This window comes from Eleginops maclovinus, chromosome 9 (assembly GCF_036324505.1).
Source record: "Eleginops maclovinus isolate JMC-PN-2008 ecotype Puerto Natales chromosome 9, JC_Emac_rtc_rv5, whole genome shotgun sequence".
Classification (NCBI taxonomy): domain Eukaryota; kingdom Metazoa; phylum Chordata; class Actinopteri; order Perciformes; family Eleginopidae; genus Eleginops; species Eleginops maclovinus.
The window spans coordinates 10,887,154-10,959,242 of NC_086357.1; the positions used below are offsets into that span (position 1 = coordinate 10,887,154).

At 39.5% G+C, this 72,089-nt stretch overlaps 3 protein-coding genes across 9 annotated transcripts; 2 read left to right on the plus strand and 1 right to left on the minus strand.

The window, feature by feature from the left end:
* The first annotated feature begins 1,762 nt into the window (after positions 1–1,762).
* Positions 1,763–13,507, plus strand: ttc14 (tetratricopeptide repeat domain 14). The gene is given in 13 exon segments (XM_063891643.1): positions 1,763–2,345; positions 3,242–3,372; positions 4,059–4,258; positions 4,542–4,626; positions 5,640–5,769; positions 6,163–6,318; positions 6,985–7,056; positions 7,179–7,298; positions 7,923–8,045; positions 9,855–9,972; positions 11,511–11,617; positions 11,760–12,494; positions 12,496–13,507. Coding segments are annotated over 13 exon segments (2,349 nt in total). The 5' UTR covers positions 1,763–2,211; the 3' UTR covers positions 12,734–13,507.
* Positions 13,508–31,636: 18,129 nt separating this feature from the next.
* fxr1 (FMR1 autosomal homolog 1) lies at positions 31,637–44,888 on the plus strand. Of its 7 annotated transcripts, none has more exons than XM_063890868.1 (19): positions 31,637–31,916; positions 33,395–33,447; positions 33,566–33,659; positions 33,758–33,829; positions 34,378–34,526; positions 35,421–35,514; positions 35,707–35,823; positions 36,250–36,420; positions 36,676–36,754; positions 38,013–38,122; positions 38,276–38,371; positions 38,969–39,100; positions 39,389–39,650; positions 40,187–40,280; positions 40,383–40,504; positions 41,026–41,235; positions 41,492–41,569; positions 42,191–42,276; positions 43,127–44,888. In XM_063890868.1, exons 1-19 carry the CDS (start codon positions 31,779–31,781, stop codon positions 43,286–43,288), a joined length of 2,319 nt encoding a protein of 772 aa, XP_063746938.1. In that variant the 5' UTR covers positions 31,637–31,778; the 3' UTR covers positions 43,289–44,888. The 7 variants fall into 7 exon arrangements, with proteins under 7 accessions (XP_063746938.1, XP_063746939.1, XP_063746941.1 ...); XM_063890869.1 differs by having other exon boundaries at positions 38,279–38,371; XM_063890871.1 differs by having other exon boundaries at positions 38,285–38,371.
* Positions 44,889–45,385: 497 nt separating this feature from the next.
* Positions 45,386–47,579, minus strand: dnajc19 (DnaJ (Hsp40) homolog, subfamily C, member 19). Its single transcript, XM_063890876.1, has 6 exons — positions 47,421–47,579; positions 46,980–47,031; positions 46,248–46,321; positions 45,999–46,078; positions 45,772–45,842; positions 45,386–45,579 (listed from the first exon to the last, which is right to left on the minus strand). Exons 1-6 carry the CDS (start codon positions 47,421–47,423, stop codon positions 45,509–45,511), a joined length of 351 nt encoding a protein of 116 aa, XP_063746946.1. The 5' UTR covers positions 47,424–47,579; the 3' UTR covers positions 45,386–45,508.
* Positions 47,580–72,089: the final 24,510 nt, after the last annotated feature.

A 72,089-nucleotide genomic window follows, 5' to 3' on the forward strand; every position in this document is an offset into this window, starting at 1 on the left:
TATGTCTTCGCTGGTCTGGGAGCACCTTCGAATCCCCCAGTCAGAGCTGGTTCATGTGGCCAGGGAAAGGAAAGTTTGGGGCTCTCTGCTGGAGCTGTTACCTCCGCGACCCTGACGGAAAAGCGGGAGAAGATGGATGGATGGATGGATTGTACAGAAGCAACAAAATACCCAAACAAAAATATACAACAGAAGATTGTTCTTTCCATGTTGACCAGTGTTAATTCTCACAACTCCAAGTAAAGTGCAGTCTTTGTCAATTATTATCCTCTCTGCTTAGTTTGTGATTTAGCCCTCCCTCAGCTTTGGAGGGAGTGACAAAGTGTTAGGTTACTTTCAAATAACCTGAAAAACAAGCTAAAACAGACTTTTATGTTTATAAAATAAAGGACACTACAAATTAAATAATTGAAACATCCCTCAGTGATCTTTCAGCATTCAGCAACAATCCTGTTTTTATTCTTATTTATTAGTTCCTACTGAATAAATCATCTTTTAGTCTGAGCAGTCTGTTTTGTTTAACTTCATTCACATTACTTTCTTTATGAGAAAAAAACAAGTAAAAAACAATCATCTTGGTTTAAGAACTGCTTTAGCTTGTTTCAGGAAACGAAAGATTAAATGGACTGCAAAAAAGGTGGGCTATGTCCAAAGCCAAAACTAGATCAATGTCATCAAGGTTATCAAACAGGTTTCTTATCCTTGTAACGCTATTCCCCTCTTTATCAACACATCTGTCCATAATATTGTAAATTATTTGTTTTTGTCTTACTGGAATCAATATTTCAATGATTTTCCTTTTGCTGTGAACTCCAAGTTTTGAGTCATAGAAAAAACTTGTAACCTTTGCTAAGGCCCTTATTTTTGACAGCGTATAGAAAACAGTAATGATCTAATGTTGCTGTTGTGTCAAGTTCACTGAAATTTAGAATTCAAATTGACTTCCATGTGAAACAATAGTCCAAAAGAACATTATCGGAAACCACTGATTATACCAAATTATAATACTGTCCTTAAGTACATTTGTTGGGGTATTTCCTTTTCTGTTACTTCTTAATTCTGCCTTGAGGCAATATTTGTAAACTCTACAGATTAAAATGAATAATACAAAATATTATCAATAAATACATGTTTATGTACTGTAATTATTCAAGATTCAAGGATTTAAAGGATTTTTGTCATATGCACAACACCTGCAGCATAATGTCATGTACAGTATACTTAAGACATACAAATCAAAATCAAATTATGCAAGAGACACAATGGAGCAAGGAACATATAAGAATAAGTAAAATAAATACTTATATACTATAACATGCAACATAATTTAAAATAAAATACTGTCAGGTAAAATTAAAATACTGTATACTGTATACTGTAAAAGTATGTAAATATGTTGATGTGTGACCAACAGCAGTGTGTACTAAATATATATAACTACTGAAATATCATAGAGCTTAGGGGTGCAACAGTTTTATGGCTGGGGGAAATATCAAATATATATGTAGTTTATAATGTTGCAAAAATACATTTTAATGCAGGACTTAATTGACATTTGACATGTTATGGCTATTTCTACATCTTACTTGACAACTGGATAGCACAGGCTGTTTGTAGGACTAAATTATAGTGATACAGTAAATTAGTTTCAACACAGATGCTCTAATAGTTATTATTTTGTTTTGAATGAATTCATGTTTCAGTTCAAAGATCTTGGTTCCTATGTGGATTTGTTTCTTCCGACGGTTTCACTGTAACACAACATGCGCATGCGCACTCTTCCGTGTGTGGTGGCAATGCTCGAAGGTTTGAGTTTTCTTCAACAGATAAACTTTGCAGAATTGAAAAGAAAGCATGTTTTTATTGTTACTAAAACAGTGGTACTTTGCTTAGGTAAAACTATTGGAATACAGTCCGTTGTTACGAAGGATAAAGTCAACGTCCCAATTTGTTAGCATAACTAACTTGCGTTTGTTTTGCTAGCTAGCTAACGATGCAGAGCAACGCTGTGAATCTAAATAACGCTAAACTGTATTGAATGGACTCCAAGTAATTACATTCAGATTTTTTTCTACAAGACATATTTCACTCTTTCTAGATTTAGCTTACAGCTCAATCATTGTTTATATAGTCAACAGTAGTCCACAGCTGTTGTGTTTTTTTTAATCTTTAACTTGCACAATGATGTGACTGCAGTCCCCTGAAATCAGAATGGACAGGGACTTGTTGAGGCAGTGTCTGACATATCATGGAGAATCATTGTTCAACAAACTCAAATGTGAACAAATAGAAAACCCAGACTTCCAGGCTGTGGTGTCTGACCTGTGCAAGGCCACGTGTGAAAGGTAATTCAGCATGTTCCTTTTTGTTTTTGTTTAGTAAGTTTATACTGTATATATTTCAAGTTTTCATATTGACGTTCATATACCATAGTTTGAACTTCCGTTAAAATACATTCTGTAGATAAACAATCACTTCCTATATTTGCACACACCGTATTTAGTTATTTTATTCCTACATCTTTTGTTTTTCATTTTATTAATATCTTGACTTTTTGCTGGTTTCACTTAGTGTTGCAACTAACAATTGTTTTCATTATCAACAAATAACGCAATTGTTCGCTTGAATTTGTCGTTTCAAACCGTTTGAAAAGTGTTAAGTGTCGCAATTTCCTGAATTCCAAAAGGCTGATGTCCTTGCCGGTCTGACATGCAGTTTAAAGCCCAAACATGTTAAGTTTACATATTAAAATGTATGAATATTTATCATATTTGCGAGGAAAAAGTCTGAATTATATTAAAATAGTGGTCATTTAATTTTCCTCATGGTTGACAAATCTCTTAAATATTTTTTTTTCAGTGGTGTGCTTGTTTTGAGGATATCTTTATTACTTAAAGGCCTTATAGTTATTGTGGTTTTTTCTTGTGTTGGTGATCTGACGCTTGTGGATCTCTAAAACAAAGATGCATTTTTTTTCATATTGTGAATTTGTCGCCTGAAGAAGGCCCATGACTGAAACGTTTCGTCTTCCTGGGCACCTGTATACCATGTGGTCATGATAACAATAATGGCTCTGGTCATTGATATTGTACCTCCTTGTCTCTTTCCTCTGACTTTTGTGTCGCAGACAAGCAAGGAAAGGAATCAAGGACGTACAAACTAGTGGGAACGGTCCTAAGTGTGAGATGTTTTTTGCTAAAAAGCCTCTAATAAGCAGTCACAATGTGTGTTTTTTGTGCAGCAAGAGTGATGGGCAGGACAGCCCCCTTGTTGAGCAGTTCATTGCCAGAAAGGCTGACATCCTGTTCTGTCCAACATGGAAGACCGCCACTCATAAAGAAGAGGAGCATGAGGAGGAGGAGGACGCTGCAGGTTTGTGCTTGTTTAACTACGATTTGTTTTTAAAGTCTGTATGTCCACATTAAAACACTTGAACAATGGTTTATCAATAAGAAATAGGCAATAAAAAAGTTGTCAACAAATTAAATGATGAATGTGTGGGTAAGGACATTATGTTATAATCATATGATGGCCCTTCCCTCTCTCTATTATGACTAAATTGTTGCAGTCATTTTTGGATTTGTACCATTCGTCACACAGCTTAAGTGCTTTTTTTCAAACTTTACATCCTCTCGAGACTTAAAAAAACACAGGAACAGGACTGAAATAGAGGGGGTTGAGGCATGCTACAATTCGTGATCTGTTTGGTATTTTGAGCAAAACACTTCACAGACATGTTTTGTAAAGATATTGCCCTACGATATTGTGTTCAAATATAGCATAATAGGAGACCTTTAAAATAGATTACTTTCACGTTGATCAATTAATGGTTGCAGCTCATTTTGCTCTTGGCAAACGGAACCTTTTCAATGATCAGCTGTCATGTTGTGAAACTGTTGTTCAGTCCCTTCCAGCTATCCTGGATCACCTAAACTGTCTTTTTAATACAATATAGATGATAGATATAGATTCTAACATACTTAATGTTCTGTATACAGGAGATATAATGCTGGGCTTACTTGCATAGCATTTCATTTCTTTGTTTGCTTTTTTTTCAGAGCCCTTTGCCATCATGCCGCCAATGGAGTTATTCATGGAGGTGTCTTATGAGCAGAGAAGGACCATGTTGTACAGAGACATGGAAAAGGGAGACATTGTTGTCGGGAGGATAAACAACATCAGAGAATACGGCTTCTTTCTCACTCTGCTTTGCACAGCAGGAGGATTGAGGAGAGACATAGAAGACCTAGAGTTGTCGGTATGTCCACAAAGATTCAGCAGATATGAAACATTTCAGTTTGTTACTGCCACCCGACTGACAGGGGGAGTGAACAATGTGTCTTATCATCGCTTACTGTGCTATAACCTTGTTTGATTACTGGGAATCTTCTTGGCTTGGCATGACATGTTTTTCTTGAAGAATTCACAGAACTATGATTATTTTAGTAACCTCATTTCATACCTCACACCTGTTAGGAACACAGTACACATCTAGAGGCATTTCTCCACCAGCCATTTATTCTTTACCTTTCTACCTTCAGGCTCTGTGTCATGTAAGAGAAATTCCCTCCACTGGCAGCCATGACGATCCTCTGTCCTACTACCAGATCGGGGACTTCATTAGAGGTCAGTGTTTGTCTCGTATTAACTTTTTGACTGGAGTTTAGGAAAATATCTGTGTAAAACCTTGTTTAACTCACAGGAACGTTTTTTTGGGGTGAGGGTCTATGCCTGGGTATACCGTACAGGAAGACGGTTTGATGTCCAGTCGAAATGAATAAAACATTTGCCTTCTCACATACAGAGGTTGTTTCTAGATAATTAGTTGCTGGGCATCTGTAAAACAACCAACTGTGTGCATATTTAGCAGACTTTCTCTGACAGCCACACTTTATAATCTAGCAGAAAGGGCCCTCAGATTTTGAGATAGCCCTACCTGAGGTAGAACATTCCATTCGGAATTTGACTGCATCATAGTAGAGGTAGGCGTATGTCCAAAGAAATCTAATTTGCAATAGAAAATACCAGGTATTTCCATACAACTACTGGTTAGTGTTCAATAGCACCCTAGACAATTCAGTAATGGGGTTTCGATTTTCTGATAAATGAGAGAAAAATGAGTCCTATGTTCCTATCACTAAACTTTAATTCAGTATTTTTTTAGGTACATAATTGTCTGACTATTTGATGATGTAGGACAGCCACCTGGTTCATACCGCAGCAAATCTGAAGAGGAAAAGAGTGATCATTATCAAGTTTTGGGCTTTTATGTCAGCTTTCCCATATTCGGCCTGGTCTAATTTGGCTCTTTTTCAGGGATTGGCGTAGTTCTAAAGAACAACCAAAAAAACATTAAAAAAAAACAAATAAAATTTGACAACAATCAATTTCATTAATGGGAGACCCTAAAGATGATAAAAATCATTGTTGGTTTTTGTTCTACTTCGGGTAGGGGTATCTCGAACACTAAAGCATTGTTTGAGGACTTTCTGCTAGACTATAAGGCTTGTTGTGACTTTTAGACAGCTACTAATTTAACTGCTCATATAAAATCCATGTATACGTAAATGGACATGGGATTATGTTTTCAGTGAGTGTGTCCACATCAAATCTAAGTGCTGCATTTTCTCCTTCTTCAGCTGCAGTGAAGGACATCGACCGCTACCAGGAGAAAATCACAGTTTCTCTCCAACCAGCTGCTCTCTCTCCCAGCTTGGAGCAAATCAAGCTGGGGGTCTTCCCTCGCGAGGAGTTGCCCATACATTACAGGTAACTACACGACATGACAAAGTTCAAAAGGCCAACCTCTGACAGTACTTGAAAAGCTAATAGAATTGAAAAAACGATTTGGTGGTGTACTGAATAGTAATTATAACATTGAATTTATATCTAAATGAATGGATGTGGGATGCTTTTGAATTAAAAACATCCCACAAACTAGAAGGAAACTTGCTTAAAACCAAATGTACCTCATTTGCCTGTCTCATGCACTACTATAGATAATTCTAGGTGCTTTTTATTACTTAATAAAGCTCAATTTCATTCATGAATATAGCTCACCACAGAAGATAAAATAAGCCCTTCAACACAAAACACAACATTTGGGTTTAGTTTTTTCTTGTAGATCGTGTAACCATCTAACTCCTCTCCTTTTGTTCTCAGTCGAAGCCTTCGTGCAGCCGCTGATTCCCGTGAGACATATGAGTGTATACTGAAGAGCTGCCATGGTTACCACAACCCCTCTGTAGTGGAATATCTGCTGGAAAAGGTGGGAGTTAGTGACACCCACCCACCATCGATGATGAGAGGCCTGCAGAGGTAAACAAACGGTTCACCTCTTTCTTATCTCTACTTAACAAATGTCAAGGCGAGTTGCATAATGTGAAAATAATCATTTGAAAGTAAGTATTTGTAAGTTTACACCGTAAAGACCTAGATTTGCACCTGGAGAACGCAGATAAACGCATTCATGTGATCTCTGGACTGTCCCCCAAGGGAGGTTCACAGGATTTTTACCCAGAAGTCAGGAGTTAACTGACACTGTCCTGGACTCACAGGCCAACACCATTAGCTCATTAGCCTTGCACGTGTTAAACAATCTATATGTTTGCAAAAATGCGTTTAAAATGTGTGCGCTGCTTATAGAGAAACACTGCTGCATATCAAATCAAGCAATCCCTAAACCAACAGCCAGAGACCAGCCAGTGCTAGAGATATTTTGACTTCATTTTGGTTGCCGTTATTTCGGCTCTATGAAATGCTATAGTTGGTCCACAGGTCCGTTGACAACAAATTCTCATCATCAGAATCCTTTCTGGCGTTTTTGATTAAATAAAAATGACCAGCCTTTGCTGTAGGCAGGTTAACACTGACTCTCTTTAGGAAAAGGAAGCCTCCAGTGTTGACGGACAGTGTTTTTGATGTTGTTTGAGAGTGTTTGTCGATACTCACTGAAGTTCTTGCCTGTGCCTCTTTTCTCCACAGCAAACTTTTTCACAAGGAGGATTTTGCCTCTGCTATCAGGAAGAGACAGTCTGCATCATGGGCCTTGAAGTGGTAATGCTGAAGTATTTCATTGATCTCTCATAGTGAATATCGTCCCATTCTATAGTCTTCCTCTGACTTCTCGTTAATAAAAATGTATTTTCCGTGCTCCCTGTCCGCCTTTGTTCTTGCAGTGTCCGTGCCGGTGTGGACCATTTCAAACACGGTCGCCATGTGGAAGCCATGAATGAATACAACAAGGCGCTGGATATCGACACTAATAATGTAGAAGCACTGGTGGCACGTGGAGCTCTGTGAGTTGATGCTACTTTTAAAAGCATTTGTTTTTAATGTTATAATACTATATCACACTGTTTGGGCTCACAGTTTACATAAATAACCATTTTCATATAGCTGCTCTGGAAAGTTGATTTTTACATCTTTAGACAATCATACCAATACTTTTACAAGCCATTTACTTCATTTAAATTTTAGTGAATGTTAAGAAAATACCTTTTAGTAAGAAGTGTTCATATGTGCCCTGTGGGTAGCACTGAAGGCCTCAGTCAAGAGTAAGCAAGAATTAATTTGGAAGACAACATGAGAAACAATATTTCAGAACACATGTCCCTCTCATAACTTGTTTGTCTTCTGTACGTGGCAATACACATTTTTCTCTGGCTTGGCGCCAGGCACAGCAAAAACGGGAACTCCTTAATGAACTATATCACAGTAGATGTTCCAGAGAGTTGCATTAATGTTAAAACACAATACCCACAGTTGGTAACACCACAAGATTTAAGCAAAAACCAAATTAAAATAAATCCTGTTTTGAGCATAGTGGGGTCTCTGTGGGGACATTCCTGCAGATAGGAAGATGGATTTCTCCTTTTCAGATGTGTTTTGTTCTTATACTGCATTTATTTTGGCATTCACAGGTATGCTAACAAAGGCAGCATAATGAAGGCGATAACGGACTTCGAACTGGCCCTGGAGAACTGTCCAGATCACCGCAACGCCAAGAAGTACCTCTGCCAGACTCTAGTGGAGAGGGGGAAACAGTAAGCATGCTACCTTTGCTTTGATAATAGTAGACAGTATATAATAATGATAATAATAATAATTAAAAACAAGGTATAAACAAACAGAAAGAGTTATATATCATAAAACAATACAACATGAACAATGATACTACTAAACTTGCAATTACCCCAAATTAAAAGCCAAATTAAAAAGATAGTTATTTAATTTACTTAAAAAAATTCCAATGGTGGTTGCTGTTCTAAGATCCAATCAGTGTTAACCCTTGGGGGTCCCAGCCCTTTCTTTAATGTTTTTCTTGCCTGGTCTTTTTTTTGGTAAACATGCTATTACAACAGGACCCCTGTTCTGCATAATCAAGTAATATACATATTTTTATGCATAACAAGCTAAGCTATCAGTATATGTAAGCTACAGGGATGTCACATGGATGTACACATAGTAATGACACCATTATTACAAAAGAAAAAGCCAGACGAAAATGAAAAGTAGTCTGCATGTCTCTGGACATCACACTAGTTCTTTCATGTCTTGGTGACTATGGGGAAAAAGGAAACATTTCAAAGCATCAAAATCAACATGTATTTCCAATATTTGTAAAAAAAGTCATTTCGCTTTTTGTCAAGAAGGTTAGTTGTGCCATTCCTCAAAGCAGTTTCTGTCAGAAACAGGCCTGAGGATCCCAGTTCACTTTCTACAGTTCTAGTGGGGTCACTGGCTGGCCTGCATGACAAAAAGTATATATATACTTTTATGCATCCCCAGCAACAGCCTCTGATTTGTCAACAGACTTCATGCAATGCTTCATGGGATGCATAATTATATTTATAACCTCTGTCTAACTCCTAGAACATCTAAATCTACTTCCAACATTAAATGTTCATAAAAGTCTTCCATTGTTTGTTTATACGCTTCTTGAAAAAACATGTTTTTTCTAGAATAGATTACAAATCGCCTGAAAATGGAACAAACAAGTGGCAAAGTGTTTGATGAAGGTGTGCCGCTGGGCTATATCGAAACTTAAGCTCGCCCTGCTGCGGAGATATTCCCGCGAGAGTGCAGTGCTTTTTTTGTGGCTGCGGCACCAGCCAGGACCCACAAGAGTTAAAGGTGAAGGGTAATTGAATACAATACTGCTAAAATATATTGAAATGTAATGATAACTATTACGCTGCATTAATGCTGTCATGTAGACAGCTGAGTTCTTTCAGTCTATGTAAAAAACATGTTGACATTACTACGTTAACCTTTGTGATTGACGTCCTTTTGCCAGGGACTTCCTGCTCGGATGACTCATTTCATGCAATAAAAACCTTGCCAGTGAACTTCCTTATTAATACTGAGTTATATAAGTTACCTGTGACCTACAATTGGCCTTTCCCAGCAATTGCACTGCCCTTCAAAACAATGCACTCTCGGCCACCTCTTACTGTAACTACCTCCCTTTTTATTCTACAATGAAAGAAATATATTTAGAAGTAGGAACACATGAACATACTTGTACTTTGCTGAGTCAACACTGGGTAAGAATGTGAGAAACGCTACCCTGGAATAAACAAGTATACAATATAAGTGTGGTTTGTTGTAAAGAAAACGTGTGTGTGTGTGTGTGTGTGTGTGTGTGTGTGTGTGTGTGTGTGTGTGTGTGTGTGTGTGTGTGTGTGTGTGTGTGTGTGTGTGTGTGTGTGTGTGTGTGTGTGTGTGTGTGTGTGTGTGTGTGTGTGTGTGTGTGTGTGTGTGTGTGTGTGTGTGTGTGTGTGTGTGTGTGTGTGTGTGTGTGTGTGTGTGTGTGTGTGTGTGTGTGTGTGTGTGTGTGTGTGTGTGTGTAGGCTTGAAGAACAGGAGAAACTGGTCACAGCAGAGGGAATTTACAGGAGAGCTCTATCTCTCGATGAGTCAAACCCTGAGGCCCAGGATGCGCTGCACAAGATAACAGACACTATACAGGTGAGCGGGAACCACACACAGACATGCTGGGCTAGGGGAAAGTTAGCACTCTGTGTATTTTAGCCCTATCTATTAACTCACACCCTAACAATAATGTGCATATAGAGGCCAGGTTAAGCTCACATTTCAATGTAGTGGTGTTTTATGACTTTGGAAAATCTGGTAAAGCAAATAAATAAAGAGCTCTCAGAAGCTTTGTTTTTGTTTTTGACAAATGTGTCTATCTTTCATAGAATGACTATCATCAAAATGTTTTCATCAAAATGTTTTCATTAGCATAGTTACATGACTACTGTTGTCTGAAACGGGTCACAGTGTTATCAGAAACTCTGCTGTACCCCTCCGTTCTATGCAGCGTTAAAGCTTCTTTCAGCTTAGTGTTTGGGCTTTCTGACACTGGATCAGTCACACCTCTCTTATCAGTTGTCAGTCTTATCAGTATCAAGCTTTTTTTTTCAAAACACAAATGTTCACAGGCACACAAAGTTCAACACTCCCTGGCAGCTAAGAGCCAATCATTTCCTCTAGGAGTTAGTGGGGAAGTCATAAAGGCTTAAGACCCAGAAACAAAATAAAAGCTCATTTTCTTTCAACTGCTGGTTCGCTAACAGCCTTGTTTCCACTGCCCCCATGTGGCCAAACAGAAAAAGTCAAAACAAGCAGGACTCAAAAGTCCTTTGTCTGCTAATGTTTTACCAGGTTAATTAATATGAAAACAGGAAACACTCCTTGTAGGCAGCTTTTTAAGTGGTTAGTTCAAACCTACCCTGAATAATGTACGTTTTTAATAAACAGGAAATGATACGATACTAAGTGTTCCTGGAGTCATTTCAACATCATCTCCAATACAATTACGGTCCATTTTAATTTGTGAACACTAAATACTTGTCTGGATTGTTGACAGGGCCTTGCTTTCCAGGTTTAAACTGACAGATTTCAAGTTCAAATGATGTACTTAGTGAAACAACAGTTTTTCTGCTCTTACACAATTTAGAATTTTGTACGTAAACGTATCCATGTTGCCGTCCCTGTTGGTTTGTAAGACTGATGAAGTGTTTTGGTGTTTGTGTGTGTGTCTGCGGCCTCTGGACTCTGCCATTTGACCCTCCAACTGCCATGGCCTTGTTACGTGCTTTGCGGGGGTGAAAATAAATAAAACGGCACAATGACACCGACTCCTCCATTGGACACCCTTGCGCTCCCCTGGTCCAAATACGGTAACGTTGGAACATTTGTGCTTTCTCTGCCTGTACCTTTGTCCATCCTTCTGCTTCTCTGCCAATATCGTTCTCTTGGATCACACAACCTTTGTGACTCTCCGTCTATTTCTCTGATCATGTCATCATAACATTCTTCTGTCCTTCTCAAATCTCTGTCTCTAACACGAATAATTGACTGGATTAATGAATGGCTAAAAAAACGGATCGATTTCGGGGTCGCTGTTGCATGTCTTGGGTCATGGCGTGTTTGAATGCGTCTCTGTGGACTTTTGCTTGCCATTGTCATGTCTTGCCTTGCATCACCCGGCGGCCTTAAAGGTATCAATTCGCCTGCGAGAAGAGGCGATGGCTAAGGAGCAGGAGAAAGCTACGAGCAGCCAGACCAGCGCTGAGAAATTGCGTAAGATCTTGAAAGAAGAAAAGAGGTGAGTTGTCTCTGATCTTTTAAAGCTGTGTCAGGTACATTTTCTACATGTGAAGGCATTTAACTCCTTTCCACAACTTCAAATCATTAGATGTTTTATGAGGATGAAATGTTCAGTGGATGTCTTTCTTTTTTTTTTACAGAATGAAGAAAAAACGGAAGAGATCAGCATCTTCTGATCCCTCATCCGCCACTTCCTCCAGAGACTCTTCTCCTTCTTCGTCGTCTGACTCCTCTCGCAGGAAGTCCAAAAAGAAGAAGAAAAGGAGGAAGCGGGGAAGTAAGCGCCATCGCAGGATCTCCTCGAAGGAGAGCAGCAGGAGGAGCGAGGAGGGTAAGAGCAAGAAAGACCGGAAGGAGAAGGAGAAGGAGGAAGAGGTGGAGTGGTACCCCGCTCCTCCAAACACCTCCGCCACCTTTCTCAACCAGAAGGGGTTTGGAGAGAGGGATGAGGGGGAGGTAGTGGAGAAAGATGCTGAAGATAAACGCATCAGTCAGCTTTATTCACTGTCTGCAGCTTCAGAGGACGAAGAGTCCGACTCGCCACGCACAGAAGGGAAGCGGAGGGAAGGAGAGGAGAGTAGGACAGGGAAAAGAAAAAGCAGTCAAAGTCAGGAAAGAGAGGAGAGGGGGAGCCGGAGTGCAGACAGGAAGGATAGGAGTAGTGAGAGAGGGAAAGAAAGGAGAGGAAGTGACTCCAAGAGGAGAAGCAGCTTAGAGGAGAAGAGACAGCGAACAGTGTCCTGCTCGTCTGCCGAGTCTGCATATTCACGGAAATCCAATTTCAACCCTGAAAATGTAGGGAACGCTGCATCAAAACGCATAGAGAGTAGGGTGAGACATGACTCTTCCAAGAGGAACTCCTTCGATGGAGGTAGGTGAGGGGGAGGACATTCGGAAAGTAGAAGAGGCAAAGGGAGAGATGGATAGCAGGAAGGGGAAAGACGAAAATGGAAGTGGTACAAAATCTGAAGGTGCTGGGAATCATAACAGACAGAGCAGTTTGACTTCAGTGCCAGGAGGAAGCGCTAAGAAAGATCTCCCTACCAACCTGCTAGATATTTTCAATCAGATCGCCCAGTTTAAAAAGGAGAAGGGAGTCGGACCGAAAAAATAAGTCAAAAACCAAAAGTCCACAATGTGCCCAAAACTAGTGACTGTGAAATGGATGTTTGTACAATGAATTCATTCAACCCTGCTGTCGCGTCGTTTATTGAATGTTCCCAGTGGTTGTGGACGATGTCAAAATGTCTTATGGTGGATTAAAGGTTTGTGAGCAACTGTAGTAATCGCTGGTCAAAATGTTGATAATGAAATACCTTCCTAGACTATAGGGAGAGCGCAGAACGCTTCCAAGGCCGATGGTGCGTTCACACACCCCCGGGATGATCCAATATCCCCAGTTGGGAAGTGGCTCTTCCTGCTCCTGTGTGTTTGAGCAAGAATTCTAAAAAGATATTTTGTTTTATTATTGATCCGAGCGTTAAAACAACACATTTATCTCTTTTCTAGCTCATGTGAATTTGAACCATGTTGTGATTGAAATGTTCCGAACAAACTTTGAACTACGTTTCATGGAGTTGTGTACATTTTGACAAGGTATTACATAATTCATCACCTCCTGGAGATCAGTTGCTACAGGCTTTAATGTCTCTTGTTTTTTGTTCATTTTAAGTTGAGTCTTTTACGCGTTCAAAAAGATACTGCCTTATGTTTACTGCCTTGGGCCATTTGTGCTTTCTGTGGCTTGTTGAATCCCAAACAACCTGACTGTTAGTACTGCTGTACCTTCTCAAGCTTTACACCATGCAGATGTTTCAGTTGTATCCCCACACATTTTCTCCTGCAGTGAGATGTTTGAATCAATAAAGCATTTAAAATGTCAAAATGACATGCTGTGTCCTAAGTCTTCTAAGTTTTTCATTTCGGTTTTTCCACAGTTCTGTTTATTTGTCTCCTACTTTTGTTTTGATAGCACCAACGCTAAATACAGCTCTGGAAAAAAATTGAGACCACTCTTAAAGCTCATTTCTACATTTATGGCAGCCGTTCCAACGCTGAGAAATGTTGTCAGTAGTTTCTAGAATACAATAATACAACATTTAAAAAATCATTCAACTCTAAAACATACCTATAAATAGTAAAACCGGAGAAACTCATAATGCTGCAGTGGTCTCTTCATTTTTTTCAGGGGTGTACTAAAAGCAAATGTGTGAAGAATGTCATCAATCTGCCTAAAGGTAAAACATCAGGAGTATTACTGAAGAGAAGAGCAATTACCTTGATTTGCTGAATTGTAGCACACTAAATTATCTTTTTATAAAATTCCAATGAGAAACATAATTAAAAGTCATTGTTTATTTCAGGCGGGACGATACGGTGGCTGCCCCGTGCAAACGTGCTACAGAATTGATTCTGTCACCGGCCTGTCTGCCTCTTTGCCAGTTAGACACAAGGAGAGAAAGACACATGCCTTCTCACTGAACTTATAGCTGAACTGTTATAATGTTAAACCATTTCTCTTTCTAGTTTAGTGTGCAGGTGTGTGTGTGAGTGTGTGTGCATATAGAGAGGGAGAAAGGTGAGATGGAGAGAGTATTCCAAAGGGCTTAAGGGCATTTCACAATGTTAAAGGGGTAGGTTTTCAATTACTGTGTGTGTGTGTGTGTGTGTGTGTGTGTGTGTGTGTGTGTGGATGGATGGATGGATGGATGGGTGTGCACGTGTGTGTGGGTGTGCGCGCGCAGAGATTTTGTTTCCACACATAACGCCTGAGTGTGTTGGTGTGTCTGAAGCACACAGCTGAAGATGAGCACAAACACACATTTTTGGTCAGTTGTTTCACATTCCAGATATATAACAGACATGCTGTCAGCTCCCATAAAGGCGTTAACTGCAGGCATCCAATCTGTCTTTAATGTCGGGCTGTATAGAAAAAGACAAGTTGCTTTATGTTAATTAGGAGTTAGGAGTATTGATACATATTTAACTTTAAAAGTCATCGGTAAACCTCAGAACTGTGTTTCAGCTTTCCAAAACACTCATGGGAAACCTTTTGTGAGAAATCCCACTGTTACATGAAGGTATTATTTTTATTGTGATATCTATTTTAAGAAGCAGATTCAGGTGATACATTTTTACACATTAGCCTACTGTTTCATTTGGCATATTATTATTATAAAAAAAGATATGCTATAGCACCCATGAGGGTCCAATGATTGGGAACAGTAAATACCAGGTTTATATACATTTATATTACAATACCTATATTCTGGTGATGTAAAAATCGTTCCTATTTTTTTGGAGACATGCTACCCACTTCTGACTCAGTAATGTGTGGAAAATAATTCATTTTCAAGCAGGATTATTGATCCTGAACATGCATGGAAACCACTGTATACCAGGCCTGTTTGAAGTCCAAAGCAGAGCAAGTGATGCTAGCTTCTGTGGCTTTCCCTCTTGAGTCAGCAGACATAAAACATACTGCCAAAGTCATGGTGAAAAGGTGAAACACATAGTAGCATAAGACACTCATTTGGGACATTGTCAAAGTGTTGGTGGTAAAGAATGACAAAATCAATGTATTGTCTTGTTTCTCTTGGGGTATAACCATAAAGGGAGCTGTATTTGCTGTTGCAGTAGGATGACATTGAAGGAGAGTTATTTTATAAAATATGTCAATTTTTTTGTGATTTTGGGTGAACTGAACATACATAGGGCTATTAAGGGTTAACAAGTCATGTTAAAGCTTGCTAAAGGCAGACGTTAACATGCTTATAGTTGTTCTTAACATGTATAATATAAGATAAGCCTTTATTGATTCCCAGAGTAAAAGCATAGTGAAGTGGAATGTAATATGATACTTGCTATTACGGTGTACAACAGAATTGGCTATTATAAAAGTGTGGGGTAAAATATGATATACTTTGATTTTCTGTCTGATCTGTAAACAGTCAAATGTTTCTTATTGGCCTTAACACATCTGGTTGTCTTTCAACCTTCAAGCAAATTAAACCCAAAGTGGTTTTATGTGTTATTAGTGCTTTAAGCTTCTTGGTTTCACATATTTGATTAAATAACTGGACTCTCTCTCACACACACACACACACACACACACACACACACACACACACACACACACACACACACACACACACACACACACACACACACACACACACACACACACACACACACACACACACACACACACACACACCAGTGGCTGTGCGACCAGGCGTGCGTCGCCCCGTGCCAAAGTAGCTTACTTCAGGCTTAGCTGTCAACCTCTCCCTCTCCTCCTCCGTCATTACTGGCTCCATCATCAGCGATGCAGCGGAGAGGCTGCAGTCTATCTTGTTAGGGCAGATTAAGCACTAATATGTGGGCAGTAAAGAAGCCTCTTCATCTAAAGCTGTACACACACACACACACACACACACACACACACACACACACACACACACACACACACACACACACACCTCTGATCCTGTGCTTTCTGTCTCAGGCGCCTGACATCTTAATCTTCATACATTCTGACTACAGGAGATCCTGCAGTGGTTCCTCTGGCCTCACTGAGGGCTCCCTCTGGGGGTCAGTCCCGTGAAGAGCCTCTGCAGGAGTTTGGTCTCCTGACAGGGATTATTCTGATGCCAAGGTGAGTCCTAAAAATGACAGGTTTCACAAACGAAATCTGGTGCATCCTGATTCCTTTATTCATTATTTACAATCCCCCCCTGGCCTGCAAAATTTGACCAATAATGTAATGTAGGAATGAATGACTTTGGATTGGAGCCTTAAAAACCAAATATGTCAGTGGTGGAAGAAGTAATCAGATATTTTACTTAAGTAAAAGTGTTTAAATCAATGAGTTAAAAAGTGTATTGCAAGTAAATGTTGTGCATTCAGAAGTGTAAGTCAATAATAAATGTATTACCATCAAAATATATTCTCACAAGTAAAAGTACTTATAATGTAGCCCATTTAAGATAAGTGTGCGGTGTATTATTTTATTGGATTGTAATTATTGATACAGTAATGTGTTTTGCTTTGCAGAGTTAAAATGTAGAGATCATTTTAATTACTTTATGGTTAGCTTGTGAATTTCCTAGAGTTCAACATAGACTTGTTTTAGCTTGAACTATAATAATAAAGACCGAATGTATTAGTTGCTTCTATTAATTTGTATATATAAAGCAGCTAATACTTGATATTAAATAAATGTAGTGAGGTATAAGAGTACATGTTTTGTATATTAATTTGATATTTAAATACTCAATAAGAGAACCCGAAAATTAAGCTAATTTGTACTTAAATGTACTGACTTCCATTCCACAACTGATTATAGGGAAATAGAAAGTTAGTTCTGAAAACAGCAAAAATATACAATTGGAATTGATAGAAGAACCTAAGTCCTCATGACTTCGGATGAATCAGATATGCAGTTCTGCAGCTCTCCACTGGAGGGCAGTGCAGCACTGTCTGTGGACAGCAGTCGACTTTAGGAAAGAGACACATCATATTAGTCTTCTAAACATCTGTACTGATGGAGCTGTCATCCTTTGTTTTATTAAGACATTTAATTTAAAATGAATTAATGTTTCCATCCATCTCTATTTGAATCTGAAAAAGATAATATTGTTTGTAAATAAAGATGCTCCTCTTGTTTAATAGCAGGGGAGCTGCTAGAAATTGTTGGACCCTGAAACATATTTTACTTGGGATCCTAGATCTTAAATTGTACATATATCATAAGCTACTAATAAAATATAAATCCATCCTTTTTATTTATTATATACCTCGTTTTATATGTGAAGTTTAATGTCTGCTCAACAAATCAAAGTTGCTCATAAGAATTGTTATGGAAACTTTTGGATGCAACAAAAACTGCAAAATTGAGAGATTTCTTTGATGTTTACGTTATTACAAAAAACTGTCGTAGTCTTAAAATACATTTTATAATTAGAAGCAAACATCGCAGGCAGAATATGACCGTACCGTAAGAATGAGAACGAGAATACGAGAAAACAATAATAAAAAAGGCAATTATTCAAATAATGTGTATGTAAACAATGCACCACGAAAAATCAGGTAATAATATAATGGCAAGAGAAAAGCGAGAAAGTAAAAGGAAAACCATTTAGTAGATGTATTGTATTAGAAGACAAAGCATACAATCATCACATCTGAGAGGTTATAAATAGAAAATGTTTGGCATATGTACCGAACAATTTCCTTATGAAACATTTATAAATAATTGTAGGAATGTTTTCTTTTATTTATTTTTTAAGAATAAAAAAAAATCTGAACAGTGATTGTTTTGCATCCCATACACAAAGTAGTGGTCAGTATTCAGTTAATGCACCTTACACATGATTAATCAACTATTTCATTTCTTATATATCAAAGTTATTAGTAAGAAAAGCTAACTCATGCTTTTATAAAGCAAAAGTATCATTAGTGTCTACTGGAGTTTCTTTCCCCTCAGGAAGGACACTGTTACCTTTGGTTTCCCTCTCATCATTCAGATAACACATGTTTATGTATTCTGTGTTTTTGTCCGAGAGAAACCCTGTCACTGTCTTTTTTCTGCAGAACTGAAGGACTTTACTTCTCTGTTGGATGGGGGGGGGGGGTTAAGTCCTCGCGCTGCTCTGTTGCAATAAGCTGAGAGTGAAAAAGTGGTAGAGAAAGAAAAGAAAGAGGAGCAGAGGGAGGGGGAGTGGTGTGACTGCTGGAAAGGAAAAGAATAAGAAGACCTTGAGTCCTTAGAGGTGAGGGTCTTTCCACTGTAGTCCAGGGGGGGTCAGCGGCAGCAGCTGTCCTGCTTGACCGACTCTGATGAAGCTGCAGATTCTCGCCTTCATGAATCATCCTGCTCCATTCTCCTCCTCTGCTCCCACCTGGACTCCCTTTCACAAAGAGAGGGGATTCCTCCTCTTAGGCCTCTTTCTTCAGCACTGAGGCAATCAGACTGTTGAACACGCAGAAGGAGATGAGACATTTTAAATTAGTGTTAGGAGAAGGGGAAAGAGAGAGAAGGGGAGGGGGGGAAATGACATTTTTCATTTTCTACAATAAAAGGTACTACATTGAATTCTCGGAGCATGACAATACGGAGGAGTAAGTAATGGAATAGGAGCAGACGTGGTGTCTGTGTGTTAGTGGATAATGAGGAATTTAAAGATGTACGGTCCTCCGCTGCCATTCAATCACACTGTAACTCTGTTACTGTCGCTGGCCCGATTCTCAGCGCTGTCACAATACTGCACAGAGACTCAAACTTCCCTTTTAAAATGATTTTATCCAGAAGTGGGCTTAAGGGGGTTTGGGCACCTGGTAACATACTTGATCACAGTATTATTCCATGGAGTTTGACTTTTAGGTCGATTACCAATGAGGTTGAGAGGCCCCTGAGAAACCTGAAAAAGTAGATCCATAAGCAAAATGGCACACATTTTAGACCATATTGTTTCTGTAAAATGTGTTTCCGGTCTTAATTTTTCTCGGCTAGCAAGTTTTGGTTTAAGTTTGTTTACAGTGGGCTCATTTTTTCCCTGAAGGTTTTGGATGGGGATGGGGAAGCCAAGAAATACTTGTGTCACAGATTATGAGGAGTAAAAAAAAACAAATGAAATACACCATGCTGCATGTCAGAGGAAAACATTCTCCCAAGAGTTTTTAAAAAGCTAGACTCACATGGGAATTATGTCCTCCTGAGGAAGAAAAACAGCTTCAAGGACTGTACTTTTCTACTGTATGTCATAATAGTGATCAGGGAAACAACAGGACTATTCTGTAAGATCTTCAAAAACCCATATCATCAGGGTCGCCCTATAGACATGCTGATACAATGTGTGTCAAATACTTTGTTTGATAATTGCAAAGGACAACATCAATCTATAAACTCTATAACTACTGGTTATGTGGAATGGCCCTGTGTTAAATAAATAAAACATTTGGTAAACACAAGGACTTTCTATTATTCTTCCGGAAAGCCAAAAATGAAAGCAAAATGTGTCTTTTTACGACAGTTTCACCAAAATGATTTACCGTTATGATTAAAACTGCTAAAACACTAGTAACAGAAATAAGACCATCAGTCCAGTTAATCTGTTTCAGCAGAATTCGAATCTTAAGAAATTAAACTCCAAATAGTCTGTGTCTACATGAGGGATTCATATTAGTACCTCATACCTTCTTAATAAAATAAGTAAAGAATCCGAAGGGTCTTTTTTTTACCATATTCTACAGAAACAAGACAACTTCCAGAATAAGGTTTTAAATGAATATCAAACATATGGAAAAAGGGGCTTAGCATTTCAAAAGTCCTGGCTATGACAGCCAAAAATGTGTCTATTCATGTTTTCACTTCATCAGCCGCATTTTTGGATTCACCCTAAATCTGTTATTCTATTTCAGTAATCTAAAATAAACTCATCTGCAGCAGATCTAGCATTAAATCACTTCTAAACAGTTATAGAATGACCCCAAAATACCAGTTTACATACAAAATATATATCGCACACAGAGGATTCCTACTTAAACTACTGAAGCTGTCACACAGTGAAGTGTGTCAACACAATTACACGTTTCCAGGATTTTATTTAGTGCTCACACTCCTTAAAAATAACAACCATAGTCTTTATACATTGTAGTATATCATTTAGAAACATTATTTAGTGACATCATTACAAAGCGCAATAGTAATTTCAACCTCAGCAATCGTGCATAAAGAAAACCTGTCACACACAAGAGAGGAATATTCTTCACTGTTACTACTCTAAACACTGTTTTGACATAATTGCTGCCCTGAGAGTGAAGTGCAGAGTGCACCTCACGTATTACAGTCTTAACATCCCCCAGGGGCCGCTTTCCTCCCAGCGAGCATGCAGTCATTAGAAAGAACACACACAGCAGGAAGCCCCGAGACAAAATGCAAACAAGTCCACACATCATTGTTCTGTGTATCCTCGCAGCCTAATGGTATAATGTTTCTTTGATTTATTTCTTACAGAGGCATTCGGTGTCTGTGTATATACCATAGTGAGGCCTGAAACATTGTTCTTGCCATACAGTTTTGACAGCCCTATTGTCAGCAGGTGAACAATCTCTTCGGTCTCTACTGGCAGCTTTTTAATTTAACACAATGTGGGGATGTCACCTTCGAGTGTTCAATTCAGTTCCAATTTAGATTTCTTCTTTTTCGTCCTAATGAGTTCCAGTTTGTTGTTATTGTTGAATGAGAGCGATGAAGAGGCAGGAGTTCAGGTTAGAGAGAGAGAGGCTGTGCGGCCAGCCATCAGAACATCCTTCAGCGTGCGTTGATAAAAAGGATGAATGTTCTGCAAGTGTTCAAGGCCAAAGTGAGAGATGAGCGGAATCTGTTGATTTGCTAATGGAGCAGAGGTGGCAGAGAAGTACAGTACCCTCTGTAGAAAAACACCCCTGCCCTGACCTCATTTTTTGACCCTTTTTACACCTGACGTACATTCTCTCCCCTCTTTTTCCAATTTAGTTTATCCCTTACCTTCCTGTCCATGCTCAGATAAATATTCTTGTCACCATTTATGGCATTTATAATATTTTTCCAAGCCTTCAGCATTCAATTGTTACATCCTCTCTGAAGATGCAGGGACAAGCACATTGTACAGCTAAAGGAAATTTCCCTCCAACAACAAAATTACACTCAGATACAAAACAAGCACGCACGCTCAAGTATACAAATGTACGCTGGAGCACGCACAACTGCATATTAGCATACACGCGAGATAGACACATACAAATAGATGTTCTCACAAAGCTTGCAAATTCCATTACACTTCAAAAATCCCCAAGTCGAAAAAAAGGATTTGGGTTAATTTAGTAAACACAGGGTCAGAGCTACCACAAGAGCTGAGAGGAGGTGAGGCGTGTGTGCAAAAGCTTCAATCTGCGTGTGTGTTTGGGTGTGTGTGTGTGTGTGTGTGTGTGTGTGTGTGTGTGTGTGTGTGTGTGTGTGTGTGAAGAAGAAACGCTGACTGTGTGAAGCACAGAGTCCTGGCAGCAGCAGCAGTCTAAACCCAGCCACTCTCTCCAGAGATAGCGCTTCTTTCTCATTTGCTCTGGCCCTATTTTAATAATAGCTGTGCATAAGTAATTTTTGAAAGGCCAGGCAGGCACATGGGCGTGGGTGGGGGGAAATTAAACTCATTTTATCTGTGAGCAGGTGGATTCCTATTTATCATTAACATGCATAGAATTTGCACAATGTTATTTCTTGCTGCTGCTACTGATGGAACGTCATCCAAATAATGTTGGAGGAGGGTCTGGCTTTTTTTTTTTTTGCTTATGCTGGAGTGAAATTCATAGATAAAAGTACCAGGGGGGGGGGGGGGGGGTTTCTCGCAATTTTCTGCAAACGGAAACTAATTCTGGGAAGCTTCTTATTACAGTGCAGGCTCATTTGGTTTGCATTAAAAGGGGGACAGGAGCGACATTAGGATTTCTGCCAGATTTCCAGGAGATGCTCCAATGTTCGCTCTTATATCATTAGTAACGCCCCTCTCCCCCCCTCTACTTACAGAAGCCCCTTTCCTCTTTTAACTGGTATTAAACAATCTCCGCTCATTATTGGCCCAATAATAAAACTGGAATATATTTGACTTCCTGATTTAGATCCTATCAAAATATTGGAATGTAAATGTGTAATTTCAAACGTATGATATGGAGGTTAATAATTGCTGGATATTCTTTGTGATATTTTAGCATAATTCAACAGCAGGATTATTTGTCTTTTTTTTTAAAATTAGGGTTGTGCTTTTTAATTTGCTTTGGATTGTTAATCCTTTTTTCTTACAGTACAGAGCTGTTTCCATTTGATCCAGTTCTGACTTAAAAACCCACTAAACGTATTGCTAGTTGTATTTCTGCTGCATTTTGTGAACATATAAATATTGCTCTTTTACTATACTGTAAATAATGGTACTGGTTGTTTGGCCTATAAAATGTCAGCAAACAGTGAACATTGTTCATCACGTTAACCCAGAGTCCATAGTGGCCTTTTTAAATGTTCAAGATGATTCATTTAACAGTAATATAAATAAAATTGAAAAACAGCTAATTTAAATTTGACAAGCTGGAACCACAAAGTGCTTTTTCAAAACAAATGCAAAATAACTGATCTTTTAGGCGTTGCTCAAAAATCAATTTCATGAATATTATTCAAGCTATCCATTCCTATATCTGCAAACTCTTTTTAAACTTTAAATGCCATGAGCAAACCCCACCGACACTCTGATATCCCTCACTGTCATCCCTGCATCCACATCCATGTTGTTGTCATGTAGTGGAACAACATCACACGCCACACTTTGCAGAGGGGGATCATGGGAGATCCGTCTGCAGGCGGGATTAGACTCGCCTTTACGGGCGATGAGAAGCGAGATGATGATGTGTGTCTCTGTCTCCTTTTCTCTCCCCTGACAAATAACAGCATGGCAGCTCATGGCAGCCCCTCGGCTCCTGACAGCCATCCAAGCAGGCAGGCAGTCAGCCATTGTTTTGTAATGTGTTTCACTCTGCCAGCGCTGATCCTTGCTAAGGTACTTACCACGCCATTGTTGTCTAAGTATGCTATTTTCTGGCTGGGCACCTCCACTATAGAATAGGGTGCCTTTTTTCCCCTCTTCCTTTCTTTTTTTTTTTTTTTTTCAAAAGAGAGGTTTGTTACAGTCACCGTCATGCTAATCCTGGTGTGTGATATGTATATGTGTCAACACAGAGAGAGAGAGAGAGAGAGAGAGAGAGAGAGAGGAGTCTTAACCCAACAGACAAATGGTCTGAGTGGCAGATAGACAGACATGTCCCATTCACGCTGTACTGTCCTCCATGACACCAAATTACTGTTTATCAAAATAAGACGAGCAGTATAATAAGGATACTTTAAGAGTGTGTCATCTAATGCGTCCTCAATGTGTACAGTCCTTATGACATGTCTACAGAAACAGTCACACAGCAGTCAGATTATCAGGGCAGGTAAGAGGAGGAGTAGCGATGATTGATTAACAATATACATTCACAACAGAACACTGACCTTGAGGTAAAGAAAGAATATATATTTTAATGTGTGAAATACAGTCATTTGCTTTTTGCCGAGAGTTAGATAAAAAGATTGATACAGCTCTTTTAAATATGGAGCTACAGAAGCCGGTTAGCTTAGTTTAGCATAAAGACTGGAAGAGAAAAACTGCTAGCAGACAACAATGTAATAACTGCTGTTGTAATATCTGCTAATAACGTTGGGCTGTGAGGGTTCATTTTCTTTTTAACTTTCTTTGTACTAAAAAAAGAGATATAGGCCTAACAGGTAGATAGCAAGCTTGGTGTCTAGAAACTGGAATCAATCTTCATGTCCGACAAGATTGCATATGTGCAATGTGCTAGTCCTGGAAACCTGATTGACCAACCAATAGGTGAGCCTCATGCTGTGTGGCAGAACATTTACAGAACTTCATCTTGAATTCTTGTGGAAATCCCTAACTTGAAAAAATATGAAAATACCATGCTCAAATTTCAAGTTACTCCAAATAAATTGTAGCAAAGGACACATAGAATTTCCTTTTGCTGACAAAAAAAAATCATGACACTTTTTTTCTTAATTTATGTGTGCAAATCTTTCAATCTGGGGTCTATATTCTAAAATCACGAGCAAACATGAAAAAAAGTCCATTCATTTTGACCTACTATTGTCCTCAAAACAGTCAAAAATATGATGAACATTGTCTCTAAATACAAGCTTTAAAACAACTCTTATATAAAACATGTAAAATACAGCCCCCAACACTACAGAGAATACGTCCTCAGCCGCACTTCTTCCTGTTGGGTGATGTATCACTGCACAATCTCTATTTAATTAATCATCACTTTAAGACCTTTTATTTTCCCATTTCTGGTTAAGTGTGCATATTTCACTCGCCTACTGCGACTGCGGAATAGAAAATCTTCGGGAGCATTAATAAGCCTAATATAGAAACATATTTGAACCCTGCTCCTCCACTAAGTAGATTATAAACATTTATTATAGCATGTTATCATAATATCCTGCACAGCATATTGCAAAACTTCTGTGGGCCAGTTTTTCTCCCGGTGCAGAGGAAGATCATAGTTAATTCAGCAGCGTTATGGTAATGTAGAGGTCCCTATCGGTCCCGGCATCACACATACTAACAAGCTTAGGATAAGCCCAGCCTGGAATGGTATGAGGTTTGAATTTCTGGAACCAGCGCGGTCTCTGCAGCCAAATCTCACTTCAGCAGAAACCAGTGGGGTGATTCCTCTGCTTAAAAAATTAGTGCTAGTGCATATATATTTTTTGCAAGGAAAGGAGGTTTTGTACCTTGCGAGGAGAAAAATGCACTCTATGTAAAAAAAATATATATTTTAAGGATGGCAAAAATCGTCTTGAGAGGGCTAATCAGCTGGCAACTCTGAAAAGCCTGTAATGTGCATTAAGAGATTTATACACAGCGCAGAGGTAAAGCCTGGCAACATTGTTGACTCATTTAAAGATGCCAACATCTCAACTTTGTGCACTGTTAACAAATGCGCACATGTTAAGTTGGTGTACTCTGCACTTCTCCTGTCTCTGTAAATCGCAGTGTATCTGCAATAAGCATGTTATGCCCCAGGGCTCATCAGCACCATGTGATCCCAGGAAGGGCTGCCACTGTGAGACAACATGATAAATCCTGTTTGTGAGACTCGGCGGCTCTCAGCTCTTAGCTCTAATCTAACCACCCTCAACCTCGAGCACAGGAGAAGAGCGGCTGTCGATCTGGGAGAAGGGAGAGGAAGAAAGGAGCTGGGGCGCGGGGCCGTACACATTACTGTACATACAGATTATCGCCATCATTTTAGGAAAACGGTGCTTTTCAAATGAAAAGTGCAAAGGTAGTTTGCTCCTCAGCAGCTGGTGGGCCAACAGCAGCATATTGGAGTTGGCCAGAAATGTCTATTTGTGTTGAGATGTGATTAGAAATAGAGCTTTGTAATGTTATACATGTCATTTGTAAAACATGGCATGGTTACTGATCTTTACAGTGACAAAAAAGCAGAGAATGAATTTAATATAAATGAAAAAGTGACCATGAAACCAATTGTGCCTTAAACAACACATTATTGGTGGTGACGATCATCAATTGTCAGAATCAGCTCCTGACAAACCTTTCAATGTCTCTTTTAATGTTGTAACAAAGAAGTGTTTCTCCAGAGCATCCTGCAGCCCAAATGCAGTGAAGTCTTAACCTAACCTTAAAGCTGAGTGTCAGACTTTTCCAAATCATTCAGCTAAATGCTAACCAAGCCATCCTTAATGAGGGAATGCTCTCTTTATGTTGCAGTATACTAACATTGTGGCTTCTGGTGACTCGTAGTCTGGAAGGAATGTGCCGTACAACCAACAGCCAGTGCTAAAGGGGTGAGAAAAATCGAGGGAGCAGCAGTTGGTAGAAAAGAATGGTAGAACATCCCAAATAAGCGGGTTAGAAAAGTTTCTTGAGTGGACTATACGCCAATAACTATACAATGCTATACTTGTCACGAGAGCTTTAAGGCACCTGTTCCAGGATAAAATAGCAACAATAAAATGTCAAGAATTTTATTAAAATTCCATACATTTGGGAAAAAATATTGCTCAATGGATTCTGTTCAACAAATCCTGGCACAGTAGAAAAATAAAACATGTAAAGCAAACCAAATTAAGTCCTAAATCCATACAGGCAAAATAATGATTGTGACTGCACATAATTGCCTCTGTTTTATACTTTTTTCCATATCTGCCACAAAGTTTTAATTTTTACCCAAGACAATAAACATTAAGTCATTCACTCACCATGTTAAAGTGAAATTGTTCAACGAATAGACAAAGAAGAACTAAAGTTTATATTTTCAGTTTGTCTTCATTTTATTCTCCTCTGTTACTACTTCAGCATCCGTCTGTCTGTCTGTCTGTCTGTCTGTCTGTCTGTCCGTCTGTCTGTCTTTCTGTCTGTCTGTCTGTCTGTCTGTCTGTCTGTCTGTCTGTCTGTCTGTCTGTCTGTCTGTCTGTCTGTCTGTCTGTCTGTCTGTCTGTCTGTCTGTCTGTCTGTCTGTCTGTCTGTCTGTCTGTCTCTGTCTCTGTCTCTGTCTCTGTCTCTGTCTGTCTGCCAGCCTGTCTGTCTCCTCTTCCTCTCTAAATGATAATTCACAACATCACAGATTTGGCACTTGTAGCAGGTCTCGCGGAAAACTTAATTAATGCAAACTCCAAGTGCTATCAAAATTATACATTTGGAGCGAGCGCAGATACAGATACAGAGAGAGAGAGAGAGAGAGAGAGAGAGAGAGATGTGAGGATGTTCTGGTCTCATTAAGAGAGCAGGCAGAGTGGAATTAGTCTGAATATAATGACAAGCCACACTATCTCATGTAAAAACAGCCCTGTTTTCCTCTCTCATTCATTGGCACTAGTAATTAGTTTTGGCCCTAAAACTGTCACCCTTTACTCTAGAAAAAGGCAGATGCGATTTGAGGTGCAATTTAATCTTGCTTTAATGAAGAACTAATGGACGCATTGCAAATTACTTTTTCCTCCCCTACCCTCCAACCCCCTGCGTGATTGAACAGGAGCTTGGGAAAAAAATCTATTTCCTGCTTTTGAAAAGATCAAGAGTATCTTTGATAATGGTGAGAGCGTCACCGGCAGCTTCATTGCATCGAGCCAACAAGCTCTTTTACCCGAATCACAATTCAGTGGAGAGGAGGCCACAATTAGTGACAAAGCAGAGAAAGCGCTGCGGGGCCGGGGCGAGCAGAAAGCCTCTCGGTGCTCCAGGCTCCTTGTTAGGAGCAGGCCCTGGAGGTGTCACACAGGAACAATGAAGCCTGATAAATTACCCCCCCTGAAAAAAAAAACTGAAAAGATGTACTACTAATTTTCAATTACACCTATAATGCATTCCCAATTGGAGAGAGAAATTGGACATGTGTGGAGGAGAACCTAACAGCCATAGGCTCAAAACACCTCTCTGTGTTTGTCTAAGAGCCTATGATATCTAGAGTGTATTAGCAATAAATTACATGGTGTTTAATATAACAGCTCGCTGGTGATTTAACAGAGAATGAGAAGGAATATTGATGCCAAATAATGTCTGCTTATTACATTAGATGTTGTTTTTTTTGTCAGAGGATAATCACAGCAAACAATACCAAATTGCATTCTCATCTAATTTAGCCTAGTTCCAAAAAGAAATATGTCTTTGTTTGGAAAAAGAACATTAGTGTTTTGTTTTTTTTTCAGGAGAGAGACAAAAGTGGAGAGAGTTTGAAGTGTGTGTGGGAGAGCTGCCTGTCTGCAGCTCTCTAAACCACTTAAGGGACACTGTGTTACAAACTGGCATCGCTAACGGATGATGTTGTAGAGAATATATCAAGGCCAAATAATAGTCCTTGAAACGGGTGAAAGGGGATGTAAAAACTGAGGAGGGTCAGACATGTGTATCTGTCTTCCTGTGTGTATATGTGTGAATGAATTTGACTACAGCAGGAGCAAGGCAGAAAGCCTAATGGGAGTGGGCTTAACTCTTGCACACAGCCTTGCTACATATCTGATTACTGGGACCAGTAATTTTCTTTCCTTAAATAAGGAAGAAATTGGATAGGATGAATGAAATTTGGCTGTCATATTGCAATGATGGTGCAGCAGGGAGATTATGTGTTTCACATAATCGTTCATCATTTCCCAACCAGTGTTCGGGCTTAGCATAATGGAATTGGTAAACTGGTTTAAATCAGAACGTGAGAACAGACTATCAGGCAGACTGTGAGGGTCTGTGGTAATGTCTTCAGACCAAGCAAGAATATTTTCAACACTGTGCTGCACACACACACACACACACACACACACACTGAAATACCAAACACTACAGGTACAGGCTGTCTGCATCTTTGTCTCTACACATTGTCAGAATACATTTAAACATGCCCTAAAACACATTTGTTGTTGCGTTAAAAATGTCCTTTATTTCACCTTTTCTCTGCCTGTGATTTCAGCTTTTTTCATGCATGGACTTACATTTTTGTAGAAGAGTGTCAGGACTATGTATCATCCTTAAATGATAAAGAGAGATGATCAGACAAGCCAAAAACTACCTGAAATGTTGTTAAATATCAACAACATCCTTTCAGAAATTAATCAAATACATCTAATCAATTGATTCAAATGATTTAACAAGAAAGTACAATTGAACAAAGTGATTAATATTCATTTTTACAATATATGTTATAAATAATGACTAATATTATGTAGCTTTTGAGTGTGTATGTTACATTATTTGTGTGTCTTAATTAAATCCTTTTTAAACTGAAGCATTTTCCTTTGCACTGAATTTGAATGTGCCAGGAGTCTGATTTCACGGACTAAGTTGTCGATGTCCACTTACTGTTTCCTACATGTGTGTACATGCATGTCGATACAGCTCCATGATAAGGTGTGATACATTTTTTGCGTATTCCTACTTACTTGTATTGTATACAATTACATTTTTTCCCCTATAATATTAACAAAGAGTCTGAAATTACACTTAACTACTATGATACCTGTTGAATGTATCTGAAAAGGGCTAAACTTCCTTAAAAAGGGACACTCAATGATATTTTACTTTATTAATAACTGGTATTTTAACTAACATTAATGGAAGAAGGTTTAGATCAAAAATAAGTAGCTGATTTCAGTTGATCATAATAAAAATAAAGATACTTTATGCTTACTGATGTTGAATTGAACAATGTCCTGCATTAATGCATTAGTGTACTTGTGATGTGCTGCTCAATGACTTTTCATCATTAGATTTTTTTGTATCCATTTGAAAAAGTTTCCTTTGTTTATTAATTTGAGTTCATGCCCATCCAGCATTTTGTTGTGATCAGTTTGTTGTTGTGTCCGTGCAGAAGTCAGAAGCCTTTCAGAATTGGAAATAACTTAAAATTGATAACCTAACACAATTTGACAGTTTACATCTATAAGTCCAGCAGTGATCAAAAGCGAAATTTTTCTTCTTATTATTGTGATACATTTCAAATAGCAGTTTATTGTCTTTATTTGACACTAATATTTTTCCCATTGAAGATTGTTTATCTCTTGAGCTCTGTATTGTATCTCATGTGCAGTCTCATGGTGGAGCCAGATCAAAACAAACATCTGATTTAGATGAATAACGGTTCCCAGGAGGTTATCTGTTGGCCACTAGGTGTCACAGTGGTTATTTCTTAAGGACACGCTGAAGCCTGCTCTCTGTTTGAAGACACTCAAGGTAGGTCTCATGTTTGTTTTTCTTAAATCAGCCAATCATTTGTGAATGTATAACATACATCCAATTATCCTTTACTATTTATGAGCTGCATTGTTGATGAATAAAGGTTTGAATGGCTGTGGAAAGTATCTTTTACAGATTTCACAGTGTACCATATTATGTCCTCTGTGAAAAATGAGTGGAGGTCATCTTAAATGATTATGTTTAACCAGACATCTGACTTTATATATGTGTTGGTAAAGGCCCTAGAATATTATATTGAGATAAGGATCATTGAAAATATGTGTGACTATCACTCTACTTCAGATAAACTTCAGCACAGTGATTCTTTGTTATATAGCGCTTCCAGATATACAGCATGTCAGTCACACAATAACTGGGGCATCAACATGAAACGTTTCAATAAGGCTTATTATAGTAAAAGACACAATTTAGTGTTCAGATGAAGTTTGTCTTCCTGTTAACTGTTTCAAAATTATTCATATTATTAAGATTTAGGTCTCATCAGCAGCTTCATTATGCCATACATTATATTGTAAGATGTTTCAATTAATTTTATTCTCAGTGGCCTTGCAGGGATTTACTGGCCCTTATCTATACCTTAATTATAACAGAGCACAGACACCACAACTCTTCATATTTGTGAGGTATGAGCTTAAAGTTTTTATTTTTCGTTCTTGATTAGAGCACAACAAGACTTTTGTTGTATCAGATCAGGAGGAATGATGATTTAAGACTTCAGGTTAAAGACCGAAGATTGAAGTGATTTAAGTTTGAAATTCTTCTAATCCAAAGATATATGGCAAAACATTTTATCAAGTGATTAATTAAATGATACATACTAGGTGGAAACAACAAGGTTTTGCTTGGACATTATGTGCTTTAAAATGACACAAAATGTTTTCCTTTGGGGTACGTTTTTCCAAAGGACAGTTCGTGTCACTTGTCACTTAAATGAGTTCAAAACAAGGGCACTGCATACTAATGATCTTACTATCCCTCTGATATACAAATAGACTGTTGACTGCTTTTGCCAGTATTTAAACCTCATTATAAAGAGGAAAAACCCTATGTATTATTGTATTATTTGACTATCATTAATGATGCATGTAAACATCATTTTAATATTTCCAATAGTCGAGAGTGAGCTTGTTTATAGTCTAAGGTGGAATAATAGCACCATTGAAAATATTGTACCTCCTATTTGTTGTATTTCTGAATAACTACCTGAAGCAACTTCCACAATCGTGGTGCACATTTTCACTGGAGAACTTTCTTCAGACTTCGCGTACATCTTTCTTCCAGCTGCCCGATGCTCACACGCATTATTGTCATGTAAAATTATTATAGGCCTCACGCTAAATCCACTGCCCCAATTCTATATACTTCTGGCTGTGTGATGCAACGCTTAACACACTTCTACATCTATAATTTGTAACATTTGTAACACAAATACACTATACACTTTTTTTGTTAGATTTTTAAAATCAATTTAACTTGATGTAATAGTGATGTAAAATAAAAGTAGTGGTACAGTATATTACAATACTGGCTCCCAAAATGTAGTGGAGTAGTATGAGAATAAAGTAGCATGGAATGACAGAAACACTACCTCACACATGTACTTATGTTCCCTGCAGTGTACTAAAGTAAATGTATCTAGTTACATTCGACCGTTGTCTTCATTACACTCTCTTAAAGGGCCATGACCACCACAAACAGGAAGATGTCAGACGGAGCTGTAGTTTTTAGATTTGTGGCCGTTAGGAAACAGATTCAAGCTTTTTCGGCTTAGCTTGTATCGAGGTGCAACATTAAACATATCAGACTACTATGGAGCAGTCACCTCTCCTGCCTCTGGACGTCTCCCCTGGTGCTTCAAAGAGCACCTGTCGTCCCGACATCCTTTGCGTGTCCAATATGGAAGAACTGGTGGTGGAGGTCCGTGGCTCCAACGGGGCTTATTACAAGGTAAATACGGTCTTAATAATTTAACGTAAAACACGACATCATCATTAAACGATACAATATTTGAGTTGGATTCTCAAGGCCCAGGATAACAGTTTCTGACTTGCTCTGAACCCAGTAGCTGCTTGCTATTAGCTTGTACTAGCAATGTTAGCCAAAATTAGCTGGCTAAGCTAGCATCGCTCACTAGTTTTGGCTAAATGTCACTTTTTAGAGCCCTTTCTTTATACTTAAAATGGACGAAACAAGTTTTTATCTCAGGTGATTGTAATATATATCCACCAAATGCTTTTATTCAGTGTTTTTGACGAGCGGTTACAGCTTCACTGAGCTAAAAGTTAGCTTACTGTTGACGTCAAAAGATATGGCTCAACTTAATTGTGTTTAGACGCTGTGTTGAAAAATATGTGCTGCCGACTGTAGGCTGTATATCATTTATTCGGTTATTGGAGAATATAACTGATATCAGGGCTGTCGATTATATATATCTTATTACAGTATGTGATGTTTAGGAGGCAGTGTGGCTAGTTAAGACAGGGATTCTGAAAGGCACCAGCTCAACGGCTGTCTATTACTTGATACTTCATCACGCAGAAGCTATTTTTTGTATCTGTATGTGTTTGCCAGCTGTTCCTTGTCAATCCTGTCCAGCTGGCATGCCAGCAGAGGGTCACTGATACCGTGGACTAAAAAGCTATTTGTAGACCTGCTGGCCGCAACAGTCTTGTCTCCTTTCCTCGCATCTCTTCCCCTCTGTTTCCTCTTTCCTTCTCTGGTCTCCTCTGCTCCACAAGCTCTTTCATTTTCCTTTCTGGCCTCAACTCCTCGCATGACTTGTTTCTCAGTTCCTCACCTTGGTTACATGACTCATCATGACTTTTTGTATAGCTTTTATTTTAAGTTTCTTTAAAAATGCAATCTGATTGGCACCCTACCTACAAACCATAAACTTTGAAAACTAGGACCAGGTGGATTAAATTGAAACTAATCATTTTACAATCATTGATTAATTAGTATTTTTTATGTTTTGATCCATTGTTCTCCCTCTACACAATAGTATAACATGGCCAATACAACTTATACAATACCTTCAAATTGTATGTTAATGGTGTTGAGTTTTGTGTGATTCCTACCAGCATCAAAAAGTAACATGGACTGTCCCTGTTGCTCTGGATAACCAGCAGCATTCACTGTGAATAGCTTTAGTCAGGAATTGTGGTCTGCCTTGAACTTTTATACGTTTTTATCGCAACCCAACAAACAAGGTAGTTATTTTTCGGCCAAATCTCTGGGTTCATGTGCTCTTGATGTTGAGCTCACGTAAATGAATACCATATTCCTGTAATGCGTCGTTTTTCTAATATTGTATATTTCCACATGTCAAAGCCAACACGTTCTGTCTTGTACTTAAAATAGGTGGTACCTAATTTGAGTCAGCGGTCATGTTCTTATGTCTTTCCCCCGGTCTGTGTGTCCTGCAGGGCGTTGTCAAAGATATCCATGATGACTCTCTCACCATTGCCTTTGAGAACAAGTGAGTTGCTCTTTTTCCCGGTTTCTAGCTGTTTTTTGCCAAACACGACTCAACTAAAGACAAATGTAGTACACTACAATGTTTGAGCAAGGTCAGTAATATGACATGTTATTTTCAGTTGGCAGCCAGAGCGCCAGGTTCCCTTCCATGATGTCAGGATGCCACCGCACGCTGACTGCAAGAAGGAGATCGGAGAGGGCGAAGAGGTGGAGGTAAGGAGGACACATAGATATATAAATATAATGTAATTCCCTTCCTTATGCCTATTACACTTTTGTCTTACTCTGTTTGGATTTTAATCTCCCGTCAGATCCTCTCCAGAGCCAATGATCAAGAGCCTTGTGGTTGGTGGCTGGCTAAAGTCTGCATGATGAAGGGAGCTGTGAGTATTGTTCTGATAACACGCTTCAACACGCTCCATATTCACATGTAATGGATACTTTACATCTGTAGTGGTTGTAGCATTATTGTCATTCACTACCAGAGCCTTGATTGAAGTATGTAGCTAATACAGTTCTTATGTTTTTCTTCTTTATTAAAGTGGTAATTGCACTATATATATAATGAAATGAATTAATCAGAATCAAATATTTTATCCTAGTGGAAATTGGTTTCCTCGACAGTTCCTTCATTTTAGAATGCACTGAAATGAAATGAATTAAAAACGAATAACATTATATTTAAACACAAGAAGTTAAAGTCATTTTTTGTAAACATAAAGTAGAATAAAGATATCTACATAAACATCAGAAGTAAAGTCGTATAGTTTAAGTAGTTAGGTTTTCAGAAGATAAAGTAAAAATGTGCACATTGTTCTGCAGTTTCCATCAAGTACTGTACTGTATATTACAATATGTTGTTGCTGAAGGGATCTCTTTAAAATGTTGGTGTTTTTTTATTCTCTCCCACTAAGCTTGTCTCTCTTCTCAGTTTTACGTGATAGAGTATGCAGCCTGTGACGCCACCTACAATGAGATAGTGACCTTTGAGCGTCTGCGTCCGGTCAACACCAACAAGGCCATCACCAAGAACTCCTTTCACAAGTGCACTGTCCCCGTTCCTCAGGATCTACAAGAAGCGTATGTTGTAGGGATGCACCGATGCTACATTTCTTTGCCGATGCTGATGTTTTAATGTATTTTTTTTCCACTGTCGTTAACCACTTTTTGCCAGGAAAAACAAATCGCTTTTTTTCAAAAAATGGTTTCAGTTTCAGAGGCTGAGCAAGTTCGTTATTATAACATCATAGTACGCTGTGTAGAAAGTACGCAGCTTGCCCGGATCACCTGAAGCTCTGGCCGCTGTGAGGGGGCCGGTGAGCGGAGCAAAACACACGTTTAGACTTATCACACTTAGCTATTTTACCTACCTGAACTAGTTTTAAATATATTAACTCTTCACTGTCGGGTCACTCATTACTGGATCAGCGAGCTGCATGAGACGGATACGGACCAGCTATCAGGAGAGGGAGAAAGGAGAGAGGGAAAGAGAGCGCTCTGTTTATTTTTCCCGTGTTATTATCAAAGTGACTGTAAACTTTGGAATAATGTAGTTACATAAGTAAATCACGGATCTCTGGGTGAAACAGTGAAATACTCCCACACTGCCGACATGTTGTTTTTTTGTTTTCTTTAGTTAATGTTTTTTTTTATATAAACAAACTACGGGTGCCGCAGATGTTACGACGGAACGCGGGAAAAAATAACGAAAGCATCGACTGCCATTGGTGAATGTCACCTCATTTGCCGATGTATCGGTGCATCCCTAGTGTGTACATTATCTTTACACTGACAACTTCAGGAGGGACACTCTGAAATCCATATGCCTATTAATGAATAGTTGCAACCGTTTGTTTAGAAGGTTGTTTATTGTAGGTGTTGCATTTATCTGTATATATCTCCATATACTGTTGGATATAGTATTTGTTTGCACAAGGGATTATGAACTCTAAAATCAAATGTTTTCCTCAACAGGTGCCAGAATGATGGGGCCCATAAGGAGTTTAAGAAAGCTGTGGGAGCCTGTCGTATCTCATACTGCCCTGAGACCAGCCAACTCGTGATTGTGGTAACAGGCTTTGGACACTTTGATATTCATTACAGCATCCACACTATTCCATGATATGTTACGACTGCTTCCTGCTCGTGTTTTGACAGTGGTTGACTCGCCTATTCCTTTAAATAAAGTCGTCATCAAAGGGAGCAGCTCAGCAAATTTCTTTCTTTCTTTCAATTTTATTTCCTGTGATTTTATGTGAAGTCTACCAATGAGGCGACAGTGAAGCGTGTGTCCTTGCTGAGCGACATGCACCTGCGCAGCATCAGGACCAAGCTGCTGCTGATGTCGCGCAACCATGAGGCCACAAAACACCTGGAGGTCAGTGGGTTCAGTCACTCTGGTGAACTCGAGGTCACACATGAAGCTTTAGCGCTGTTTGGATAACGTCTGGAGAATCAGGTCCACACATTAGTTTCCCTTCTTGAAAATGTTGCACAAAATAGGAGATTGTCTTTTCGGAATACGACATATTTGTTCTCAAAAGAGAGTTAATGTTTAGACAACTTCAGGATTATGCTAAATGTGTAAAGGGGGGTCACTTGGTAACCTCAAGCTGATAATTGGTGTGAATAGTTTTAAAGAAATACGCCTGATGATGTTTGTTAAAACACAAATGAAACAATTTGAGATATGTAAACACAACATTCTGTGTTTTGATACCATTTACTATCCGTCAGCTTTGACTTTAAAAATGAAGTTCAAGGATTTTGCATCAATTATTAAGTGAAGCTCGTGTTTGTGCAGACCTCCAGGCAGCTGGTGTCGTCCTTCCAGGAGGAGTTCATGGTCAGAACGGATCTGATGGGCCTGGCCATCGGCAGCCACGGAAGCAACATCCAGCAGGCGCGCAAAGTTCCAGGTGTCTCTGCCATCGACCTGGATGAGGAGACTGGCACTTTCAGGATTTATGGAGAGGTGGGTTGTTATGTGCACGGTATTTGTTGGAGGCAACATTTTATTGATGTGGAGGCTTTAAAGCAACACATGTTGAACTTCGTGGGACAGAATGTACATGTTTCATTCTTACTGTGGTTATTTGTTGATTTTTCTTTGGATTTAACCACTTTGTTATAAGAAAGCAACTGTTTCCGTTAGGTAGGGCATATAGATCCCTGTGCAAGTGTGCTGAAGATATAACAGAAAAAAAAGTAACCCTGTGTTGCCTTTCAGACGGCGGAGGCTGTGAAGAAAGCCAGGAACTACCTGGAGTTTCTGGAGGACTCGGTCCAGGTGCCCAGGGCCCTTGTTGGTATGTAGATGCACGTTTACACCCTGAGCTCCCAAATCTGTTTACTAGGGGAAGATGAAAATGTACCGCTCTATACATTGACAGTAGTGCCACATTAGAGACAATTTACATCTCATATTTGTTACAGTATACCCGCAACTCTTTATATACGACAGTTATTCACTCCTTTATATAATAATAATAATAATATTAATAATAATGCTGTATTTATATAGCACTTTTCATACATGACATGCAGCTCAAAGTGCTTTACAGAAAGGCATACATCACAAAAACAAACAACAAGAACAGATGTTTAAGACCAAATCAGATACATGCAGCACAGCAACAAAGTATAACATGTTCACAGATAGAGAGATACATCCTAGCAAAGGTATGGTAATAAAATAATAAACAATAACACATTTAAAAGAACAACTTAAAAGTAATGTTGCTTTTCCAAGTGTTCCATAAATATTACAAATTTAAACCCTTTAAGAGCAATACAAAATTAGGGATGCACCGATTGCAAAAATGTCGGCCGATACCTATGTCAAGACTAACATTTTTGCCGATGCCGATGTTTTACTATGTAAACTGTAATGGTAGCACAATGCAGACTAAGGCAGCCTATCCCTTTAAGAGAGAGAGTGGGGGGATACGTTTGTGCATGTGTAAGCGCGAGAGAGAGGTTGAGCGAGCCATAGTAAGTTTCTGGAAGTTAACGGGAGTAGCAGCAAGTATAACAAAGTCACAAATATATACGACGACCTCCCAAGAACACTGAAGAATGGATTTAATTTACCGATCCTCCAGACACCCGGTACACGGGGCAGAAGTCCTGCAGCATGTGCAGCGTGCAGCAGCAGCTCCTCACAGAGTAGAGGAGACGCCCCCCCCGAATGACTTTAAAGTTACGGGAGACCTACAGTCACTGTTCTAATCCTTTAAAATGATGCCCTGACTTCAGATTTGGTTCGTCAGATTTAAAAACAACGACGCTAATGCGACTTCACCCGGTCACTTAGCAAAACATAAACATCGGTGACTGCCATCGATGATGTCACCTTATTTTACCGATGTGCCGATGGTGGTAAATAGGACTAACATCGGCCGATGCCGATGTCTCACTGATGTATCGGTGCATCCTTAAAAACAATATAAAGTAGGTAAATAATAAAGACTAACAGACCATTTAAAACGAGTGCGTCGCTAATAAAGTCGCTTATAGGTTTGTTGGTCCATCTTTCCTTTGACTTTCCCTGCTCTCTGTCCCCAGGCAAAGTGATCGGTAAGAACGGGAAGGTTATCCAGGAGATTGTGGACAAGTCCGGTGTGGTGAGGGTCCGGATAGAAGGAGACAACGACAATAAGCAGCCCCGACAGGAAGTGAGCCTGCTACTGCCTTTCTTTACTGCCTGCTCAATGAGTATAGCTGATAGCTCTCACCGGTTTTGCTAACTCTATGCAAATGATGTGAACACTCTTTCCATTCACCCAGTCCCATACTAACATGGGCCCTGTGTGTGTGTTTGTGTTTTGTCGACACAGGGAATGGTCCCTTTCACCTTTGTCGGAACTAAGGAGAGCATCGGCAACGTTCAGGTCTTGCTGGAGTACCACATCTCTTATCTCAATGTAAGGAAACCTGTGTGTGTGTGTGTGTGCTTGTGAGTGTGCTTGTGTGTGTGCTTGTGTGTGTTGGCATGCTATAGAGGGGAAACAGGCTTGTTTTTTTGTTTTTGATGCATGTATAGTATGTGTGTTTTCTGCCAACTCTTTCCATACATCAGGCCAACAGCATGTATAAAGAGCTTCATCTCCCGATACTCAAATAACAAATACAATAGAAAGATTTTACACACATTATATGACTACTATTTTTTTTTAGAAGAAGAGTAGAAGCCATATATCTTATGTGGGATTATAGGCCTGCAGCTCATTTATATTTTTCTTATCCAATAATTTGGCTTTATGTAAAAAAACAAACATTATGAAGATAATGATCAGCTACACATTAACTTCAAATATTGACCAGCACGAAAAACTATATTTCCCCCTCTTATAATGAACTTCCTGTCAGTAAAACCTGAATTTAATTGTTCTGGGATATTTTCATTGTCATTGTTAATATTAAATGCCACAAAGTGCTCATCATGTCCTGTGGTGTGAATTCACTGTATGTGTGTGTCCTGTGTTGTGCATGTGTTGTGCGTGGTCTGTGTGTGTGTGTAGCACGTGGCGGAGCTTCTTGCAGAGGGCCAGCAGCTAGAGGAAGAACTGAGGCAGTTTGTGGATAATACACAGGGAAGCAGCCGAGCCAGACTCAGAATAAGCAACATGAGGCAAACTGGATGTGATGTGGATGTGTGTATGAAGACTAGGCATTTGTACTGAATGATGAGCCTCTACAGGGAAAAAGACATTCAGAATCAGAAATACTTTATACATCCCACTCTAATTTTGTTCGTTGCAGCAGCAAAATACAGATGTACAAATAGTCCAATGTAATGGAATATTAAATACAATATAATATAAATGTACAATGCTAAGTGTATAGTGTAAGTGTAAGAGATTTTCTGAAAGGATATAAATAGAAACAGAGTGTCTTGCTTTTATTGTTTTCTTTATTTTCTGCCTCTATTCCTCTCCCAGGAGGTGGAGCAGCTCCGTCTGGAAAGGATGCAGATTGATGAGCAGTTGCGTCAGATCACCCAGGGTCACCGCCCAGGTGATAGAGAGAGGGGAGAGAGGGGGGAAAGAGGAGAAAGAGGAGGAGGAGGAGGAGGAGGAGGAGGAGGGGGAGGGTATAACACAGATGGCAGTGCCAACGCCTCCTCTTCCGCTCTACATGGCAGTCGCTCCTACAATGGTCGAGGGCGCGGGCGCAGAGGCCACGGCTACAGCACTGGATATGGTAAGGAACTCAAAGTAATCAAGTTATTTCTTGTCAGATGTTGTGGTGTTAAAATTGGTCTGCAACTGCCTTTTGTGCAGGAAATCCGAACAAAACAAAGGGGTGGAAAGAACTGTACCACAGTATTACATATCAGAGTATGTTAGAGGGCCAGGGTCTCAAATTCATAAAGGAATGCCATTTTTTTGCAAAACTTTGAACGGTAAAACTACCCAAATGTATTTTATTAAAAAAAAAAACATGATGACATTTAGATGTTTAATTTCCTGGGTTCTGATGAGTTTTTCTGCACTTATTTAGGGTGGAATGTTTTTATTTATTCCGAGGAAAACACAAAATCCTGGCGCCATGTTTGCTGCTCATTTTCAAAACTTTCTGCACATTCAAAATAAATTCTATCAAACTGTGTTCTCTGGGATTCTGAGAAGAAAGTCGTAGTATTTTTAGAAAAAAAAAGTGTTTCCCAGTATGTTACCATCTGTCCTAACCTTTCTGTGTGGCCGTCTCTCTCTTGTGTGTTTGCTTTGTCCTTCCAGGCACCAACTCCGAGCAGTCCAACGCCTCTGAGACAGATTCAGAGCGCAGGGATGAGCTCAGCGACTGGTCCTTGGCTGCCGACGATCAGGACAGGTGAGGGCTTTACTCTTTAAGATATACAAAATGTAAAACTGTTTTTGTTGACTGTTTCATCTCTACCAAATGCACCTTCATGTTGTATTGACTGGCTTACAGGGAGAGGGAGAGAGGCTCCCGGCCTCAGAGAGACAGCCGCAGAAGGCCCGGACCCGGCAGAGGCCGAGGAGGGCCTGGAGGACGCGGGAGAGGAGGAAGAGGAGGATACGGCAACAGCTCCGGTAAAAGTCACCCTGAGAAGTCGATAAAATTACCTTTCTCTCCTAAAAGTCTAGTTTGATTTTACCTATAGAGTGGTGCAGGAATAAGTCCTTACCTGTGATATGAGTTAGCATTTTAGCATTCTTGAGGTACCTCGTCTCAACGTCACTGGGTTTTTTGAATGATTTTTTGGTTAGATGCCTGAGGAAGATGTCAAGCTTACGAGATTTTCCCATATTGTTTCAAAACATTAAATATGTCCGTGCCATAAAAATGGTGGTTGCAAACAAGTGACCGTATAAGATGACTAAGCCAATAAATCACGTCAAACTTAAGCCACCATTAGCTTAACAGCAACTGTCGATAAGGTTGTTTCTAGCATTACGTTAGCTATTTACTTTTGACGATTTCATTTACACTTCAAGTATTAAACAAGTCATAAGTATCATAATAGTTCTTATCCACAAATGTGTAGCGCGAGCCTACACAAACACTTCGTCATTGCGTCACTCTCTTATATCTGTGAATGTCTTCTCTTCAGCCGGGCCCCGCGACCATGAGGATAGCCATGCCTACAGATCCGCGGAGACAAACACCGAGACAGACCAGACTGCTGATACGGACGCAAGCGAGTCCAACCTGCCTGCAAACCGACGCAGGAGATCCCGACGGCGCAGAACTGACGAGGAAACCACGCTGATGGATGGCATGAGCGAGTCGGACAACGCCTCGATGAGTGAAAATGGAATAGGTAGGGAAGCCACAGCTTACTGTCCATGTACACCCAATTTCAAACGGTACATACATCTCAAACACTGTTGTCACAAAGTCTGTCATACATTTCCTAAAGCTACCAGTTCTGTTTCCAGCTGTCGGAGTTGTGCAGAATGTGCATCATTTCCCATTTGAAGTGTCAGAGGAGCCTGTGCAGTTTAAAGACAGGCCTCTGGTCTGAAAGGCAATTTAAGCCTCAAATCCCTCTCTTTGTGCTGGCCTAACACCCTTAGATGACTCAGAAGCTAAACCTCAGCGTCGTAACCGTAGTCGACGTCGCCGCGTCCGCCTGCCTGAGGAGAGGCAGCCAGGTAACCATGGCTACTGCCAGTATACCCCTCCCCTAAACAGTGCTCCTAATGGCTTGGCTAAAAGGTTGCACACAGCACCAACAACATACTAAATCAGAGAGTTGTTGAAATGGTTTAGATCTTATTAATCATGGTGTAACTGCCTGTGTTTGGATGTGGTTGGTTGATTGACTAGCCTACACTGTCCACACTGGTGTGCCGTAGAATTTGGAAATATGCATCTTAATACTGGTTCACTAACAGCTATAAATCAGCTCGTTTGTGTTCACGTTGTCAGGCTGTCAATGGCAGTCTCTGTTTGTGTGGTGTGTTATAGTAAGCCTAACCTCTAACCCTCTTTTCCGTGTTACATGTCAAAAATACGTGGCCTCCAGTTGGGCTAGAGTATTCTACATACAGAAGTCTAAAGGTGCTGAAAGGCTCCTTCAGACTTCCAGACAGGATCTATTGGAAGGTTCTTCGCAACACTACCAAAGTGTTGAGTGAGAAATGACTATGTTCTGATTGTGGGGGACAGATCTGCTCAGTTTCACAGCTCTGAGACAGAGCTCCTCACTCTGTTTTAAAAAATAAAAAGACAATGTCATGACCGGTGTTTTCTTTGTTTTGTTATCCATACAGTGACAGTGGCTGACTACATATCCCGGGCTGAGTCTCAGAGCAGACAGACGACAACCACCCAGGACACCAAGAAAAACAAGGATGTGGTTAGTACCTAAATGTCACGTCTTCATTCTGGATGGTTTTTATTTCTACTTCTCTTTCTTTGTTAAATGTTTTTTTCTCCTGGTGACTGAATGTTGAATTTGTTTGAATACATTTTTTAAATGTTTCTTTTTTACAAATGATACGGTCACAGGGCAAAGACAACAAAGTGAAATACTGTTTAAACCAAAGTATGTAAAATAACAATCCACAAATCAGTAAGAAGTAGTTGTACATTGTACATTGTCAATTGTCACATCTAACTGGAGGGTCAATAGTAATATTTTGTTTTCAAAACCATAACCATTTAACTGATCTATCGTCAAAGATGCTGACTTAAACTTTTCAGGTTTTTATTCCATATTCAGCTCCGGAAAAAATTAAAAGACCACTCCAAATGTTTCTTAAATCTTAATCTCTACATGTGTGGCAGCCATGCCAGTGTTTGTTGAATTCCAACACATCAAAATGTCAGTATTTTATAGAGTTCAATAACAAAATAAATAAAATCGTTTAACTCAATATTAAATTAATTATAAATATTAAAACAAGAGGAAATGATAATGCTGAAGCGGTCTTTCCGAGCTAGATTTAATCTACAAGATTCTTCCATTTGGAGTTTATTAGGTTACCATCTTTTAACCACTTTCTATGTATTTTGTTTAATTGCTGCGACTCTTATTACTTGGAATAAGTAAGAATCCTTACATTCTTTAACTCTGGTGGCGTTGTAGAAGGAGAGTGGGTTTTTATTTTGGAGAGGTCTATGGTAAATTCCCAGAAACCATTTGAAGCATGACCTAAATACTCCAGCCTTTTGAACTCATGTGTCTAACCCTCATTTCTGTCCAGGGTCAGGTGGATGCCATTGCTGAGGACAGCCCGCCGTCGGCCCCGGCAACTACCAACGGCTCTAACGACAATGCCGGAGACGGTGAGCGCAACAAGACTCCCGCCAAAGTCTCCTACCAAGGGGACTGTAACCCACAACCTGTCGCAAACGGGCTCTCCTAGTCAGACCTGGGCGAAGGAAATGGTTTCAAATATTTGAAATTCTTTGGCTGCACTCAATTTAATCTCCCTGTCTCTGGAGCAGCGTTGTAAGGAAAAGCATTTAAACACAACAAGCACTGTTATCTTTTCTACAAGTATTTGAAACCTGTTCCGCAGTTTAAGAGGTCTGAACTCCCCTTTACACTTTTTCTGTCCAACTATTCATTTTAATAGTTTTTTTTTTTATTACAATAGTTCTTCCTGTATGAGCTTGCCAAAGATAGTCAAACACACGGACATCTACTTAACTGTACTTCTCAGTCCACTCTTTACTGAATGCAGTATTTATAAAACGCAGACAGGGATTTCTTTTTCTTTTCGGTAAGAAAACCATATCATAGCAGGATTTTAGAACGTGTCTGCCTTTTACCAGGTGGACTCGTAAACCTTTTTTCAGGATGTTTTGTGCATCTGAAGTAGTAAATAAAAATATTCTGCATGAGCAGCACCACCACCGTACAGATAGGTTTGTTCGGAAACCCAAGTATGTTTGACATACATGTGATCATCTGTTGTGCCTTGAGAGTAGATTCAACATGTTGTTGCCTGGCTCTGCACACCATCTGAAATCTTTTCACTTATTTCCGTGTTATTCGATCGACCCCGCCTCCTTGTGCTACAAGGTTTCTTCTGGCACTGCAAGCAGGTGGAGGCCAACACTGAAAGAGCATGAAAGGATTTCAGAGGCATATCTCTATAAAATCAGGTGTGTCTATTCTTAATGTTTGTGGGGAGAATGAGTCCAGTTATCCTTTCTATATATAAATATATCTGTTGAGGAGTTTGACATTAGCTGCTTTCTGTTTTTCAATATGCAACCACTTTGGTCATATAAGAATTGTTATTACTGCGTGTCTGGAAAAGAAACAAACAATTGAGGAGTTGTTTTCTTCGCACTGAAACATAACCTTTTTTTCTGTTTAAAAAGTTGATTGTAGTTGAGTCTGGAAACTGGCCTGTTGCTGTTAAGTGCTGGACAAAAATGTAGCCATCAGAGTTGGGTTTCCTAGAAACATTGTAAAAACATCAGGCACTTTCATTTCAGAGCAAGAGGGTTAATAATTGGTGTTTTCTCCCAGATATCCAGCTAGATAAAGAGAATCGAGCTCATTTATTGTTTATTATACACTTTTTGATGCCCTTTATTGCAAAAGTCCTGTGTTGACAACCCTGATGTTTCTAGAAAACAAAGCCCAGGTGACGATGATGTCATTTTCATGGTTCTTCCACAGACTGGCTAGCTGGAAACTGGTCACGACTGTTCCACTAAGAAAGGAGATTTATTTGGTTTATTTATTTTTAAATGTACAGTATTTAAAAAAAGCAAAAAAAAGAGATGTTCTTCTTTTTCTTGACACTAAAATATGCGTTACTTAGGGGTTTTTGAGACAAATGACAATTTGGACTACTGAGAGTTGTGACATCCCAAGTGTTTTTGTTGGGTCAACTACAGTATGTTTTGTTTTTTTAAAGGATCATTCTGGTTGGTTGATGTGCAATATGTTTTGTATGCAGGTAGTTCTTAAATAAACTTGATCTTCCATGTAGATCTAAAACTCAACTGTGTCTGGCACTCTTTGAAAAAAGCAATATGACATAAGTAGAACAAATAAAATGCAACATGGTGTTTATTTCTGTTTGTACCTGAAGGAGTGAATGCTATCTGATTTGAATTGTAAGAATGTTAGACTTTTCAAGAGGATCATGAAAAGTTTGTGTTTATACATATTCCCTTTTTACGATTTACCCATGAAATCATATTTAAGTAGCTTCAAACTAGGAAACGAGAGAATTGACAATAATCAGTGACTGATGTTTTAGGAATCCCAAACGTTTATAAGTCACAAGCTTCAACAAAGTTTACAACCTATGTCAAGGATCAAAACCCATTTTTGGTAACTGTTTATATTTGGAAATGTTTTCTAAGACTAGAAGGTCACTTTAGGACGGACAATGTTTATTTTATGATAAATAAAAATGTTACCGCCTTTGAGAAACATTTAGTTAAAGAAAACAAAGTAAATCTAAAATACAACGTGAGAATCAAGTACAATTCAATTTATGATTTGTACAGTGCTTTTATTTGCGAACAATCAGTTAGAAAGTCTGGTAGTTGCTCATGTCCATCTGTGCAATGTCATAATTAAGAGCAGTGTGGAATCGAAAGTATGACTTCATCTTCTACTTCTTTCCCTGGGCATCCAAAAAATCCTTTGCTTCGTTTATTTTAGCTGCTAGGTAGGGAGATCCTCCTGTGACACACACATTGAGATTACAGAAAATCCAAATTATTAATCTGAATCTTTGCAAACAGGCTGCATGCGTACATTTTCCAAATACATTTTCCGAAAAAAACAAGCCATTCCTCACCAATAGAGTAAAACTTAAAATACACTTTGAGAAATGAAATGGAACCAATGATGAACTTTTAAAGCCTTGCTTACCTCTATCTGGATGGTTCAGAGTCATCAGTTTTCTGTGTGCCTCTCTGATCTTCATCTTGTTGGCTGTGGGACTGCAATGGGAACAGAGATACAACATATAATTAATATGATAACTATGTGGTGACGGTTAAGAGATGATCTGCTGTAATTGGGAGTTCAATTACAGATGACATGCAGCATCCCTTAACCAATTTAATGTACTGTTACATAACTGGGTGTCCACATACCTGACTCCTAATACCAGGGAAGCTTCTCTCTTTGACATCTTCGGATCAAATCCACCTTTATAGTACCCTCCACCAAAAGCCTGAAAGAAAGAAATAAAATATACAGTTCACATCTCAACATGATGGGTCTGCCAACTTATGTTGGTGTTCAAAAAAGCTCATTAGCAAAAGGTAATGTGAGTACAACAGATAAGCAGCACATATTGTCATTTTAATTTGCAGATAAACTTAATTTGTGCATTTCCTTACTGTTTTTGGGAAGCTCTGAAGAGCCATTTTCATCTGAGGCTCCATCTGCTTCATGGCCTTCATGGCATAGCGACCTGAGATAAGGAAGATTACAGCATATTTATACTGCGTGATAATATTGGTGAGGTCTCTACTAATTTTAACACTAAAACAAAAAATAAATGCTGTAGTCAGGCTTCTCGCTATCACTGTATTGAAAACGTATGGAAAATCCCATATTAAGAAATGAATTAACACTATTCCATTGTTATGCATCACATCAGGAAAACTACATTACACTAATTACAAAATATACCACACACTACAAATGTTGTGAAGTTTTAGAAACAATTTGTTTAAATAATTAATTTGAAAAAACGTGTAATTGATAACTAATCAAACTATAACTCTGTAATATATGATACTTCTGAATTGATGCTCAATCAAAAAAAAAAAAAAAATGCTGCATTTGAGAAACTGCTGATCTGGTACTCCTTTATCTTGTTAATTTCATGTTTAAAAAAACATTTTTTAGGTTGCAGAACTTTACAGGGATTACCTTTGTTTATCTTTTCACCAAGCTTCTCTTCTAAGTGAATCATTTACCATTACCGTTAATTAACCTAACTTAACTTAATTTAAAACAATGCATGTCAACTTTGAAAAAGTGGTCGTGTCAAGGTCAATTAATGCTCAGTTTAACTTATCCACCTTCTCTTTCAAGGTGAGTCATATTTATCAACATGGTCTCACCTGCAAATCCAGCTGCTGCCAGAGCCAGTCCCACAGCCACCATGGAACTGGCCTGGAGATAGTAAGAGAAGCGTCAGAAAATCATTGTTATGAGGACACAGTACTACTACAAGCTGTCATTCAGGCGCAATGTAAACAATGCCACATGAACAAGGTAACGCATGTGTCGAAGCCTATGCAATTAAGCTTTGCTACGTTTATCTTAAAAACACTATGAATGATCTCTTGCCATGCTAATGTTGTTAAGCTGGTTAATCAAAGTCTTGTATCAAACGTTAGCTGGGTTTGTTCACGTTGTGTTTGGTAATGCAAGTGCAAGGAATGCTAACATTAGCTTAGCCGTTCAGAATAAACGTTAAAGAGTTTTCTTCCGGCAGACTCCTGATCATGCAGCCGATTGCACACTTTCTACCCAGTTCGTACATAACAAGTCCTACTTACCATGTTTGTGTGTTACGTCTCTCCCCTGTTAAAGCTTACGATCATAACTTTTGACCTCTCATGTTGTCGCTGCTGCATGTGTTTCTGACGGAAATAGTCGAGAACTGTCGCAAAGCGTTGACATACGCTGTTCTCTCTCTGTCCACCCTCCCCTGGTATTCTGTCAAACTGTGTAATTGGTTGATCTGAATACCCAGCCCTGCCCACGACACTATTTAATCCCCCACACCTGCACACTAACGTTTGATAGCAAGTTCTCCTCCTGAATGCAGGTGGGAGTTTGGAGTTTACTTTTTTTGCAGGTAATGAACACCTTATTATACTTTATTTTTGTTCAGTATTTTACCTTGACAGAAAGCTCAGACAGTAGTGGGTTTTCTATGTCTTCCAGCTAAAATGTTTGCAATTTTTTTTGGTGTGAGTTTATGTAAACGTGCATGCAAACATTCACTTTTCCTCTAAAAGCTTGTTGTCAAAACAAGTGCTAACATTTGTAAGGCTACCTTTCATTTGGCATGCCCATGTTCTTGATATCAACATACATTGCAATGTGTCATTAAGAGGATATTACGCTGGGGAACGTAGGACACACTTCATTGCTAATGGTATTTTTGGCTAGTTGGCTTACTGCACTGCTAAATGCTACAACCTTTCACACGTGATAGTTGCTGTTCTTTTACCTAAATTGCTAATGCGAGCTTTTAAACTGCACCACTGCAGGCTCGGAGGTGAAACAAATAGACACTACTGCATGTAAATTAGCGATGTAACTTTTGTCCAACAATATGGTCACACAAGACTTATTACGGGATATAGTATATAAATGCTTTAATGTGCATTGAAAAGACCTTACTAATAGTTAATCATGTGCTAACAGTAGCCAAAGGCTCGCTGTAGCTCATAGCAGCCCGTTGCTTCAGCTTGAAGATGTCTAAACTATTACAACATCTTAACTACCTTCTCTGGAGTACCACATGAGTTACAATAATTTGATAGGTTATTATGGATTGTTTAACATATTGACGCCAAAATCAAACTGGCTCCCCAAACTTGAATTAAAAAAATGTTATGTCTTTGATTGTTTGTCAACAGGAAGAAGATTGGAGCTGCAAGGAATACACTAATCATTCACATCCACACTTCTGCAAGTCAAGCTCGGTTGAAATCGTTGCGAAGGTGAGTGGTTTGCTAATTTAGGGGATTCAACTTGTTTGTCCCTGCTGTTTATCTTTTTGTCAATTTTCTATATGTTCAATCAAAGGGCCTTACTTCCTTACTACCTTTATGGCATATACAGGACACTATGAATTATGACTTGGCATAACACATAATGGTAATGTTTATGTACTTAATTGCAAAAATGAACATACAATTATTTTACAAAGTGAATCATGTCCACTGAATTTTAGAGAGGAAGTGGGTACACTTATTTTAATGGCACACTTGTTCATTTGAATCAATTGGCTACTCAACAGTGTGGTACTCAACACCCACAGGTGATTTTATTTCATTTGGATGATAATCTGGTAGAGATCTTTGCACTATTCAACTCCTATTTTTTTTATCTCCATCACTCCACTGTTTGCTTTGTTGAAACTGTTGGGATGGCACTATTTGTCCAGAATGAGTTAAAACTGCTGTTTGTGCACGTGCAGATCCTTTTTCAAGCAACTATTTCTTATTTACAATATGACCTTTGCTTGAAGCCTTTGTTATGCCTACCACACTTTCCAGACAAGTTTGAGTTTCATACGTTATCTTGTGCTGTCAATAAGGCACTTTTATGCTCGATATTGGCGGGCTATTGCCATTTAACCGTGGTTGAAGTGAGGTAAAAAACCAAGCAATTCCAGAAGCTTGAACCAGTTACTCTTTGACATTTTTTTCTTAACAAATGACTTAAAAAGTGTAACTTTTTGCCACTTCTTGATTACAATACAACAGTACAGACATCTCATCTGGTTAATTGAGCGGTTCACGTTCAGTAGACGGCACACAGGCAGGGGTCACAGGTAAACATTGCTTTGAAGTGTATAACGAACCAGCAGGCCTCTGGGTAAAACATCAGCTGTCTCATGCTTCTGTGTCCTACAGAGGCATCCTGGCTCTGGCTGGGGGCTAGTTATAGGACAGGAGATGCTGTGAACATCTGCAGGCTGTCTGTAAGGAGCAATTTAAAGCCCAACGTGCCCTGCTGCGTTTCTCCTTCCATTGGACCGAAACATGACGGCAGCAAACACAATGGGACAGTGAAGGGCCTAATTATTGCCCCTATCATTTGCATAATTACAATGTTTTTCTGAGGCAGGGGCAGTATAGAAATTGTAAATTGTAGTGGACCCGCTGTCTCTGCTTGGTGGAAGTCAGATTTGAATGGAGAGAGCTTGTTCTGCTAGCCAGGCGGCCAGGCAGCCAGACTCAGGCAAGAGGTCCCAATCAGCCAGCCTCACAGACTGCTCATTCAATAGGATTTAAAAAGCCAACTGTGTGGAGAAATGAGAGTTTTGCCCCCCAAATCATATGGAATTACAGTGCTGGTTGCATATGTGGGGAGCCAGTGGCAAGCACAAAAGCCCACAGGAAGCAGCTATTTCTGTGTGTTTTATTAAACCAACCAAGCAATTTAATTCTTTTGTTCGGGGGAGTTCTACTTCATTGATTAACAAAAGCGGGGATATAATTTTTTCAGCCCCTTTTGAAAAGCCTGAAATGTCAAGCCTTTTAAAGGAGATTATTCTGCCTGTGTGCGATGAATAGAGCCCAGAGTAACCTTTTGTCTACAATTAAATATTCCAGCATAAATATAAAAGAAAATCAGAGATGGGGAAGATTGAGTCAGGAGAGATTGGAGAGGTAGATCCTCTGCCCGATAGTGGCAACAGCCTGGCTCTAATTAGATATGCCAGGCGGGCTGTGAGCAGTCACTCTCCACAGCACGCCGAGAGAGGAGGCAGCCTGAGAGGAGGACAGAGGAAACCTATCTGCTCATCTGTCTGTCCGGTGCCTTCCTCTGGGCATCCACAAGGTATTTCAGGAGACTTTGTTTTGTTTTCTTCCGCGATGTTATTTGTTTTCCAGACATCTTTGCCGCCGGAGAGGGAAAGTCTAAAAGGCAATGCCTTCTGGGAACTGCATAAACAGAGAAGAGCTGAATAAGAAAAGAAAAAAAGTTGTGAGATTGTTTATGATTCTGAGGAATGATCAGGAATGACAATGAGATACTTTAGGGACTTTTTTTAATCCCACTGAGGAGGTAGACGGTGAGGCTGCCTGCAGGAGATGGAGCGATGATATCCAGTGCATTTGATTGTTTTGGGAGTTTGCAGTAGGACTTTGCATTTGCATTGTGACGGGGCTGAACTGTACCTGCAGTGAGGTGACCTGCAGGCTTGGATATGACAGTGAGCTTTGCACTGATTCCTTATGGAAGCATTTGTCTGGATACCAAAGTTTTGTGATTAGTTGAAGTTTTTGAGTCGGTTGTTGCATGCAGTGACAATGTCAGCCTCTGTTTGGAAATGCTTTCCCTTTCATTACCCTTACATTAAAGAAAAGAAGCAATGAAAGCCTTTAACTGCTGCTCCAGTTTTAATTGGGTTGCTCCCGTCAGGTACTGATGGATGGTGCTGTGACCTGTTGTCGCTGGATTACTTTCCTGACCAATCATTTTCTAGAGTGACTTCACGAGGACCACTCATTTGGCCAATTGGCTTTATGCTCCCTTTGGCTTTCCTGTGCATACAGTATATGTGGCTTTTTGCTCATACTTTGCATCCCTCACCATGTTGACTGGAGAATGGTTTAAGCTCATTTATGCTGCTTCTTATTATGAATATTTTCATTCAATATGCTCACATAGCAACATATTTTCGATGCTCATCCAGCTGGTTGTATAAGTTAAGCAGATTGTTATTGTACACACTAGTTAAGATTCTATTCATTTATTAAAAACAAATGTACATCAAGTGCTGTTCTGATTTTGTCACTATGTATTTCACCAGCAGTAACCTTTATATTAACATTTATTATAGGCATCTGTATACATTCATACTTACATGACTGCATATTACACACAGCATATTAACATTACATTGTCATGTCACAAATCATATCTACATTTGTTTAATCTGGTTGTTTTTTTTCACAGGCTGCTCTGAGTTAAGAAAAGGAAGACATACTTTATTAATCCCTCATAGGGACATTTGATAACTTAGGATCTTACAGACGCTGTTACTGTAGATGTTTGTCACATTTCTGTAACCTACATTTTATTTGTGTTTTAAATCTATTCAGGTCGTGTTCCATCAGTCAAACAAGTGGTTGTTGGTTCCCTTGAGATTTGGTGTTTTTAAACTATGCCTTACTTCCAGTTGTTCTGTCCCCTGTCTTGGGACTGAGTGTTTGCATTTACCATGTTATTAGTGAAGTAAAATTCCAATAGAGGGCCACTACACATTTATATTTAACAGAATCTAAACCTTATTTGAACAAAGCTTTTGTCAGATTGGATACAAGTTCGACTGTTTTCAACTGAAATAAGTGTTATGTCTATCTGAAGCCAGAGGTAAACATCTTTATTGACGTAACAGCAGCAATACCATCATTTAAAAACCTTCCATATACGAGCATCATTCTTGCATTGACAATATTTGGAAAGTAGCATTCATAATGAAATGTATCAAAATCCCAAAAATGGCTTCTGAGTTTTATGCTATAGCATTACATATTTTGGACTGTTATTATCAAAGGTGCATTAATGAAAGTAGTTCTTTCTGACGAGCTGTTTGAGACAAACCATGTTTAAGCCATTTTTATGTCAAGAATTTCACAATTTTCTTTATTGTTTTGGGCGTTTTTAAAGTTTAAAGCCTTTATTCTCTGGACAATTTTCTTTACTATTTATTTATGACAATTGATAAAAAAAACTAAAGCTGTGGATTTCCTGTTGATTAGTATCAAATACAATATCCCTTTCTATTGATAATTTGCTAGACGTGATCATGATTAAGACCCCATTCGCTGATCCCCTCTCTTTTGGAGCCACTCGCGATGCGTTATGTTATCAGGTATGCGAGTCCTTGGACGTTTCTTAAGACATACAAATGCACGCTGAAGAATCTAAATTAATATTGAGTATTGTAATGCTGGTCTCCTTGTGCAAAGAATAGGTCTCTTCTTAACGACAGCCCTTGAAAATCAAATATTTTCATTCTTCAAATTAACAAAATCCCCCAGAAATATAAACTTTGACATGTTGCCCGTTTGAAATTCAACTGCTGTTTAAAAAATAATCTGCAAACCAACACAAAGTCCATGATGTTTCCATCCATTCATTCATTGAGATTTCTGTCGACGGGGTCAAAGATGTTTGGACAGTTGAACTATGTGACGATGGGGTCAAAATGTACACCCCTTCTGGGTTTTATATAGTCAAAGTCTCAGGTCAAAATCCGGACAGGGAAAGTTGTTTCTTCCTGTATCCCCCTGGATGCGCCCCCTCATTTCCTGTTAAATCTCCACCATACTGTCAATTCAAAGCAAACAAACGCCCCAAGAAAGTTAATGTAAATCTGTTCAGGTTCATTTTGGTGACAACTTGGTGCGAAATCAAATACATCTAGACATTAAATCCATTGGATTATAATAATTGATATTGCTTTAACCTCAATTTGTCAATTCCAAGCCCTCTTAGTGTACCCCTACTACAGAACCATTAAAGCTACAGTTCCAACACCAACTGGGCTCATTTCAACCCCACTCCTCACCTGTACCTCATCTTAATTCTAATCTTAACCAGAAACCTGAAGTGCTAATCCTAAATACTAACACACACACACACACACACACACACACACACACACACACACACACACACACACACACACACACACACACACACACACACACACACACACACACACACACACACACACACAAATCTAATGTCACCCCTATTGCAGCCGCCTGTTTTTTCCCAGAGGGCTTTGTGAGAGCGGTGGAGGGCTGATTGAAGGAGGCAGTAGTAATGACTGAGGGTCGTGGGGTCACCACCCTGTTATGATAACTAAACCCTGAGGTCAGACGACTAAGCGGCAGCCTGCAGATGATGCCTGATAATGGTGGATGAACATTTCTTTGTTATTTTAACAATTTAAATCAAAATTCATCCTTTAATGGAATTCCATTGTTGCTCCTTTTTCCATTCCAGACCCCAATTGAGATTTTCCTCCAAACAACTACATGTTTCCTAGGATTGTAGTCCCTTTATTTTGCATTACTCCACATTTTTACAAGTTAATCTTGAATTGTGGTGGTGGAATTTAAAATGTATATTCATACAATATATACATCTTTATTTTTTTCAAAACATATTTACAACAATGAATTTGCATTTTTCTGTTTATTTATTCAACATAACACAAAGACTTCACAAGGTATAACGATAAACTCTCAAGTAGTTTCCTTCATGTTAAAAAGGGGCACGTTTCTGGTCCTACCCCCTCTAGCATAAATTGTTCATTAAAATCAAAGTGTGTGTGTGATAATGCAAATATTCTATGATAAAATCATGTTATGTTTCAGAGATATTATATTTTGCCCTAAACTTCAGTGTTTCATTCTTTTATATTCTTACCCTGAACAAAACAATAAATAAAATGTCACCTTTTTTTCTGTCTTGTTTTTCAACTCAAAACTCAAAGAAAGCTTACTTTTATTTGGCAGTCTTGCATTTTTAGTATTACATTTTTAACGCCTCATTTCTTATTTATGCTATGATGACCTACGAGAGAGTGAGGTAGTTTTGAAGTGGATTAACAGGGCTACTCAAAATCAAGAGACACTTGACAGAATTGGGAAATGAAACACTACATGTACAAAACTCTTCAGATGTATTTCCCATAATGTTGCATTAGAAGAATGACATCCGGATGAAGTAAAGGGCTTAAAACTGAAATTTAAGTTCCTAAAGTGACACTAGAGTTTATTGCTGAAGGACTTACTGTGGTATCAGTAACATTGCAGTTCACTTTCTGCTAATAATTTCAAGATGTACATGTAGTGTGTGCAAGATAAAATACTTTAATAATATATGATATTTGAGAAAAGCACATGTTATCTTGCATACACAACCTAGTTAGCTGCAGATTAGCAGGAAGACCATATTTTTTAAGATGAATTTGAAAAAAACATGCTTTTCCTGGTATGTTACATACAGTATGTGACAAAGCCTCTCTAGCATTAAGTAGCCAGCCAAAAAATACAGATTAAATGTTTGCTTTATTGGTTGTGTTTTTAGTCCAACATGCAGACTGACAGGCTCGTTGGCAGTCAGACCTGCAGTCGAGGCAGACTGACTGACAGTGGGAGCACATGTAGAAATCTGGCATAATGCTGATTTTCACTTTCCCGTACAGGACTGCTAGCCTGGCAGAAAGGAAACAAGAATTATTCAATCAAACAGCTCTCCTTCCATATCCAGATTTGCCTCCAGCCGCATAAAGCTTGCGGCATAATCCTTTTATCAATCCTTACGATGGAATACTCTTATTGGAAAAACCCAGAGAGAGAAATAATATTAAGGTCATTTCTATCTCTAGTTTATTTTCTCCCCCTGCCTTCCGTTTTTATCTTGAGACAATAATTACTTCAGGTCTGCGGACGGAGACCTAACTGCTGATTTTGGATGTTCTCTGACCACTGAGGGAATCTCTGCCCTCATCAGTAATAACTGAATCAAATTGTCCTCATTTAAAAATAAAAGCATCTCTGGGAAAGTGTGTCCATACTGAGCCTCCGTCAGGCAGGTTGGAGGGGAGATGTAATGTGGGTCGGCTGCTGGTGCTAATATCTCTACAGTGGAAGATATGGGCACTGTGGGAGCTGCTGTTCTGTTCCGTCAGCGCTTCACAGCTTTATATCTCCGCTCTTCACAGCTCTGTCTGTGTCGCTGTGTTCAAGAGTTCAGGTTGGTGTGTGCAGCCCGGGGTTGTTGTTGTTGTTGTAGTAAAACAATATTCCTCAATGGATTCTAACAATTCTCCAGAGGTTTCACCGCCAGAGGAGTTCAGGTGCATGCTGAGTTTATCCACTGTCTCAATCGTTAACTTTTGAGCTCCACCTTCAATATGGACAGTGTTTTCATATTTAAATATGGTTTTAAGGAGTTATACATTGTGCCAAAGGAATCATGTGTCAAATTGAGCATTTAAAACCAGATTAAATAAATAAAAATAATAATAAAAACTCCTTTTGTTTTGTGTGTGAAGTTAGAGCTTTGTCATTTTCCAGAGATTTTTGGTCCAATTTATCAGATAAATGTATGCTGAAGGGATTCTCAGACTGTTATTCTGCCAAGGGCAACAGCTGAATAATATCAAGCTCTGAAGAAAGTTCTTTAAAGTATTAAAGGTCTCCTATTATGTTATATTTGAACAATATATAAGTGTTTTGCTCAAAATACCAAACAGATCACCCATTGTAGCATGCCTCATACCCTTCTATTTCAGACCTGTTCCTGAAGTGCTGATTCTGTGACTGTCACTTTAAATTTGAGCTGACCTGAAGCTTGCCACGCATTTCGGTTATGACGTCATATCGGCAGCAAATCTGGATCAGCTCGTTTGTACCTCCCCGTTTTTAGAGATGTGGGTAAGAAGGAAAAGAGAGAGGGTTGTATTTTCTGACACTTTGTGATTCTCCTCACACACCGGTGACACATATTTATGTATACAAGACAGAAAAAAGTGCATTTTGCATAATAGGGGACCTTTTGAACTAATCCTGGTTTCAGTGTTGCGTGGGATGGGATGCTTATAAGAAAACTGAAGCGAACAGAAAAACAACTTTAAAAACTGGTAATAGGGACTATCATTTGAACTTTCCACTCAGCTCTAAACACAATTAAACAAGTTGGAGATATTCCGGTTTGCTCTGACACAATCTCCCTATTGCCGTTGGCCCTTACAGACGTAGCTTTCCGAATCAGAATACCTTCCCACAGTGGGAACATTTTCGAGAGCCAAAGACAGCTTAATAAAACATTCAAGAAGCATGCATAAAAAAAAATACATATTGATATTTAAGACAAAAAAAAAGTAGAAATTGCACAAAATACACATCCAGTCCCAGTTTAGCAGCCAGGTGAAAGGATAAAAGGTGGTTGAATAAATTGCACAGATATTTACAGTGTATACATATACATATATGTATGTATTTTGCACATACAGTAAGTAGTATTGCAAAGGAAATGTTTTAGTCTTTGTTATGTGTGTGAGGGGGGGGGTCTAACCTTGTCAGCTCTCCAGTTAGACCTTTTTTTGGACAACCTTAAGCTAATTACTGTTATTCTGTAAATGCGGATGCTCACGTTCTTCCGATGTCCTGGCAGCCACGCTGGGAACTGTCATTGACGCGCGTATTTGCTGAATTCTCCAGACAATAAGCGACTGTATTCTCTCATTGGCTCATTCTGACATTACACAGAGAGCTGAGAGGGTAAAGTGTTTTCGATATCAGGGCTGACTTATTTGGACATCTGCGGTCTCACATACAGCTCCTTCACTAATATCTAGAATAGTATTTTGGTTGAAGTTCAAAGAAGAGCTTTAGTCCCCAGTGTTGTGTAAACTACAGCTCCGACAACTCATTACTCATAAGTTATTTCATTCTAAGGTTCCTTCCTTAAACCCTGAGCAAGGAAAATGGTTTGTTGGCATTTCCAGTTGTTCCTCTCTGAGCCATAGAGCAGTTCAGTAGCAGCATATCTTCTTTATGTCAGGAAATAAAGGAAACCAAAGTAGCCTGCAGTATAATCTGTGGATGAACAATTTCCCCCTGTGCAAGACGTCTGGTTAATTTGTCCGTTTGACTTGAGTAATGGTTACCGTTTCATCACTGATGGAAAGACACCGCCTGCGACCTGGACTCTGATGTCTGGTCAGTGACTCCAGGAAGGATCTGGCTCCTGTCCATTAGTCTCTTCTGACTCACAGCCAGGTCTCGGACCATCCCTTCATCCTGCGAGCTGTAGTGTGTGATGACCTGCTAATGGGATAACAAGTCATAGGACACTTTGCACTGGCCTCTGTTGAAGCTGTGTGTGTGTGTGTTTGTAAGCTCGAAAGCTGTGTGTGACTACAGCCCTATAATTATCCTCCTGAGGAAAACAAGTGCAGAGTGAGTGGTCCATTGTGGAAGCAGGATTATAGCCTGCGAGAGAACAGAGCGCTCTCCGCTTTGTGTTGGCAAATGTTTTCAACTTGAGTCGAGCTGTTTGAGTCAGGCCGGGTGTGTGTAGTGGTCAGAGCACGTCTCATGTTATCAATTTCCCTCCTTCATTCTGCTGAATATGTGACTTTGTTGTATTGGAAAGTGTTCTTGTGTAGAGCCAGGGCAGACGGTTATTAATATGACAACATGCAGGCTAACACTCTCTTACTCCCACAGTCACACACCTCATTTAGTTTGTTTTGATTAAGGTGTACGACCCAGCGCGAGGTGCAGAGACAAGGCGAGCGGGAGAAAGAGAAAGAGAAGGCAGGCTTTTCTTTCTTCAGAGTTCCCCGTGTCAGTCGTGTAAGAAAGCCGCCAAACCAATAATTTTGTCAAGTTCTTTTTTTCAGCGAAGAGGCTGAAGCTTCTTTGGATTGCCACATGTATAAAGGCAGCCCGTATAAAGCCATTCACAGCACTGAATGAACACGCCATCTGTGGGGCTTTCTTATTTCCTCTTCTCTTTTCTTCCCCTCCTTTTTCAAGCCTTGTAATCAAATTTGAGCAAAATCAAATGGCGGGAGGATAGAGGGAGAGCAGTGGGGGGAGGAGGGTTCAATGAAAGTACCTTTTGTTGGTCTGAAACGAGCAAGTAATTTACAAAATGCCCTCCCTTTGTGCAGGGGGCTAAAGGAAGAAAGAAATCAGTAGCTTTTAGAAGCTAGGCCTTGCGCTGCGACGGGCAAGATAATGAAAGCCGTCTTGTGTTTGTGGGCTAGAGAGCATCTCAAAGGCAGACTGGGCCCCGGCTCAGGGTTAGCTCTGCTGCTGAGAAAAAAAGAAAAAAAAAACACAACACACTCCTCTGTGTATGTGTGTGTTTGTGTGTTTGGCAAAGAGCGGCAAAACAGGACGGCTGTGCCCGGCTTCTCTCGGCAGACACGCTCCGAGGATCAGACGGAGTTGTCGATGCCGAGGAGAGACGGGGGAGAGACACTGAGTCTCCTCTTACCTGTCGTCTTACTGCAGGTGTGTCCAGCCAGCCCTGCATTCAAGAGGTGCAGCACCTCCCGTGGAAGAGTCCGGAGGGGAGACGAAGATGCCGAGGAGGAGATGAGACATCCCACATGGATCAATGTGCTGAGGGAGCATGAGGGGAAGGACGAGGCAGACTGCTTCCCTCGCCTGGGATAAGAGTGACTGAAGGACCCTCAGCCTCTACCTGCGTGGGTCTGCTGGATTATTACCTGAGTGACACCTGAGCAGACGGCATGGAAATTCCACAGGTTTGAGCACTTTTGATTAAGTACATTCCTGCACACTAACTTAACTGAAATAAAGAGTAGCAGAATATTCTGCATAATGCGTGTGTGTACCAGGCTCACTGAGATCAAAGCTATGATTATTGGTTACCTGCTTCACAACCTAAACGGACAGTTATGTTAAGTTGTGATTATTTATTCTTGGCACTTCTTCGTGAAGTTTAAAATATTCAATAATTCCTCATCAAATGTTGTTAAAGTGCATTTTCATGTCTCTGGCCTGCAGATGAATGTGAGCGGGTACCTGATGGCTCCTGTGGCTCTGCGCACACCAGTGAGTTATTTCTCTGACTACAGATGTGTTGTTTTTTGCTTTTATTCTTCCCTCCTTTTACGTCTATCTTCTTCTTGCTATCTGCTATATGTCACCCCTTTACTAAGTTTTACGCTTCCTCCTTCTAACTCATCGTGAGTATTTCATTTGTTGTGTGAAGTGCCTGAAATTAATTTGGTTTACCCTTATATATTTCATTTTGGTTGTCATGCTGAGCCTTTCCCTCTTCTTCCCCTTTATGAAAATGCATCCCTGTCTCTTTACTTTTCAGGGTTTTTAGTGCAACAGGAGAAATGTTGTCTTTGAGTTTGTCGTGGTTAGTAGTTACCCCTGTTGGTTGGAATGCCAAATGCAATGCTTGTTTGTTTTTTGTTGGTGTTTTTGGCAATGCTTTCTATTGTAGTACTCAAAACAAACTTCTTGCAGCACAATGGGAAATATGCTGTGATGAAACAGAAAGTAGTACTTTTGCATGTGGTATCTGCCATTTCTCAGTTATTTCAGACCTTCTTATTCATATCTTAACTTCTTACAATCACTAGAGACAAAGACGTTTTGGGGAGGATAGAGTTCCTCCTAACTTTCCCCCCAGGGTTAGCGCTGCTTTCACAAAGACAAATGTTTTCCGAGTTCCCCAGAGCCTACAACCTGCGACAAATTTAACAACCTGTTCTTACCACCAGGGAAATGTCTAGAAACATGATTCAATATAGTATATGTATTTCAAATGCTGCTCAGAGATATTGCTGTCATTTCTACCAACAGAAAGGGGCCCATTCCTCTCCTCTGGTGTCACGCGCAGGACGCCTCAGGTCTTAAGCTTTGTGCAGATATATGTACGATGACCAATTGGCATATGACAATATGTGGAGACTTTTGGTAAGTTTTGGAGCTAATGCTGCTAGCTCATTTTGGCTTCACTGCACAGGACACACTGAACTTTATTTTCAAAGGCTTTGACCCGTAAATGGAGTAACAACTTTCCCTGGCATTGTAACTGGTGGAAGACAGAGCAACCAATCTGTCCAATCATGTCATTATTACAGTTCTTAAGGTCAGAATAAACTTGATAACAGTAAGTTAAAGCCAAAAACCAGTCTGATGTGAGAACAAAACATCTTCTAGCTAAAGAATATCCTGCTGTATGTCCTACCCACTCACTCTGATCTTGCTTCATTATATCATAGGCTGTGCATTAGTTTTGAAGTTGTTTCTTTTCTGGGTCTACAGTGTGTGTCTGCTTGGATGAGTGTTCTTAATCAAGCAAATACATTTTCTTCCGTGGATTGTGACAGAAACTGAGTTCAGTTCACTGGAAGTCAATGGAGCCAGTTGGACTGCAGCAGGCACTTGTTGGCCTTGTCAAAAAAACATTTTGGGATGTGGAATAACACATGACCGATGTTTAGAAGTCTTTATTTACCAAATTAACTTCACTGTGGATCTTTCAAGATGTGAAATGTGTCTACATCTCGATGGTTGCCATCTTACTATTGCTGAAATAACTCCATACATATAATGAAGTACGGTTCTATATGGTATAAGCAAACGCAAATATTGTACTTTTCTTCCTTTTTATCCCAGTATAGAACTACATTTGATAATTCTAGAAAATCTTCAAATTTCGAGAGGTTAGATTAAATAAATGTATTTGTTTATACATTGTTATTAAGATAGGACTAGATTAATCCTTCAGGATAATTCAGAGGCTGAATATAAAGTTGTGTAAATGTAGCCGCCCCTACTTACAAGATGCAATATTAAATTATGTCATATAAATGCATCAATAATATAATCTATAATAATAAGACATGATTCAATTCTATATTCAGATAGAAGCCATTCTGCTAAATGAATACTTGAATTACTCTCTGTAAACTCCATATGATTTTGATCGAATCAATACTTTGACCTCTTTCTACATCGAGTTTTTGTGTAACCATAGCAACAATTATTCAGCTTGCTGCTACCACATCATAGCTTGAACAAAACATACTAACTTATGAGACTGACTGAGCAAACTCACTTTAAAGATGACTCCTTTTTTATATCACATTAAGACCTGACTGTTTCATCCCTTATTGGTCATCATTTAACCAACTGTTATATTAGTTTCACAATATGATATGCACTGTGCAGTGATTCAGACTGAAGACATCATTTATGATTGTAATATATGTGTGAATTTAAACAAAAAACTTAACTGATAGGTTGAATCCATCCATCAATTTTCTGCCACTTATTTGGCACTGTAATATTTATTGTTTTATACGTTACGGCTCAAAAATGCAAACACACGGTTTACATGTCAAAAGCATATTTAATCAATTATCTTGTGTTACATATATTTGGTGAACGCTGAAGAAATCATGGTAAAGAAGCTCTTGTTTGGCCTGAGACTCTTTTATCAGTAAAGTTTCACACGTCCCCCCCACCCCCCCTGTTTTTTCTTCAGGGAACAATAAACAGGCAGGCCACATTGAAATGAGCTGATTTCTCTGTTGGCATATTGAAATGTCAGAATTTACACTGGAACAAATACGCTGGTTAAAATTCAATTGGAACAGAATGGGTAATGAGCTATCTCGGTGTTTCCACACACTAACAGGCTGAGTCCCAGTCTGTCTGGAGGTTTACAGTCACTTAGTCACGCGGCATGCATCGCTGCTTTGATTGTTCAACCCCTCGCTTCCCAGCCCAGGTGTGTGCATGTTTGTGTGAGGGTGTGGGAGGAGGGGGAAGACAGGAAGACACAGGCTTTCACTTTCTTTTTTTATTAAATCGCAAACATGTTGTAGAATTTCAATCCTCACCGTACTTAAAGCTTAGGTTTTTACCTTAAATGTTGTGTCATAAGTTAAAAACTCACTTTTAAAATGAAAGAATAAAGCAAAAACCCGTTACCATCAGACATGACTGGACATATCAGCATGTATATATTTAATAATAAATAATATCTTCTTCCTATCTTTTCACCCTCTCCGGTGTCACACATTACTTTGACCGCAGCAGCATCATCTCTATTAAATCTCGCAGGTTATTAATCACTGCTAGGTTAGCGCGGTGCTGTGACCCGTACCAGTCCCTGAGGAACCCTTAATAACCGCTAATGGGCTGTTAAAGAAGTGAGCGGGGCCTCTGACTCTCAGGACTGGATGGTCGGGGTTTCACCACCAATTACAGCTCATCGAGCATGAGGGGACGGTTTCATCTGTAACTCTGGTGTGACACTGCACCTGCGTGAGTGCGTGCGTGCGTGTGTGTGTGTGTGTGCGTGTGTGTGTGTGTGCATGCATCTGTCAGTCAGGCTCCTCTTCCACACAGCTAGCAGTGTAGGGCGTGCGGCAGCAGCAGCCAGTCATTAAGCCTGTCATTTCCTCTGCCAGCTGACCTACTGATTTGGACAGCTTCTGCGCTTAACCTATGAACTCTCATTCCCTTGCTTACTGCACCGGAGGGGTGTGTTTGTGGAAGCAGGGGAGGGCTGGGTATTACAGGTTTACAATATAAAAAGTACAATTGGCTTCAGTCAAAAAACAAAGAGTTCTTGCGCACAAAACAACTGAAATGTAAATTCATTGTTTTTATTGACTTGTGCCTATCAATTTCAAACTATTTTGATACTCTTACATTGGTAAAATATTGTATGTTAACTAAATACATTTCTACACCGTGTTTTATACGTTTACATTGCAGATTGGTCTCTTTAAGTTGCTGCTATGTGGAGCTGTTTGATTATGACTCTGGCTCACTTATAATTAACCAACATGAGGAAAGTGTCTGGATTGTGGGAGAAAAAATGTACTTTGTGGAATACCTCAGCAAAAATAATTATTGTCCTTTCTTTTTTTTGAATGGCCTGATTATTAGTTTATATACAGGAAGAAAATGACAACAGGAAGAGTTTATAATACTAAGAATGATAATTACATTGCATTATTTATAACATAAATGTAATAGTAAAGTTATATTTCCTTCTCTCTGTGTTATACTTTTTCTATCTGTCATAGTTAATACCTAATATATGGTTAAAATATGGAACAGAGAGTGAGATCTCTTTGTGTCGCGAGGCCAACCTGTATAAAGAGTATTTGGTGTGAGTAAAGGTAAACACTCTTCAATTTCAATTTCCATTTCTGTGAGGGTTGGCAAAACCTTATGTGTAACAAAAAGATAAAAAAAACAAATAAAAATGCACATAAGAGAGTCACAGTGGAAATAGGAGAGTTGGCAGGTATGCATTAGATGCTGCACCCTTCATTTTGTTACAACCAAAACTACACGGCGATGCCGAGGCAAAGTACCGTCAAAATGTCATTTCCTTGTCACTTCCTTGGCTTGTTTCTGTTGGAAATTTTCTACAAAGCTAGATGTTCCCACACATACATCCTGATTGAATTCAACCATACACTATACTACACAACTACTTTTGCTTCTGTTTGCATCTTTGAAAAACCTACTTTAAAAAGTATTTTCATCCACATGGAAGATTTAAACAGGTGTGTACTCGTGCCTTCATTTAAATATACCCTAATACCTCCTGACTTCTCCACAGCTTGGATTAACCTCGTGCTACTTTGTCTTAGCCGCGGCTCTCTGTGGCTCTCATGAAGCCTCCTGAAGCCCTGCTCGAAACGATAGACGCTGAAATTAGGCAGCTTTTTGTCCCAAAGCTGCGGCATTAAGACAGCCCTCACCTTGGCCTGTGGGAGCTGCGTTAGCCGCACTGCTAATCCAAAAGCTAGCAAAGTCAATCAGTCAGACCTTAAGCTAACTAAAGCTACCCCTGCTCTCACTTGTCTTTCCGAGATAAGGTAATGAGGATACAGAGGGGGTTAAGGTGAAGTTTGCTGGCCGTGTATTTGAGTGCCACGTGTGATGGATGACCGGTGAATATCTCTGTAAATATACCGGCTCTCAGGTAGGAGGGTAGGAATCAGAGGGGTATTGTCTTAAGATCATAAGGCAACGAGAGGCTTACGGAGCCGTATCAGCGGGCGAGGACGGGGAAACTCTCACTGTAATACCTGCTATCTAGATGTGACACCTCAGATTGGCCCCCAGCAAGCTAGGCGCTGTTAATATTCCCCTTTTGTCTTGTCCTGATAAGCTAATGAGGGTTATAGCGAGGGGGGCCGAGGGTGTTAGCAGCTGCCTTATGGGATGGAGAGGAACAAGGGACAGTCGAGCTGGTAAAGCTCCGGGTTAGACGCTGTAGGGCAGCTCTCAGCTCCAGGTGTGGATCACATAGCACCAGTTGTCTCACGCTGATAAGGAGGGAAGGTGAAAGTTAAAGTTGGATGATAGTAATGTTTCTTAAATGTTGTCTGAGAGATGTATTATGTTACTTTAATACCTGCCAGGTCTTAAAAATCATGAAAAGCAATATACTGTATTGTCTTGATTGTACTAATAACACGATTGAACTTTCAGTTGTTTCGCCATGACATACCTTATCAGATTTATTTACTTATGTTATTATTTTATATGATGTACTTTTTAACAAGTTTTAAAAAGGGACATGTCACTGTATACTAATTTCTAAGGTTTTATTGTTAAAACAACATTAAATAGTTCTTATACTCTCTGTCTGAATAAACCTCTATTTGCCCTCTGTCTGAACCGCTCCTTTCAATCGCCTGCATCTTTAAGCCCTCCGCTCAGTCTGCTGGGCTTTGTGGGTCTTTTACTACTTTTGTGTCCTGGCATTGCTGTCGTGGAATGACTCCATTGGCGGCACTTTCTTGCTTTTATTAAAAATATTATAGTTGTGACATCACAAGCTGATGGATGTTCTGGTGGCTCTCTGTAAGGGCCCAGTTTCTGAATACTAGTTGTGTCATGATCCTGGTTTCGTGTCTGTCATGCCTTTGTGTTGTGTGTTTTATTTTGAAAGGTTTTCCCCTCTTGTGTCAGGTTAAGTTTCACTCTTTAGTTTCCCTCCTTCCCCCGTTGTCGTTTCCTACCTGATCCTGTACATGTTACCTGCCTGTTCTTGTCTGTCCGTCTGTCTGCTCCTGTTCCCAGTGTCCCTGTATCCCCTGGTTAGTGTTGGTGTGGTTATTTTTCGTTGAAAGTACAGCTTTAATTTAAATAAAACTTGCCTGCCTCCCGTTCATTTTACTGCACTTGGGTCCTGTTTCCCCAAACCCTGACAGGTTGTGTGCATTGCTATGGTGTGTTTTGGTACTTTTACAGTATATATCCCCTAAAAATAAGGACTAAAGTTCTAAAGCTCTAAAACCCTACCATATATAATACATTCTAGATGTGAATAAGCAACTGTTTTGCTAAGTCAACAAATAAACTCATAATGGTGTTTTCACTGCAAGGGCATGACCCAAATTGCAAATGTAAAGCTTAATACTGCTCAGACACTTTTGTATTTTATTAAATGTTCCCAGTGTAGCCCTTCTGAACCCATCATCACCCAGCCCCTGCACTGACTCTTGGTGACTCTTTAGTTGTACTAAATGTTGGTTTTAAAGCTCTTACCTTAACACTGCAATCACATTATCGGCCAGATATTTTCTGTCAGTGTTTTGGCCCACCCCGAGTGTAGAGAGAGGTCATACAAGTTAAGAATGTGTGAAGTGTACATTATAAATGTGTCCTTTTAAAGAAAGCTAAAAGCTCTATGCTGTTCTCAATGTTTTTTGCTTATTAAGTTTACTCTTCTTGCAATGTGAACTCTACTCTCCGCCACTCTGACAACTAGAGGTAGTCATTTCGTGTCCATATTGTCAGCGAAAAGATAAAGACTTGTTAATGTCAATACTTTACCTTCCTATTATGGCTCAAGTGGTCATCTGTGGGACAATTTTGACATTTTCTAACGCCTCTATTATATATAATTATAACCAAGATGAAAATGCAATGCAACCTCTTTTGTGTTTTAATTCAGTAACTTTGTGACTTTAAATAAAAACATAAAAAATGAACATCAAAGCAGTTGAAGATGTACTCTTGTATAGCTTAATAATCTATCCCTTAAGGACATCTTTGATCAACATTGCATGTTATTTGCCATCATACAAACAGACAATGAGATGTTTTTCCAAACCATATGTAGTGTTCTCTTCCTACTAGTCTTTTATTGTTTCTAACATATTCTCTAGGTACAGCTATATGTATATATTTGCTTTTGAAACCACATTCTGGGAACTACAGCACTATTACAACAATATGAACAATAGATTACCCATAATCGTCACTCATTTAATCTGAGAGTGAGGTGAAGTGGATGGAAAATAGAGGAGAGAAGCCTAACTTTCTATGGGATATGTTCTTTTGTTTTATATTTTCCATTTACCTAACTGATGTCCCTTTTGCCTATCTTCATGACTCTCAACCATTTCGGTAATGCATAAATAAAAGGATTTAGATTTGAAGGAGGGTGGGTCGTGGTTGATAGAGACCATATAGAGGTTTGTATCAGATTAACTAAGTTTTATAAAAGGAGCATCACTGTCACAAAGAAGGCAAATGAAAACATATAAATGTATGTGAATGAAATCTATCACTGTGTCTCTTTGTGCTGCCTTAAAGAGGTCGGCTTGATGGATAGCAGAAGTCTGTGTGAGTGTTTTGGTGTGTGTGTGGATCTATAACTAATGGTGCAGATGATGAGCCTGAGGATGAGGCTGCATGTAATCATCTGCCATCCATCAAACAGCAAGCTGACAGCATCACAATGCACAGCCTGTGGAGGGGAGGGACAAATGACTGGGGGTAAACATGCACACACACACACAACACATGCAATGATGCAGACACACACATTGCATATATTAAGAGCTGTAAATGTCTAAGATAATTTGTGATGTATTTTTTTTCAATGCTTTAATGAATGGTTTCTGATATTGTTGTGAGCCTGGTGTGGTTTATTCATAGCTGATAAATATGACTGTACAAAGCGAACCTCTACTGACTAAAAACTGCTCCTACACACCTGCCCGCACGCACGCACGTTTTTCAGTGCTTCATCAAAGTGCAATTACAATATCAGTTCAGCAAAACATGTTGATAGCAACAAATAGTTGTGGTACCACTTTAGTACCGTAATTTCCGGACTATAAGCCGCTACTTTTTGCACAAGCTTTGAACCCTGCGGCTTATAGTCCGGTGCGGCTTTTCTATGGATTTTTCATGATTTTTGTGATATCGTAAGAGGTTTTGTTTTGGTTTGTTCCGCTGTTGTACGGCAGTCCTTTGCCTGGCGGAAGGGCATGTGATCAGACACACAGTCACGGGGGAAAAGAGTGGTATGTTGGTCACATGTCCGTCCGCCAGGCAAAGTAGTGCCGTACGAATTAGCGCGAAAAAGAGACTAGATTAGCAAGAGCAAGACGAATATTACAGGAGCAAAGGAAGCTTTCATCCACAAACCCTCATTATGGCAAACAAAAGAAATGCATATGATGCAGCTTTTAAATTAAAGGTAGTCGATTTGGCTCTCAACGAGGGAAATAGAGCTGCTGCACGTACCATTGGTATAAACAAATCAATGGTGAGACGTTGGAGACGCCAGCGTGAAGAACTGGCTCAGTCCAAAAAGACGAAAAAAGCTTTCAGAGGTAATAACAGCAGATGGCCCAAACTTGAAGACTTTATTGAAGACTTTATTGAAGACTGGGTGAACACACAGAGAGCAAACGGGCGAGGTGTTTCAACTGTGCAGATCCGACTGAAAGCCAAAACAGTCGCCACCGAAATGAAGATAGAAAATTTCAGAGGTGGACCATCCTGGTGTCACAGATTTATGAAACGAAAAGGACTGTCCATCAGGGCGCGGACGACTGTGTGTCAGCAACTCCCTCCCGACTACGCGGAAAAAATAACAAACTTCCGCAAATTCACACTAAGAAAGATATTCCATCGGACCGGACGAGATCATAAATATGGATGAAGTGCCTTTGACGTTTGACCTGCCTCTCACTAGGACTGTTAACAAGCAAGGTGAATCATCCATCACGGTGAGAACCACTGGCCATGAGAGAACGAATTTCACTTGTGTTCTGGGCTGCACAGCATCCAGGTTAAAACTTCCGCCAATGGTGATTTTTAAGCGGATGGCTATGCCAAGAGAAGAGATCCCGAGCGGCATCTCTGTTAAAGTCAACAAGAAAGGGTGGATGATGGAAAGCGTAATGAAGGAGTGGCTGCAAGAGTGCTATGGGAAGCGACCTGGAGGATTCTTTCGCCAAAAAAAAGCATTGCTCGTTTTGGACAGCATGAGGGCCCATATCACAGATTCTGTGAAAGCAGCCATTAAGATCACAAACTCGATTCCAGCTGTGATTCCTGGAGGCACAGCGAAGCAACTGCAGCCACTCGACATCAGTGTGAATCGTGCGTTCAAAGTAGCACTACGCGTTCAGTGGGAGGCGTGGATGACGAGCGGCGATAAATCATTCACCAAAACTGATTGCATGCGAAAAGCAAGTTTTGCCCATGTCTGCCAGTGGATCCTGACAGCGTGGAGAAGTGTCAAAACATCCACGATCACCAACGGATTTCGAAGGGCTGGACTGCTGCGTGATGAAAAGGAGGACACCGCCACGGCCCTTCAGAGGGTGTTCGATTCCGACACTGACAACGAGGAGTTCTTTGGTTTTGAAAGCGACAACGAAGGAGAGACTGGGAGAGTAGATGACGAAGCCACCCTGAGCCTGTTCGTTTCCGACACTGAAGAAGAGGACTTTGGTGGTTTTAGTGCGCAGGAAGAGGACAAAGATGGCGATGAATGACTGTCTTTTCTTCTTGTTAAAGCCGTGTTACTGCACCTTAGCCCAAAAGGTAGGCCGATTATATTTTTCTGGTGTGCTGTAGGTTATTGTTATACAGTACATTTGTTACACGTAAAAAGTTATGCAAATATGTACCGTTAACTTGTTTTTCAAAATCTTAATAAAAGGGATATGTTCCCAAACAGCCATCTCTTTCCTGACAATCCCCTTTGTGCATATTCTCTTACATATGGTAATTAAACATTAAAACACCTGCGGCTTTTAGTCCGGTGCAGCTAATGTATGAACAAAACAGGATTTTCCCCTAATTTTAGCTTGTGCGGCTAATATTCAGGTGCGCCTTGTAGTCCGGAAAATACGGTATAGGGAATGGTGCCATGCTCAGGGACACCTCGATAGCACTTGGTCTTTCGGGGGCCAAGACCCTATAGACTTCCCTACCACCGCCCACAGTTAAACACAATAGAACATTTCTGTAAATGTGTCTATGCCTCAAATTTGAAATAAGTACCTGATTTTGTTAGAAATTTTATGAGAGAGCTGCAAAAAGGGTATTCAAAAAATGGGTACCACTTTACAATAAGACTACCCTTCTAAAGGATTCATAAAGGGTTTATAATTAGGTTGTAAACACTTTATTAATCATTAATAACCATTTATGCATCTAACATAGTTTTCATACATCAACACAGGCTCACTGTTTGGCAAGATGACTCAGCCTTATATTGGCTACCTAGCTTACTTCGTCTTCTTCATCAGCCAACATCCTGTATCTGTTGTTCATGAGTTGATTCTCCCCAGCGGTCACAGTTGCCCTGTTTATCTCTTGTCTTATACAAGCTTATTAATGATTTATAAATTGTTCACAACCTAATTAATAAATGTATTACAAACTCTTCCTAAACCCTTTATAAGGGTAGTATTATTGTAAAGTGGCACCGTTATTTTTTGCCTTTGATATATCAGAGTACATTTATCATCATTTCCACTCCGAATTTGCCAGCTGTGCGTTTTAATAGACATCCACCAAATATTGATTGAAGTGGGTGTGGGTGTGTGTGTGTGTGTGTACAGGTGTCTGTTGGCAGTGTTGGCCAGCCTCTTCAGGCCTCAAGGCCTTTCTGCTATCTTATCCACACACACTCCAAAGACACACAACTGTGCCCGCACACACACATTGACTGGCACCCCCGTGCTGCTTTCAGAGCCATTACTGTCAAACAGCTGTTAGCACGTCAAGAGAAGTGGTGTTGATGGGATGGAGCGAAGGAGGGAGAGAGGCTGAGGGATAAATGGTCAGGGCCAATAGATAGATAGATAGATGGATGGATAATTGGGTATGGAGGAAAAAGGGGAGGTGGGGGGATGAAGTGGTGTATGGATGAATGGCACGGTGGAGGGAGGGGAGGAGGGGGGGGTTCTGCTAGGGCTCCTCTAAGTGAAGACAGATTGATGTGGGTGTCGGAGAGGACTCCTGAGAGGAACAGCCCTTTATTTGACAGTCAATTATCAGATAGACCCAGTGGCCTCGCAGTCCACGGCCGTCACCCTCACACACTACGTAAGTGGGTCTCAAACACTGGCTCGGCACCCGGGGTTGGACAACTGTAAGATTAAATGCAGGCCTCTCCATGTCCTTCTGCCAGCAGTTAGAAGGGGTAATAGTTATTTTATATAAATTATAATGTTCCACTCGACACATTAGTTGTTTTTTTAATCCTGATCTGATGAAATGATTGAACAAAAGGAAACGCTTGACTCTGCTTTGTTTATAAAATAACAATATTTAACGTACATACAGCTCTGGAAAAAAATAAGAAAGCACTCCAAATTGTTCTTAAATCTTTATCTCTACATGTATGGCAGCCATTCTGGTGTCTGTTGAATTCCAACAAAGAGAAAATTTGTGAATAGTTTATAGAATACAATAACACTTTTAAAAAAAAATCATTTCACTCAAAGACAAACCTATAAATAATAAAACAAAGAAAATGATAATGCTGAAGTGGTCTCTTACTTTTTTCCGGGGCTGTATGAAACCTGAACATAACCTTAAAGCTGTCTTAGTGGTTTGATTGGCATTGCTGGTGGTTTATCCTAACCTACTGTAAGTTTCACCTAGTTTTCAATCAAATGTGCCTATCTTTAAAGGTTTACATGTTGGATGTAATTGTTTTCATAGCAGCTATTAGCAGTCATGTATTAAAGGTTGATAAAGTCCCATTTAAAAAAAAATATTACTGTTAATGAACCTCTACTTTTCTAAATAAATCATCATTCTCAGCTCAAAACAATATGTGTTTGTTGTTGACAGAAATACGAGACTGCTCAGGCAAAATATGGGCAGTTCATCAGATAAATCCATCCAACCTTTTTATATATCTACATTTCTCTTTGCTTTGTATAATTTCCAGAAGTGAGGTGGCAAGTTTAGCAGGCAGATAATAAGCACACTTGTTGGGGGATTGGAAAGTGTTTGAAGGGGCCTCAGGGAGCGCAGCGGCCTTGCAGACGAGGCCACTGGAGTTGCGTTGCTATTGGCTAGTGTCGGTGCTCGACAATCAAGCCTCATGTGTGCTATTCAGTGTTTGGCCTTGAGCTGGGATGCCACAGGTAAGTGCTGTGAAAAAACCAACACATGTACACACAGGAAGACACAGGAACAGATGCATGAATAGATTTACTGCTAGCTAACTCTTTAGTGACAGTGCTGGTTGTCGCACATATGGGAAGTTTAAAACCTGTAGCTCACAACAAGAACATTCTAAATAAATTCAAACCACTGATAGACTTTTGGACTGCTGCTATAAAGGTAAACATCTCTTTGAAGAACGGGAAAATGAATTCTAACTGGATAGATTCCACTGAAAATCTTCCAAATTGCATTTCATCTTCGGTGTTTTGTGGACCTATTCACCAGCAGTTTGTTTGATATCTAGGCATTCCGAAGGCCGAATGATTACAACAATATAAATATTTTTCACTTGGCCTGTGTTAAATCATTTCTTACGCCACCATTTTATTCCGTTACTTTGTCTATTTCCTACTCTAGTGCTTGTTAAAAGTAAATACATTCCTGTCACCACGCTACCTTGACTTTCAAATGAAATTA

Excerpts from the sequence above, each read along its gene's own strand:
- fxr1 (XM_063890868.1), top strand. The coding sequence starts at position 31,779 with ATGGAGCAGTCACCTCTCCTGCCTCTGGACGTCTCCCCTGGTGCTTCA. Across the intron at positions 34,527-35,420 it reads CCTCAGGATCTACAAGAAGC|GTGCCAGAATGATGGGGCCC; the intron begins GTATGTTGTAGG and ends TTTCCTCAACAG. Across the intron at positions 36,755-38,012 it reads GGTGCCCAGGGCCCTTGTTG|GCAAAGTGATCGGTAAGAAC; the intron begins GTATGTAGATGC and ends CTCTGTCCCCAG.
- dnajc19 (XM_063890876.1), bottom strand. Across the intron at positions 45,843-45,998 it reads TCCCTGGTATTAGGAGTCAG|TCCCACAGCCAACAAGATGA; the intron begins GTATGTGGACAC and ends TTCCCATTGCAG. Across the intron at positions 45,580-45,771 it reads TCTGAACCATCCAGATAGAG|GAGGATCTCCCTACCTAGCA; the intron begins GTAAGCAAGGCT and ends TGTGTGTCACAG.